Source organism: Amborella trichopoda, chromosome 1, assembly GCF_054954075.1.
Source record: "Amborella trichopoda isolate Santa Cruz 75 chromosome 1, AtrichopodaSantaCruz75HAP2 v2.0, whole genome shotgun sequence".
In the NCBI taxonomy this organism is placed as follows: domain Eukaryota; kingdom Viridiplantae; phylum Streptophyta; class Magnoliopsida; order Amborellales; family Amborellaceae; genus Amborella; species Amborella trichopoda.
In genome coordinates this window covers 56,754,727-56,815,674 of record NC_142336.1, presented here as the reverse complement: position 1 = coordinate 56,815,674, position 60,948 = coordinate 56,754,727, and the positions used below count along the sequence as shown (strand labels likewise).

Genomic DNA, 60,948 nt, shown 5'->3' with positions numbered 1-60,948 from the left:
CTTGGAGATACACCTCACTCTAATTGTTGAAGGTTGAAGCCTTATATGCAAAGCACACTAAAAAATTAGATACAGGACGGCTGCAGCCCACATGCCTCGCCTGATACAATTCATAAAACAAATGGTTCAACTTTTAAATGCATTCGATGTGGCTCCATATGATTGTACTCGAAATGATCTTGTGCTCCCGCAGGAGCACATAATCGTTTGTCCTGATATATATGTGGCAAAAGTCGGTGTGCTGGATCAGCTTAGCTTACTTCACTACTTGTATATGGCTCCTTAAGTTTATCAGCTGCCAGATTTCAAGAATATTCAAAGGTATTCATCTTTCTTAGAGATTTGAATTCTTTAATTTGATTTTGATGCGAGCTTTGATCTTCTCTCTCTGAATCTGGAGAGGACTGCAACAGTTTTTATTGAAATTTGGATTGTTTAATCTTTAACATGATGTATCTAAAATTATTTTCTTGTCATGCATATTTCAGCTGATAACTAACACAATGTTTAGTTTGAGACTTGTTAGCAGTTGTATTTTGATCTGGTCTCTCTCTCTCTCTCTTCTCTATTGAATCGTCTAATATGATATTTGCGGTATTTCATTCTTGCTATAGTGCTTTATCTACCTACATTTTAGCCAAATATGTACTTGTTTGATATAAGCATTTTGAACTCTCTATCTCAAGTATTTGAAATTTTGTGTATTACAGTTGTTTGAATCAAAATGTGGAGGCTTAAGATTGCAGAAGGTGGAGATCCATGGCTTAGGACGCTTAACAATCACATAGGGAGACAAGTGTGGGAATTTGACCCTACTTTTGGGTCATCAGATGATCGAGAAGCTGTTGAAAAGGCTCGCATGGAGTTTCGAGCTAACAGATTTGAGCATAAGCACAGTTCGGATCTCCTTATGAGAATGCAGGTGAAAAAAAAAAAAAATCCTTATATTGATTGCTCTTTTTATTTATTTATTTTTTATTTTTATAGAAAACCTTTGGGTGTTTTCTGATACTTTTAATCTTGATGTTTATATTTTTTCACATGTGTGGTCCCTTTATGTTTGCATCGTAGGGTGATTATGGCCAGAGTTTTGTCTTAATTTGTTACCATTGTAGGTTTTCTTGGTAAATAAAAAAAATTGATTGTAAATTTGTGATCAATGGTGGTCCTTATGCAAGAGGAGGCTCCCCTCTTTTCCATTTTTTTATTTAAAATATTATTGTTGTTTCTGGGTGAGATCACTCTTTCACTAAATGGAGGAAGAGTTAACAAAATAAAAGTTTTACAAGGGAAGCAAGATTGAAATTGTAAATTTTTTCTGAATCTGTTTTTTTTTTTTTTTCTTTTTTGAATCTAAGATTGTGATTGTAAAGTTTTTTACTACATCTTTTATTTTGTGAAAACTGATAAATGCCCAAAATTCTGGGATGGTGATCTTAGTGTCATGAGTCTCCTCAGAATGAGTTGAATGTTCCCTTTGCTATCAATTTCTATTTTGTTGACAAAAATAAAATAATAATTTTATCAATTTGTAGATGATTATTCTTCTGATTCTTGGCTTGTTGAGTGGCTCTACTTTTTTTTCAACCAACGTATGCAGTTATGATTTATTTTCTATTGGTTCCTGAAAGTATGTTGGTATTATCTGTTATTGTTTAAGGTTGCTAGCTCATATCCTTCGAGAGAGTGGCCTTGGCACTGTTATTTCTTATTACTTCATGACCGTTAGTAAAGCATATAAATCTGCTGATCTTATTGTATGATGCATGCCTACTTATTTATTGGCTCAAATTATCTATTTATTCATTTGAGAACGAAGTATTATTATATTTCCTTTTGGTTTTAATTGCCTTATGTTCATTTGCTTTATCTCAACATTTAGTTTGCTAAAGAGAATCCAATCAAAGAAATTCCACCACAAGTTAAAGTAGAGGAAAATGAAGATATTACAGAGGAGGCAATAACAACTACCTTAAAAAGGGCAATTGGGTTTCATACAACTATCCAGGCACATGATGGACACTGGCCCGGGGACTATGGGGGTCCTATGTTCCTTATGCCTGGTTTGGTAAGTGCTTGAATTTGTGCAGTTATGTGGTTTCAAGTATAAAGTTTTTGTGCAATCAGGAACACAAGAACTTATTCCTTTTGGAATCCATCATTGCCCATTTCTAAATTTGAATGAGGAAGGCAGATGGTGAACCTTGTTAGTTACGATTTTCTCTCTCCATTTTTACTGGCTATAGTGCACTGATTAATTCAAATTTTGATCTTCATTATTTGCTTCAGGTTATTGTGTTATATGTTACGGGTGCATTAAACACTGTTCTATCCACTGAACATCGTAAGGAAATTTGTCGCTACCTTTATAATCATCAGGTAAAAATAGTTTCTCAGTATCTCCAGATAATGCTGCGTTTCAAATGTTTCCAATAGGAAAAGTAATACTATAGGAGAGAAACAGTGTCCATCAGGGTATCTCCTGTTCTGTGAGCCCCATTCTCTCTCCAACATTTCATATGTAGTAACCTCAATGGATTGTATTTCTCTGTTTTTCCAGAGTCAATTGGACTCTATAGTGTTCTTTCCCTTCCATTTAGATGCTGTGAAACCCATGCATTAGGGACTCTTGTTTTACTTTGATGTATACCCTTTCAGAACAAGGATGGCGGTTGGGGTTTGCATATTGAGGGCCACAGTACCATGTTTGGTACAGCACTAACCTATGTAACTTTAAGGTTGCTTGGTGAAGGACCTGAAGATGGAGAAGATGGGGCAATGGAGAAAGGGAGAAAATGGGTCCTTGACCACGGTGGCCTCACTGCAATATCATCATGGGGGAAAATGTGGCTTTCTGTATGCAGTTATTCCTTAATTCCTTCTGTTTATTTTACAATGGGTAAACAAACAAACTCCCATGTTAATATTTGTGCAAATGGCTGTAGGTACTTGGAGCATTTGAATGGTCTGGAAACAATCCACTACCCCCCGAGATATGGCTTCTACCTTATTTTCTTCCCTTACATCCAGGTGTCGACATTTCTACTTTGATACAACTTCTCTTGTTTTTATAACATTCTTGCATAAGCTATTGTCTCTTGATTTGACTAAACATGTTTACTTCGGATTTGTTTTAATTCAGGGTTCTTAACTTCCTAGTCTGAACCGTAGCATAGATGTTACCTAGTACTGTTAAAAGGCCCTCGTTGGGCACATGCTTTATGGGTGGAGAGAGTCTTTTTTTTTTCTGGCCATTCTAAGTGCCATATCTTTTATAATTTTTATTTATCAAACAACTATTTTCTAATTTATATTTTATAAGTTGTAGCTATTTTCTCCTTCAGGAATAGATCTATGTGTATATATCTCCACTTTTACATTTTGTGAGACATGTTGTCTGCTTAAGTGTTCACAAGGTCATGAGATGCTTATTCTTAGATATAGATGATTGACTTCATTCGTAGTGCTTTCCGTCTACTTGAGAAAGTTATTGGATTGATGAATCACCAAACTTGCCTTGCATACAGGAAGGATGTGGTGTCATTGTCGGATGGTATACTTGCCCATGTCATATTTATATGGAAAAAAGTTTGTCGGACCCATTACAACTACTGTTTTATCATTGAGGAAGGAACTGTATACCATCCCATACAACAAAGTAGACTGGAATGATGCACGTAATTTGTGCGCAAAGGTGATTTTCATACATCTCTCCTTAGCATGTAAGCCACACGGTATGGTTTGGGCAATGTCTTTAATTCTGTCTTCTTTATTGTGTATTACTTTTCTGTGCCTTTGGTATCTAATTGATAGTTCTAGTACGTCTGACTTTGACTTTCATGAGAATTCTTCTTTTTTCTTTTTTCAATATCTTCATTTTGAGCTTCGGTCATTCGGATTTCTTTCGCCTCTGCTTATTAAATGATTTTCAAGTATTATTGGTGACTCTTAACAACTATGTAACTTGGATAGAAAGTAGTAAAAATTATTAAATTTTAAGTTGGAGTAAGAACTCATATTTCTTTTATGCATGCAACAAGTAGGCATTAAGTATTAGTATTTGGTATAAGTTCTCTTCTGTTATGCCTAATGCTCTCAGTTGTGGCTTATTTTTTTTCTTTTATAATCTCATGGCAGGAAGACCTCTACTATCCCCATCCTCTAGTACAGGATATTCTTTGGGGATTTCTTCATAAGGTTGGCGAACCTATTTTTATGCATTGGCCTGGTTCCAAGTTAAGGGAGAAGGCTTTGCATACTGTAATGCAGCATATTCATTATGAAGATGAGAATACACGGTATATTTGTATCGGTCCTGTTAACAAGGTACTTCAGGAAAACTGTACATCAGCAAAAACTAATAGGCTTATTAGTTGAAATTTTTCTTCTTTAGATTTTTCTCAGTGCAATGTGATAGAAATTATTCTCAATTTTAGCCTTGATTGTATTTTCAATCAGTAATTTGTCTTAAGAAATGCACATAAATAATTATTTTAGCCGGACCCCAAATAGTTGGGATGAGGCCCGGATGATGACGATGGGATTTTTTTCATCCTTTTTGCTTTTAGCAGTATGCACTTTGATTTTAAAGCACAAGCTTCCAGCTATGCGACCATTATGGGTTTTGTATTTGCTCAACGTAAATGGAGTATGAGGAGGATCACTCGCTGATCTTATATTGTGTTGTTGTATAATTTAATTTCAGTGGATTTTAGATCCTCCTTTCAAGCAGAAAAATAGCAAAAAGGAAAAAAATGGGAATCAGACTTGGGCTACAATGGTTACCAGTTGATGTTAGCAATGCTACATTTCAAGCTCTATTACTACAGCTGAACTACCCAAAATAAAAAAAGAAGATGACAAAAAGGCAAAAAAAAAAAGCAAAATGTAACAAGGACCTGTTCATTTCCTTTTTTCAAGTGGGTTCCAAACTTGCACCTCTATTTCTATGTTGTTCAATAGATCCTTCCTGTCAAATTTATTGGCCCTTGTTTTTAGGTGTTTGACCTAAGTGATCTTGTTCGCATTATTATACTTTGTCTCCAAGGTGTGGCATAATGCAGGTTATTACTGGTAAATTTGTTTCCTATTTTCATTGTAGAGGGAATCTGGGGTTTAGTGGCCTGGCATTATTAGTCAGATTGCATTCATGGTATTCTTCTGATGTAGGTATTAAATATGCTTTGTTGCTGGGTGGAAGATCCAAATTCTGAGGCGTTCAAATTACATCTTCCAAGAATCTTGGACTATTTATGGGTTGCTGAAGATGGCATGAAAATGCAGGTTTGGAAAATAATTTAGGTGTTTTGGGGCTTTATTTTGGGGGAAATTGTACTAACATATCATGGTCTAAGGAAATTAAGAGTTAATTAGTGGTCCACTGTCTATTGAGATGATGAATGGTGATGGAGCGGAACCCAAGAGTGAAGTTCTGTGGCTCCAACTTTCTGCCATCCACCATTTCATCAAATGATGAAGGCCCCAGTGGATTATGAGTACACTGTAGTCTGTTTAATTCCTGTACACTTCTTATTTTCAAACATTTATCTACTATTCATTGCTTTCAAATATTATCTGTCGGCTTTGCTCTTATCGGTGGCAGTTACATATTAACAAGGTCTTACTGGCAGGGTTACAATGGCAGTCAATTGTGGGATACTGCTTTTGCTGTTCAAGCAATCATTTCAAGTAATCTTGTTCAAGAATACTATCCAGCACTTAAGAAGGCACATGATTACATAAAATATTCACAGGTTTAATGCTCGTCACACATGACCTTTTGGTTTCTCGAAAACTTATATGGATTGGGATTTGAACCCTGCTTATTGCCAAATCATTTCACCTTCTTTGCTTATATCAACCCCAGCTAATGAATAACTCTTCTTTTGTCCATGCTTGTTTCTGTGAAGGTTTTAGAGAACTGTTATGGGGACCTTCAGTTCTGGTATCGTCACATTTCTAAAGGTGCATGGCCTTTTTCAACTAGAGATCATGGTTGGCCTATATCAGATTGCACTGGAGAAGGCCTAAAGGTAAAACCTTTTTCCTTTTCATATTTTGTTCTCTGATAAATTCATACTTCAAATAGACAGCCAAATTCCTCTGTGGTTGCCCCATTTTTCCCTTCATTTCAGGTTGCACTCTTATTGTCGCAAATTTCACATGATGCTGTGGGGGAACCGATTCCTGCAAATCGGTTCTATGATGCAGTTAATGTTATAATTTCTATGCAGGTAAAAATTTCTTCAGTTTCATTGTTAATATATTTTCCAGTTAGCCACTAAGAAAATAATAGCGGTTCGATTATTGTAATGGAGATCTGATTTTAGATTCTTACTGATTTCTTCCTTTGGTATGGCCATGATTAATATGATAGTGCGATGTGCATGTTACTTGGTTTGAATTACTTCTAAACAGTGTTGGATGGAATTCGACATAGTCACTTGTGTTTGACAAATTTTGCTTTTGGGGTGTTTATGGGGTCTCGAGTGTGGGAAAGCATCCAAAGAATTTACGAACATGTTGCCACATCCATATGACAAAATAAGTATATAAGAAACTTGATATATGTAGTACTATTTAGGACACTATGTACTTAATATAGTAATTTATGTAGTAATTGCTATGTGCTGGCCGATTCCCTAGCAATGTGCTGTACTCAATATAATAATTTATCTAATAATAACAGGCAATACACACACCTAGTAATTTTTTTACGAAGTTAACCATAAAAAGGAATTATGTAGTAATATTGCTTTGAACAAACCTACTCAAGGCTCTCATTTAGTTTCACAATATTGGCATAACAAACACTAGAGATGTTTTTCACCCTGATTTTCCTATTTTGTATTGTTATGGTGTTTTATTTTTATTTTGTTTAATTTATTTTTCTACTGCAGAAAAGCTCTGCATAAGACTTGGTCAGTGAACGAGGCTTGGGACTAGGACAAGTCCCAAGCTGAGTCTTAGCTTTAAACTTCTTAACTATCAGTATATTCTTTACTCATCATCATCATGAAAGCCTTTTCCCAACTGCTTGGGGTCAGCTACACGGATCTTGGTCTGGCACTCTGCTCTATCAAGGGCCATACCATCAAATCAGTATATTCTTAACTATAAACTAAAAAAGTTCTTGCGAATATTATGACATTGTACTTCAAGACCCAAAAGATTATACTTGATCGGGCAATTTCTTATTATCTTACATTGTACTTGTGAACTTCTCTGTTTTATTTATTTAGTTTTGGACTTTCTATTTATTATAGATCATTTGTGCTGCCTAATGTGTACCCTAATTACATAACTTATGCTTCTATACCATTTTCTTCTTTGATCATTTTCAGATGCATATCATGATTGTCCTCACGAATGCTGATAAAAATTTTTCCTTCTCCTTTATCAAAACAGAACAGTGGTGGCGGTTTCGCAACATATGAGCTTACCAGGTCTTATGCCTGGTTGGAGGTAACATGACTTGTTCAGTGCCATGCTATTTTTCTCAACAAGTAATTCGACTTTGTAAAATTGTCTTGTGTGAGACTTGGGAATTGAACTAGGAACCAAAATCTCAAAACTTTTTAAAAAATACAAATAGTCACATTTATATTTTCTGTTACTGTATGGAGAAGGTTTTTTCTCTGTCAATGTATGCGATTGGAACTTCTTCTTTTTTATCCATGTTATTTTAGTTGTATCCCACTTGTCTTATGTTTCATGGAGGTTATATCTCTAACCATTTTCTGTCTCTATCAGGGTACCAGGGTAATCCTGGCCATTAGGTACTTGAAACTGATATGGTTAAAACTGGTATAAATATTATTGCCAATCCTAAATTAGTTCCTTCTACTGAAATTTTCGGTGTGCGAGTGCATGCATGTATGGGCCAGGGATCCTGTGCTTCCACCAGCAGTTTAGGTGATAAAATTAATTTCTCATTTGTGAGACCCTTCATTTCTGAATCCAGTTCTTTAGCACAAATTCAGACCAAACAGGTCATTTTTGTGACTATAAGAATTTTTCCTTTTCTTTATTAGCATTGTTTATATTTGCTCTGTACTTCTAGCACAAGCTATGTTGTGACAGCCCCAGATGTTTTCTGTGGTTTACTTATCTAGACTTGTCCTAATCTTCCTTGGATCCTAACAGCTGGTTGTGGATTCTTGGCATGTAATCATTGATCATGGCCATCATACATTAGAGTTTTACAGGGGAGTTCCATCTTATGGTCTTAGCCATATTCTAGCCAAAATAGTTTTGAAAATTTGAAATTTTAAGTGGTGCCCTCCATATTTCAAAATTATACTTCCTTGCTTCATTTGAAAACAGTTTCTATTATGTTGGGGATATGTTTCTGGTCTCAGCATGATTTGGTATATTTCTGATTCATATGTTGACCATCAGGATTCTTCCTCTTTGTATCCTGCCTTAACTATTTTAGCAAAAACACATCTTCATTTTCCTTTTCTTTTAAGGGATAGTATAGCATCCACATCATTTGGATGCTGGAAGGGTGCACAAGCACCCATCAACGGTTTATATTGGAAGGAAAAGACATGGCGGCCACAATTTAATCTAGGATTTAAAATTTTTTTTTTATGTTAATTGCAATGAAATGAAATTCTGAAGGTGTTTGTGCCACACTTAGGCACAGTTAAATAAAATATTAAAAAATAATTTTTAAAAATTAAATTCACCAAATTATCCCTCAAACATTCAGGGGTATTTTGGTTAATTTATTTTTTTACAAATTTCTTTATATTTTTTTAGATGCGCCTGATTGAAGTATGTTGTTGATGCCTAAAATTTCAAATTACTCAAAATTATCAAAATAACAAAAAATAAGATATTATAAACAACCTTGACCATCCATTTGTTTCAGGGATATTTTGGTCAATTTGTTTTTTACAAGTTTCTTTAGATTTTTTTAGATGAGCCTGATTGAAGGTTGTTGATGCATAAAATTTCAAATTAATCTGAATTATCAAAATAATAAAAAATAAAATATTATAAACAACCTTGCCCATCCATTTTCCTTTCTTTTAATTCAAAACGTTAGGAGTGGGCTTGTGCGCCCTCCAACACAATTTTCTTTTTCTTTGTGAATGTGAGGCTTCTTCTTTTCTCCTTGCATCTTGTCATGAGTGAGTCTTAACATTATCTTCTTTGCTGTATTTGGATTTTGCAGCTAATTAACCCAGCTGAAACTTTTGGGGACATTGTTATTGATTATCCGTAAGATTTATTGCTTTCCATCTTCATTTACTTGTATGGACTTGTTTTATCTACCTTAAGCTAGAGTGTTCAAATTTAACACGAACCGGCTCTTTTGTAGTTATGTAGAATGCACTTCAGCAGCTATTCAAGCTCTGGCTTCATTCAAGAAACTCTACCCTGCGCATCGGACAAAAGAGATTGAAACATGCATCTCAAAAGCAGTTCATTTTATAGAAAGTATTCAAAGACCAGATGGTTCATGGTTTGCCTTCTCCCTCATGCTGATCTAAGTTTTTTTCAATAAATTCATTTGTGCTCAAATAAGTTACAAGCGAGATCCTGCTAGTATCAAAATTTGGGTCTGTATTGACTTGTCACATATCAACCGTTGAACATGAATCCTTGATTATGATGTGTACTTGTTTCAGCAGTGCTCTTGAGGGAATGTGAAGCTCCAACCGAGAGCTCTCTGCCTCCTGCTGGAGAGGTAGAGGGGCATACATAAAGAAACTTTTATAAATGGGTCTCAGCCTACAACAGTAATTCAACATATGACAATGGCATTATTGGCAAAATGTTGAATTTGTACAAAGTACATGGCAAATCATCTTTTAAAACAATAGACCTGCATGTGGATGTGTGAGCACATGTATGTAGGATATATTTTTTGGAGCTTTTTAATTATTCTAAGATTTGTAATTTTGGTAATTACCTGTTGTTATATTTATTGTTTTCTATTTTTCTTTTTATGCATGTATTTGTATTGACAAAATTTTTCGTAGCGTTGTTTTATCTTTTTTTAGATCAATGTATTGCCATGTTAGCCTTTTTTGGGTTGCCATGCCCTGTGCATGTTAGGAGGGATGCATTTGTTAAAGAAGGAAAATGGAACTCTGAACATCAGGTTAATGTTATATGGAATGAGAGGCTGAATGTATTAAGAAAGTGGCAAAAGAGGTTTTATGAGAAATTAAAGGGAAAAGAAATTCTGATAAGAAAGCTTGGTGGTGAAATGACGAGGTTCAGAAGGCCATTCTCGAAAAATGATCATGTTATAATCAAAACCTAGAAAGATATGAAAATGCTAAGAAAACGCTAAACAAATAGTAATTAAGGCTAAACTTAAGGCATATATACAATAAACTGGGGACAATAAAATGTGAAAAAATATTTTCAAATTAGCAAAAATGAGAGAAAAAGTGTAGGGATATAGACTATATTAACTTCATTAAGAGTGGGGATCAAATGGTCTTGGTGAAGGATGACGAGGTCAATAAAAGGTGGAGAGTTTATTTAAAAAGTTATTAAATGACGAAGACAATGGAAACACAATAGTAGAAGGAACCACTGACATAAAGAGGCGGAGTTCATAGATACATTCATAAGATTAGGATATCAATAATTAAAAAAAAAAAAAAAAAAGATATCAGAAGTGAAAGAAGCTCCGAAGAGGATGAAGATCGGAAATGCTTTAGGACCAAATGGTATCTCGATAAAGGTTTGAAAGTGCATGAGAGAGATCGGCCTTGACTGGTTGACCAAGCTGTTCAACAAGGTGTTGAGAACAAAGAAAATGCCAGACGAATGGAGGAAAAATATTGCAGTAGCTATTTACAAGAATAAAAGAGGCATACAATATTGTGCGACTGCGAACTATCAAAGGATCAAACTTATAGGAGCCACACTATGAAGTTGTGGGAGAAAGTGATTGAGCAAAGACTAAGGCATGAAACGAGTGTGTTAGAAACTAATTTGATTTTATGCCAGAGAGGTCAACAATTGAGGCCAATTTCCTATTTAGGCAACTGATTGAGAAGTTTAAGGCGAAGGGAAAGGACCTCTAAATGGTCTTTATTGATCTAGAGAAAGTTTAGGATAGAGTACTTCAAGATTTAATTTGGTGGGTGTTAGAAAAGAAAGGAGCCTCCAAATACTATATCAAGTTGATGAGAGATATGTACAAGGGAGTGCTAACTCGTGTGCGAACAACTAGTCGAGAGACAAGTGAGTTTTCAGTGACAATAGATCTATATCAGGGGTTAGCATTGAGCCCATAACCACAAGATGAGGTACCATGGTGTATGTTGTTTGTGAATGACATAATTTTGATTGATGAGACGCAAAGCAGCATCAACACAAAGCTAGAACTTTGGAGAGATGCTCTAGAATCTAAAGGTTTTAAAATTAGCCGGACTAAGACAAGGTATACAGAATACAAGTTTAGTAATAATAAGAATATAGACGAGGAAGTAGTTACGATTGATGGCCTAGAAATACCAAGAACAACGCACTTTTGACATATTGGGTCAATAATCCAGGAAAATAGAGATATTGAGGAAGATATTGCACATAGAATTAGAGCAGGGTGGATGAAGGGGAGATGTGCAACCGGAGTTTTATGTGGTCGCTGCATGCTAATGAAGCTGACGGCAAAGTTCTGTAGGACACCTGTGAAACTAACTTTGCTTTATGAGGCAGAATATTTGGCAATCAAGAAACAACATACTCCATTGGATGTGTAGTTGAGATGAGGATGTTGAGATGAATGAGTGGCAAGACAAGAAGGGATAGAATTCAGAATGAATACATTTAGGAGGACTTAGGTATGGCTTTAATAGGCGATAAGATGAGAGAAAGTAGACTTATGTGCGCTGGCTATATCTGGTGTAGATCTAGTACAACACCTGTTAGAAGGTGCGAGGTGGTTCAAGGGAAAAGCTCAAAAAAGACAAGGGGTAGGCCTAAAAGGACATAATTGAAAGTAGTGAGAAAAGACATGGGGACTTATGGCCTCACTGAGGGTATGACCCTTGATAGAGCAGAATGGCGGACCAAGATTTATGTAGCCGATCACAAATAGTTGGGAAAAGGCTTTGATGAGGATGTCGTGTGCATGTCAAATGTTGCATGCTGTGTTGGACATGTGACATGGTGAACTTAACATTGTCATATGCCCTTTTTCTCATGGTTAAGTGAAGTATATGCATAATGTTTGAACCACACAATATACAAGCGGGCAATCTACTACTTGTTCTCAAAAGGGATAGTGGACATGAAATGTAGTTCAAGAGTGGTTGACATTACGGTAGTGCTGTTCATTTCTAGCATTCCTGTTTGCAGATGAATACAGCCAATGGTGGATGTCCTCCCCGCTATAGCATGCACCTAATGTGTACCCTATGCATTTTTGCATTTGATGGTTCATTATTACTGGTCAATGCTTGCTTTTGATTCATGGAAGTGGCTTCAGTTTATTCTGAATAAAGTTCTCCACTGGTCCTCTTTGATGTCACTTTAATGGAGTGGATTATATAAGGATGCTACCTTATAATGTAGAACTACGGATGCCCCCTCAAAAATCCATCGGAAGAGGTAGTTTTAATGTTGAAAAACCTTGTGATTGATCATCTCGACATCGAGATGTATGACTATGAAAAATAAAAAGATATTAAGTCTCAGAAATAGTGCATTTTACAACATATTATCTACACCGTCCATTTTCATATGTTTATAGATCTACTTGTTTTTAACCATTTTTGAAATTTAAAATTTTATAATTAGATATAAAAATAGATTTTGAGATAATCCTAATAACATTTTACATCAAAATTATATACCATGATAAAATTTGAACGGCACCGTACCTCTACACCTACGGAGGCGTCCGTATGCAAACTGCACCCTTATTTAATACAGTTGTTCTTTGAATAGGTACGGCTCATGGGGTGTTTGCTTCACGTATGCCACATGGTTTGGAGTGAAGGGTCTGGTATCGGCTGGCAAAACCTACCAGACTAGCCCAAGCATCCGTAAGGCATGCGACTTTTTGCTCTCAAAGCAGCTGCCCTCTGGTGGGTGGAGTGAGAGCTACCTTTCATGTCAAGATAAGGTAAATCATTTCCCTTAGATATCAATAATATATCAAGTGCTGTTCATTTCACCGGAAGCATACGAATCCGATAGACATTCGGAATGGGCTTGGGTCAAATGGTTTTCTAGAACAATCACCATGTCAGGTGCCGTGTTGACACTTGTAAAGTATTTGGACGCCCACGTATTTTCCCATGTATTTTTAGCATGAAATTTGTCAAATTTCCGATATTGGATAGAATACAGATGAATTCTCATTTCTTTTTCTTGTTTTCTTTGGGTTATATTTTTGTGTTCTTATTTTAATCTTGTTTTTGGTGGCTGCCATTCCCTTGTTCATATGGAAACAGGTGTACTCAAATCTCAAGGGGAACAGGTTGCATTTGGTAAACACAGCATGGGCTATGTTGGCTCTCATTGATGCCGGACAGGTTTGACAAATGATTGCTAAGATTTTCGGGCTATTATCTTTACGGAAAATATACTATAGACAATAAAGGTATCATAGTCCTACGAGTTACCGTTGTTCTTTGCCATGCTGGAAACGTGATGGAGAGATAGTGGGACCCCATCAGATTAGAACATGAATCGAACCCGGGGTGGGGTCCATGCTCTCCATATTACCATCCATTGTTTCACTGGATGGTGATGACCATTGGACTATTTTCTCCTGTGGTATATTAGCTTATAGCATATTTTCCTTTTCCTTTTTTTTTTTTTACATTATATTTTCCTTTTCCTTTATTGAGATTCCAAAGACCATTATGCTTATAATGCTTCTCTACTATTCAAATGGCTGTGAACCTTACAAAGAACAAACCAAATCCCTCTTCAATCCCTAAAAACTAATGAGGGGCAAAGGGAATTTTATTGTATTTTATTTTATCTTTTAAAGGCATTTGAAAAATTCCTTAGGGAAGAGTATATCACTTCAAATTAGCCAGTATAGGGTGAGTTTGACATTCACCATAAGCCCATTTATTCTTCTCACTTGGTTTCCTATTAGCTTATTTTGTCAACTCAGCATACAAGTCCCGCTGTCTTATAAAGGGAAAGCTTTAGATGTACTATTCGAAAAATAAATGTCACTTGTGAAAATGTGGGATTGATAGAATGACAATATGGGGTTCGGAACTGTGAATTTGAACCCCAGAAACAATTTCCATCTTTTAAAGGATTTTTGCAAAGCTTGAAAATCCGAGTTGTTCCATTTTGCCACTCAACTTGGTGAGTCAACTCAGTTTTGACAGTATTTCAAATAAAAGAGATGGCGGGTTCAAGCTCCAATGATTCACTTTAGTGTCTTGAAGCTACATGGAATTTAACTTACAGAGAGAGAGTGTGTGTGTGTGTGTGTGCATGCGTGCGTATGTGCGTGCGTGCGTGTGTGTGAAAACCATTCCTTTGTCAAGGAGGAAAAGAGTGTTGATAGTAAAATTTTCCTGGACTTTCGTGTGAACAGGCAGAGAGAGGTCCTACACCATTGCATCGTGCATCAAGGGTATTGATTAATTCACAGATGGACAATGGTGATTTTCCACAGCAGGTAAAATCCACTACCCTGGGTATGTGTTTAACATATATATTTCCTCCCCTCTGTTTGCCGGGGAATATTCTGGGGCCGCCACCTATGTGCTGCATTTTCAGTGAAAAACAGGGAATTTGGCACTCCAGGGTCCCCCCTGGAGTGCTGGTTACTGCAGTAAATATCACACTTAACTGTAGCAGGCTATTTACGATGCCATTTGTCAAACATGCCCTTAAATTCTTGTGCAAAAGCTTGACCCTAGAATGGATGACCCATTCATCTTTTGTAATGTGTAGCAAGAAGATCTGAACAGTCCATATAGGAGTATTACTTCATTTAGAAAAGATAAGTGGTTATGGTTTCAGGACAAATGATAAACTGTGAAAACAACAATTGTGCTTGGATGACCTTCATTCAGACGCTCTAGGAACTTGGAACCTGAAAACATTATATAAAATGCTCATTTCTTTCTAGGTGATCATATAACCTGATCAGTTTACTGAACCACCCTTACTGTGGGGTGAAAAGTCATAGGCAAGAAAACCAATCCAAGCACTTGTTTGAGATTCCAAATATATAGAACACCTGTACTGTTCTAGACACTGTTTGGATTTTCTCTCCCCAACAGATAACCGAACTGCTATATTATTTTATAGCAACCTATCAATACAGCCAGTTTTTTTAAACCAAGAAAGTATCAAACATTTCCATATTCACAAGATTGTACAACTACTAATGATGCCCCTTGCTGATTGCTTTATGCTTGTGGCCTTTGCTTCTCACCATGTTGGTGTCTAAAGACCATGCTGCCAATCTAGCAAAAAAAAGCACTATGTATAAATTCCACACGTGTGCATGCATGTGTTTAACATTTGTATGTGTATACACACTCTAAAATTGCTCGAGTATTGTTTAATACACAAAAAATGGGAATGATCTATTTCCATGCATCACTATAACCAAGTCATAGTTTAGGTTTAATAGAGTTAGTTTGCAAAATATGCGTACTGCTTGGTAGTCTTTAATTTTTTGCGTACATCTTAATAGTCTTCAATTTCAGGGGTCATATCTCCCTCCCTCCCTCCCTCCTGCTTAGTAGTCTTTAATTTTTTGCGTACATCTTAATAGTCTTCAATTTCAGGGGTCATATCTCCCTCCCTCCCTCCTGCTTAGAAGTCTTTAATTTTTTGCGTACATCTTAATAGTCTTCATTTGCAGGTGTCATATCTCCCGCCCTCCCTCCCCCCCTCTCTCTCTCTCTCTCTCTCTCTCTCTCTCTCTCTCTCTCTCTCTCTCTCTCTTGCATATTGGATTATTAGGACAGTAATCTACGTTAAGAAAACATCGAAAAAAAGAAAATGATGAAAACCAATTAAAAAAAAAAGGATATGAAACTAGGAAATTTCTCTTTGTTGACAGCTATTTAGCTGTTCTTCTGATCTTTGTTCAAAATCTCTAACACATCCTTGAACATTTGTTGCAGGAGATTATGGGTGTTTTCAACAGGAACTGTATGATCAGTTACTCTGCTTACAGGAACATATTTCCTATATGGGCCCTTGGGGAGTATCGCTCTCGAGTTCTCTTGGCTGATAGGAAACCATAACTTTTCATTTCATCTCACAATAATAGCACTGTATGAAGGAAAGGCCAGTGTTTTTTTTGTTGGTCGTGCAAGAGGTGTATCAAGCACTTTAAACAAAAGCAAGCTTGCATGCCTTCAGAAGTTTGTTTTTTTTCCCATTTGTCTTTTGTGTTTAATAGTCGGACTCGGGCCCGCTCGTTAGGTTCCCGAGCTTGAGCCCAAATCATTTTAAAGAAGCGTTGGGATTGAATTTTAGAGGCCGTTGTTTTCTACTATTAAGCCACATTTAAGGACGCGTATAAACCAACTAGATGAGGATCCTATTGAGAGATAGAGTGTGTGTGTGTTTTTAGGATAGGACAGCTATTGAGAAGAGTGTCTGTGGTACCTTGCAATTAAGGTTTTATTCGAATGCAATCCCCCGCTAAATTCATCTTAGAAATTGATTTAGAATACGAATGCATTCTAAGCCAATCTAGTAGAATTTTCACTGGGTATCATGATTTTACCACTCAAAATCTAGTGCAATTCTAATACACTGAAAAGAATTAAGATAGGGATTGTATACTTGAGACTATTTTCCATTGCTTCAAGGAGGTCATAATCCTGACCGGTAGATGTTAAAGTTCGTTAGATGTTAAAGTGGATGGTTGTCTCTAATTAAGATTTTATTTTATTTTTTGAACTTTGAGTCTAGTCGGTGACACACTTATACCCGCTTTATTTAAAATTTGATAGGCAAGAATGAGTGTGATATTTTTGTATTAAAAATAAATGGTATCTTTATACTGATCTTTAAGATAAATAATCCAAAAATAACAAATAAATCTCCAAAATAAAGTTTAAAGTAGTCTAGTTTTTTATATTTCAATTCCCCCTTTTTTTTTAATATATATTCATAATTGTAGTGGTCGATTTTATTGACCTATGAAATCTGAAGTAAAATCTACAAATTCATATATAAGATTGATATCCGACAAAGACCGCACTTAAATAGGTGTGTTGGCTCACTCACTCAAATTAGAGCCTTTTATCTCACTCACTCAAATTAGAGCCTTTTATCGGCACGAAGAAGTTGACAAGTATTCGGCTTCGCAAAAATGGATAAATCTTATGGGGCTAAAGGTGAAGAATGTCGTGTAAATTCCTGTGGGGCAATAATGAAGGTAGTGAGGACCTCTGTCACATGCGATCTCACCCAAATATAACAAAGATCGATCCTTTAGATAACAAAGTAAATGGCCCAATCCCCGCTTAAATTGCTTGTTTGGGTGATCTCGAGTTCTCCCATCTAAAACTCAAACGGCTCTCCAGTTCGATCCTGATCTATACGATAGTGGTGAGGAATGAGGAGTTTCTTTAGCTTCGAATTCTTTGTCAGGGTCATAACCTGGTGCGGTTTGTATAGAGCCAAGGCTCTAAACAATTAAAGTAAAACACACAATTACATAGTGTAAGAGAAATGTAGTTTCAATACTGAAAATCTTTGTGATGGCGTTGAAATATATTTTTATCTTAATTATAAAATTTAAAGCTTAAAAAATAATGTAGATCAAGCGGATCTATGAAAACTTGAAAATCTGGGAAATTGACGGTCCAAAAATGCATTACAAGATGCACTATTTTCAAAACTTGAAATCCATATTTTTCTCACGTCCAAGCAGCTTCATGTCCATATGATCAATTGAGGATATTTGGGCATCAAAACAATCTCTTCTAGTGAATTTTTTGACGTGGGCTCTAATTTGATTGTTTAGAGCCTCGGCATTGTATAAACTTTTTCCTATCTTGATTCCATCGATGATATCCCATCTCGAGTTCACATTGATCAAGGCTGATAACTGAATTATCGGTAGAGATTAGGGGTGGCAATGGACCTAGACCTGACCCAGGTATACCTGAATGGGTCCGGTATGGGTACAACATTTGGACTTGGTGGGTCAGATCCGGGTCTAAAACCTGGACCTAAACAGTATTTGGGTCCGGAATCGGTTGGACCCGACCCGTACCCGTAAACTGTTAGAGATAAAATACTTCAAGCCCTATTCGTTTGTGCATATTAAAGATCGTATACAATAAGAATTCATAACCATTTTTAGCTAATAAACGACAAATAAGACGGTTTGAAATCTAATGGTGGGCTATGACTTTGTTGCCAATAATTTGCGTATATAATGGTAAAGAAAAGGCAAAAAAAAAAAAAAACGAAACTCATAGTGAGGGTGGCAATGGACCCGACAAGACCCGGGACCTAACGAGACCCGGAACCCGATTGGTCAGGTCTAGGTCCAAAACCTAGACCCGAATGCATTCGGGTCTGGTCTGGGTCCAGGTCCAAGTCCAGCCGGACCCGACCCATTCTCCACCCGTGGTCACCCCTAGTTAAGATCCCATCATGGGTTCATATCCCCAAAAACTAAAATATGGCTTAAATCTTTAATATCCAAAGTCCAATGCGATGTTGGACACTAAAGATATTACATGGGGGCAATTTGGGAAATAAAAAAAGAGGTGTCAAGGTCTTTAGGATAAAGTTATCAAGTGGCTATCTGAGGTAGAGATAACTTGGATTAAAAAATTAGGGAAAAAAGAGATATACGCAAAAAATAAAAAAAAGCGACAATTACGTAAATATCTATCTTAGTTTCCGCTATTATTAAAATATCGAATACTTTTCATTATTATTTATATGTCCGTTTTTTGGACTTCATAATAATTTTTTTAAAAAAGATGAAACAACCTATTTTCGGTTTTTTAAAAACTGAAATCACACCAATTTCGATATTTGAAATACCTAAAAATTTTAATTTTTAATTGTTAAATAACTAAAAATATAAAATTTTCAATTCTTAAATGACCAATTTTTTTTTTTTCTTGTTGGTACTTTGAATATTCTCTATCCACCTCTCTCTCTACATTATACAAGGATTTTTTTTTGTCCTTGGTTCCTCTGTGTATTTTAAACTTCCCTTGCTTTTTGCTACATCACATATGATCTCTACTCATTTTTAGTCATTTTTGTAATTAGAGAGTTTGTAGCATGTGATCGAGATTCTTATATGAATTTAGTTGAAAGCATTGGCCAATTCCTCTCACAAGTAATATTTTAATGGCGAGGTCTATCCCTTTACACCATGATTAGATAAGCAGAGCTTTTAGCAACTTTGAAAATTCGACTGCCCTCTGCTCATCATGCTCAAATTTTATGCTCTTTGCTTTCTTTCTCATCACGCCCAATTTTTATGCTCTCCTCTCTCTCTCCTCTACAATTTTCGACCCTCCTATACTCCCTCTCTCTCAGCTCAAACCCTACTACTTCTCTCTTTCACTAAGAACCTCATAAAAAACCCAACTTCACAAAATGGCAGAAAAAAAGTAAGGGCCGCAAGAAAATCACAGCCAAATCTTTCAGTTTCTTGGGAAGTCTCGAATTTGAAGTCAATAACTTTTGTTTTTTAAAAAAATAACATAGAAATCAATAAGTTTTGTTTTTAAAAGAAATAGCACAGAAATCAATAACTTTTGTTTTTAAAAGAAATGCAAAGAAATCATCGGAGTACAAAAAAACCTCTTGGAATAGAGAAGAAAAAAGAAAGGGTAAGAAGAGGAGAGAGAAACCTTCAATATATGAACGTTTCTAAAGTGTACAATCAGAAGTTTCATCTTTCTGTTCACGTTATGTCGAGTTTTAAAAAGAGAAGGAAGAATGATCCATTTTGTGTATTTTCTCTCTCTAGATTCCGGTTTCTTTTTACCCTTTTTTTTTAAAAAAAAATCGGTTCTTCAAAACCGAAATTTGCCTCAAAATGGGTAGTTTCGTGTTTCTTTAAAAAATTGTTATGAAGTCCAAAAAACTGGCATATCAGTAATAACATAAAGTATTCGGTATTTTATTAATAATGAATACCAAAACGAATGTTTACATAATTTTTCCAACAAAAAAAATTAGTCATTTTTTTAAGAAGAAGCTTTCTATGCTTTCCCTACCACATAAAACTTATATACTTCCCCTTATCCAACCGTCCATTTTGAATGGAAGGCTAAGATTGTCCCAATCACAATGTCACGTCGCTACACTATTTTATTATTATTATTTTTTTTTTTATGAACTATTTTAACACCAAATTTTGAACGTCCAATCCTCTATTAAACTCGCACTAGCAAAAAATATAAAAAATATACTTTCAATAAAATAAACTGACCAAAATACCCCCTAAAAGTTTCAAGGAGTATTTTGGCCATTATATTTTATCGAAAACTCATTTTTAATATTTTTTATAGGTGCTCCCCAATGAGAAGATGGCACGTACCAAATTTCAAATTCATACAATTTGTATAAAAAAATTAAAAATAAAATACTTTAAGACATCAAATTTTATATCAAACGGTGAGTGACTATCTTGATCAAAGTTGAACGGCTGGATGGTAGGGACAGCATAGATCTTTTATAGGAAGTATAGAACTACATATGCACCTCAAAGTATGGAACTACAAATGTACCTCAAAGTATAGAACTACAGATGCACCTCAAAAGTCTATGGGTAAAAGTTGTTTTAATATTGAAAAACCCTTTAATTGATCATCTCGACATCGAGAGGTATGACTGTGAAAGAAAAAAAAAGATTTTGAGCCTCAGAAATGGCATACCTTACCACACATTATCTAGACCGTTCATTTTCAAGATTTTCATATGTTTATAGATCCACTTGATTTTAATTTATTTTTGGAGTTTAAAACTTTATATTAGATTTGAAAATAGATTTTAAGATAATCGTACGAATATTTTACATCAAAATTACATGCATGATAAAATTTGAAGGTGCGCCTTAAATGGATTGTTTAAGGTTGCGAGCTTATGGAAACCTTACCCTTTTTTAAGAGCAATAATTAAGGGAGATATTTGTGTGAACTTTCTCCCAAAATTGAAGTATTATAATAAAATAAAAGCACGTTACTGAAATTTAAGTAGTAGTATTACATATAAGAAGAGAGGCGGCGGTTATGACACCCTCCTCCCTAAAATGGCGGCAAGCTCATCTCGGGACCTTCCGCAAGGTACTCTCTCGACCTCCCTCACTCTCTCTCTCTCTCTCTCTCTCTCTCTCTCTCTCTCTCTCTATGGACCTCCCTCACTCTATTCTCTCTCTCTCTCTCTCTATGGACTTCCCCCAACACTCTCTCTCTCTCTCTCTCTCTGGTACCCTGTGTCCGTAATTACTCAACAAAGTATTTAAATAAGGAGGACGCTCCTCTATTTTGCGAGTGAACCCTATAATTTTCAGGACAATTTCAGTGCAGTCCTTGATTTTGTGGGAAACACCCTTTTATTATTGTTTCTAAGCTATGAGCACCTTGCTAATGTAGCTCGTCATGTTCAGATACAAGTGGATTTGATCAGAAACCCGAAAATTGGGAATTTAACAGGTGGGCGCTGAATTGATGAAGGGTTGATAATTTGACCACCCCGGGATTTGGAGGACCCTTTTTCTTGGGTTGATTTTTGTTTTTTAATGCACAATTCACGTCTTATTTTAATTATCATTTAGTTGTTCAGCACTCTTCTTTGTTAATCTAGAGTTCCAAGTAAGGTAAAAGCGCTTTGCTTATAGTCTAGTTCAGTAACTAGTATTGATCCATAATTGTCTTGCCAAGTGGTTGAAAATTCGGTGACCCAACTCAGAATCATCTGAGTTGCCTTGGACCTGGGGTTTACCTGATCCCGGAAGGACACAAACTGGAAAATCACATGGGTTGTGCAGAACAGGGCGGTTTTGCTGTATTGTTACCATACTGTTCACTGTAGGGACCATTTTCTTTCATAATTTCTTAATACTTAGGGTTTTGTGTAAGTTAGAAATGATGGAGTCCGTAATACAAATTCATTGAACCACAAATGACAATGTTTTAATTATAGGCAATAATCATTATTAATTGGTTGCCTGGACAATGTGGTTGAAACTAGTTAAGATAGTGTCATAGACCGAGTAATGTGTTGTTCATGAGTTTTTTTACTTTGTTTTTTTTTTAATGTTCAGTATTACATTGTATTCGGATAGAGAAAGATGGTGTTTGATTTGGAATGAGAGATACAGCTGTGATTGCTATTTGCTTGTTACTGCATGTTTTAGAAAAAGTTTTTGGTGGTTTTTGGCAGTTTCCAGTGAAGAAGGTGACATAAAAGTAGGGGGAGAATCAAGCCTAAGCATGGATGAAGAAATTTTGATCCCTGGGCTTTCTAATGATGTTGCAATTCTCTGTCTTGTGAGATTGTCAAGAGCTGTTATCCCTATTGCACGTTCAGTTTGTTCTGCTTGGAAGCAATTGCTCGATAGTGATGAATACCCATTGCTTCGTAAAGAGGTGATCTGTTTTTAATTCCTCAATGATTATTTTTAAGACAAACTCATTAGAAGCATGCAATTGGACAGGAAAAGAATGAGTTTGTCGGTTTTTTGTCGATCCTTTGGTCACAAAGTAATCGGCGTTAGTCAACAAGTGAAGTCTAGCCATTCATGAGCATATAGTGAATAAGCCAATATGCACCGAAAATGAATGTGTTTTAGGAAAAGAATCTAATCTTTTTAGTTCCTGGATCCCCTTATATTCTTAGTTTCTCACATTTGTTGGTTTTGTTTATAATATTGGTCTTCAGTTGTACGGTAGCTGTGCTTTAGAGATGACTGGTGTCGCTTATGTTTAAACATTAAAACTGTTGTGTGATAAGTACTCAGGAAAAGAGTGGCGGAATGAATAGTCTGCTTCCCTGTCTGTCTCTGTTTATATTTGGATGGACAATTCTTGTGTTAATTATCCATCTGGCTACCTTCAGTACTGTATTATCAGATTCTATAGAACATGCTATTCATGGCACAATTAGTAATAATAGTTTAGTCAACAGAACCTCGTTGAATCAATATATGTGATCAGTTCTCTTATCTTTTTAAGATGAACAAATGACGATTTATAGGGTTAACAGCCTGATCATATGCCCACGGTCCGATATATGCTATTATTGAACAACTGCTATCTTGTACTTCGTTAGAAATCTGTGTTTTTACGACTTTAATTCTATTACTCCCTAGTCATTGAAACATTTCCCTTATTTACTCAGGCAGGGAAAGCAGAAGGCTGGATCTATGTTTTGCCCGAGCACCCAAGTGGAAACATTTTTAAAGCTTTTAACCCTAAATTAAATAAATGGTATGATTTACCTCGATTACCCGGATTTGGAGATGGTAGTGAATCATTGGCCAGCAGTTGGGAGGGCTTCTCTTGTGTTGCTGTTGAGGATATGTTGTTTATCATGGGTGGCATCTATCGATATCCAGATTCTAGAACAGGTTGGCAAAACTTCTTTCTCAATACTATGCATGATAAAGTGGTCTTTGGTTAAGCGCTGTTTATCGTATTTGCACTAATTGGATGTTTTATTGAAGACTATGAACGATTGTTGTCTTTCAGTATTTGCATCTGGTGATTAATGAATTCTCTGTAGTTAAAGTCTCTATCAAAAAATGTTTGAAGAAGAACTAAACCTGGAAATTTTTTCGCTTCAGAGGTTGTTTTTGCTGTTAATTTTTCAAATGAAGATGGTCATTTTAGCCTCAAATTGTGTACATGTGTTGTAATTGGTGTCATTATGGACAATTTCGTTATTTTTTATGTTACCCATCCATACGAGTACTTTAATATATGGGAAGGCCAATGTGGAGACTGACTGTTTTTTTGCTGTTTGACATGTCATTTGTTCTGTGCAAAATTCTTTTGATCCCCTGCATAGTGTTTGCTGTATTCGTTCTTTTGGTTTTCAGGAAAATATTATGACACTGCTTGTAGCACCTGCATACACGCTTGAAATATTGGGCAGCTGTCTAGAAGAATGGACTGTATGCTATAGTTATTGAAAGTATGGTGTTGGATACTTGGACCTGTGAGCCATTGTTCTTCTTACAAGACACTGCATACTTTAAGCTTCAAAGTGGACAGTGGCTCATCTCTGTTGGTACACATTGATGGACAACACAGGGTCTGAATGCCCAACACTGTAATTGCAGCGGAGTATGTGATATATTCTCTAGGCATAATTTATCATTTAGACAGTATTTTAAAAAATCGAATCGATTGGTTGAACCGGCGATCACCCGGACTGGTCCAGATTCGCGATCTTGAATGGTGAATTGGCAGCAGATCGAGATGATCATCATCATCAGAGCCTTTGCGCAACTATATGGGATTGGCTACATGAATCCTAGTCCACTATTGTGCTCTATCAAAGGCCATACCCTTAGTGAGGTCAGATGTCCCCATGTCTTTTCTCACTACTTTCAACCATGTCTTTTTGGGCCTGCCTCTTACCCTGTTTTAGCTTCCCACTTGAACCAACTCACACCTCCTAACAGATGTTGTATTGGTTCTGTGCTATAAAATGGTCAGCTCAGCTAAGTGAACTTCCTCTCATGGCAACAGATCGGGAAATGATAAAAAATAGAAAGTAATGGGCATCGGATGGTTCTAGTTCGTTCGAGAACCAGATGGCCCACCCACTGGAACTGATTCAAATTTGCGGTTCCCAATGAAGATCGTCGTGTTTTTAACCCTGTGTAAGAAAATGAATTTGAATATCATGCGGCTACCTGAACTAGTTACTTCTTCTATTACTGGCTACTTGACCTTGTCTAGTATTTAAAGCATCATATCAAGTTCACACCCATTTAGTACAATAGCAATAATGATAATACCGACAATAATAATGTTTGGTAAGCACCTAATGAGATTCAAAGTTTTTGGAGCGCCCAGACAATCTACTTAGGTGCTCCAAGCACTGTATCTATAACTTCCTTTACTTTTTTTCCTCTTTCTTTGGTTGTTCTTACTCAATCAGGTGTACTTATCATTCCATAAGTTCATCATAATCATCATTATCTATGCCTTATCCCAATTATTATTCCATGTGCTACCTAGTGAAAAAAATGTACAAGAAAATAAAAGTTAACAAGACTTGTTGTCTTTGGCAGGTGTGGTCACTGGAATCATGAAAATATATCACTCTCGATTAAATAAGTGGTTGGAAGGTGTGAGCATGATGACCCCACGGAGTTGGTTTGCTGCTGCATCTATCGGTAAACGAATATATGTTGCAGGTGGCCAAGGAAGGACGGGGTTTCTTTCCACTTGTGAGTTTTATGACGTCGAAATGAATGCTTGGTTCACTGCCCCAAACATGGCTTGCGTGAGGTCTAGTTGTCGTGGAATTGCCTATGAGGGACGTTTTTGGGTGTTGGGAGGAGAGTTTGAGAGGCATCAACATGGGCTGCGGCCAGTTAAGGGTTCAGCTGAGGTTTATGATGCGAAGTCTGGGAAATGGGTTTTAGTTCGTGAGATGTGTGTGGACATTCACAAGGTAAAAGGAGCAAGTCTTTTTGTTATCACTTTGTTCCCTTTAATCTTTGGATTTCTTTGCTTCTGTCAGTGGTTTGCATTCATCACCCATGCATGTGTGCTTGTTACTCTGTAATGGAAGAATTATACCTTTTTAGTGTTGAGAAAGCTCAATTTTGGTTTTCCATCATTGAGTTCGTCTTAAATGATGTACTTCGTTACATTATGTGTGAAGCATAAAATGGGTATTGCGAACTTCTGAAGATATTGTTTACGCTTTCTCAAATAAATAGTGTATTAAACTTGATTCAATACTTCAATTTTATGGGATTTTATACTATGAGACCATTTATCTTTGTTACAAGGAGGTTAATTACTGCTAGCCATCAGTTGCCAAATTGGATGGCTTGGGGTGTATCATGAATGAAGCTCAAGAAATTTCTTTTGAACTTGCAGTCTAGTCAGTGACACTCAAGAGTGATTGTGATCCTTGTACTAAAAGTAAATGGTCTCTATGTATACTTTCTCCTATTTTATTGAGGTTGTTAAGCATGATTTCATGTGTCAGACATATTGATATTCATATACAATTGAAGAATATATTATCTGTTTTTGAAAATGGTCGGGATGATTATTTCTCGTTTAGCCATAATGGCTGTGAGTGTAACCAGTGTTCGAAAAAATGGATTCGGCAGCTTCGGCAGCCCGTCTAGGAAGTTGGGGGTTCTGCACTCCAAAGATGGTGTTTGAGGTGTAAAGTTGAAAATTAAAAAACATAATTTGTGTCCTTTGCGTCATGCAAATTTCTGTTTTAAATTTGAAATTGAAATACTAAGAGTCTCAAACTATAAAAGATCAATATTCCCATATCCCAAAATCAATATTCTGCATTATCATGAGATTTTTATTATGATTGGCTCGCCCAGTGTTAACAAAATGCCATTAATCACAAACCAAAATCCACTCTTGAATATGGGTCAGAAATCCGAACATAAACTTGGAAAAAGGTGATGGCATAGCAGCTTGTGGACACTTGAAGAGTACTTGTGCATCCTACACTGATTCAGATTGAACCTAGCCTCATCTATTTTTAATTATTTATTTAGAAATTATATTTATTGAGCTCTAAAGTAATTTTTATAAGGGGAACCAAATAAAAATAATAAAAATATTTTCAACAAAAGAAATATTGACCGAAGTGCATTTTGGGGTATTTTTCAATCATTTTTTGTTTAATTTATTGTATTATTTTTATTTAGTTCCCCTTACAAATGGTAATTTACACCATAAATTTCTTGTAAGGACAATATTGAGATAACATAAAAAAAGAAGAGAAACTAGATTTTAGCCATTCAATTTGAACCGTTGGAAGGGTGTTTCTTGTCACGCCCCAAAAAAAGGTTAAGCATTGTTCCTCGAAGGCTTGTACACTATGTACATAGACCCATTTTTTTATTACTTGGGCCTGGAAGGTTCTAGAGAACTCTAGGGCATTCATGAGGGTTCTAGTGGGTTTTTAGATGAGTCTCAAGGGGCTGGGCTTTGTAGAATGCTCTAGAACTTTGTATGGGCTAGAAGGTTCCTAGCCATCGGATGTGTGCCATGTGGATGTATCTAGACCGCCGGTTGTTAGGCTTTGAGCCTATATAAGGGGGAGGACCACTCATTTGTATAACACCTCAGAAGAGTGAGGAATACTTGGACCTCATAAGCATTCTTGTATATTCTAAGCCAACTTGTGTGTCCCTCTCTTGTGTGTTTGCATGGCTACTCTCCTTGTGTGTGGTGCATATATGTGGGTGAAGCTAGTGTGTGTGGGTGGTGTGCACTAGGGCCGTGACATTGTGCACCCTTCGAACCATCCACATGAATTGGGTGGGAGACTTTTGCAACAACAAAAGACAAGAAAAAAAAGAAAAAGAAAAAAACTAAACCCAACATTCATATAAATCAACAATCTAAACTAAAGATTTAAATATACCAACCTTTCAAGATGTAATAACTCTTGGCTCGAATCAGTGATCTTTGGTTGTCAAAAGTCTTCTTTCACAACCACTTCAATCGACAAAAAGCATAGGATTGAAACTTTTCGGTTACGCAAGAAATCGTAAAGTTCTGGAAAAAACAATCGATCTTGAAAAAAGTCTTAACACATCTTGATTTTTTGAGTTTTTTCTCTTTTTAAAGCAAGGATACTTGGCTTTAGGGGCTTTTGCTTAAAGAGGTGGAAAATGATCTAAAATGCCCTTGGCAGAGGTCATTTTTCTGCCCTCCCGCAAGGCTTGAGGCGCCACCTAGGCACCTAGACTGATGCGGGTGCCCAAGCACCTCGACTCCCCATGTAGGCCAGTTCGCTTCACTTAGGCCTAGGCAGCCTGCCTAATCGGCCTGGCAGCTGAATCTTAGAACACTAAGTGTAACATGAATCAGCGAGGATTTAACAGAACCTTCTGGATTTCTTGAATCATGGGGCTGACAAGTTTCAATGATTTTCTGGTAATTTTGGATGATAAATCCTTTGAGAAATTTCAACTCTAAAATTCAACTTACCTCTGAGTTTCAATAAATGGTATTAGCTTATTGGGAATCTTGCCTATAATTTAGATAATTCAGCCACCACCATTTGCGAAAAAACATTTTTTCCCTTCCTTTTCCCCAAAATTATTGAATTGTCCATGCCTGAACCCCGAGATCAATTGTACAATTTATGTCTTATGACTATAGGCTTAGTTCCCTGCTGATTTTCCTTTTCTATTTCTATTATGTTCTGCATTGAAGGTTCCATGGCCGTGTACTATCCAAGAAGGAAAATTACTGACTCTTTATCGAGACCGTATCATGTCCTATGATGTGGACCAAAACAGGTGGGAAGACATGGGGAAAACTTGGGCTTCAATGCCTTATGGTACAGCATTTGAGAGTGTGGGTGGTTGTGTTTTTGGCATCGGTGGCCTCGCCTTCATAGCATCGAGACCAATGATGAGCAAGAACCTAAGCTCAGTTCACTCCTCGAATCTTAGTCGATCCGGGCTCTGTTCTGTTACATGGAAAAAATGTGCAGACATACCTGGAGCTTCAGGTACCATTCTTGCTTCTTGTGTTTTGTATTTGTAACTTTGCTTTACCCTTTTTCCTGGTTCTTCAATTCGAACGAGGGGGCATGGCCCCTCAGCTTAGTGATTATGGCTTGGGGGGGTGGATTTGGGTTTAAAGCCTAACTTAGGCACCCTCTCTCTGACATGAAGTTAAATGAACAATGAATGAAGGACAGGATAGATGCTTTTGTTTTTCTTCACCTCTTGTATGAAATATTATCTAATCCTTCATGTTGTACTCATCTATAGTTTTTTTACGAACTGCGTTCCTTTGATTTCTGTTTCCTAGAAGCATGGTTGAATTTTATGCATTTGAAATGGCTCCAAGTTTTCTATTCAGCTTAATTAGACATTACATCTTCACCATCACCGTTTCCCTGTCTCGGGGATATTCTATCCCCCTAGTTGTCTTATTCTGTACCGTGATTCTTCATTTTTACAAAGCCCTGTTACATGCACTATTGTTATGTTGCAGGGCATCATCACCATCCATTTCACAGATGCACTAACAAGTTGGTTAGGAGTATGGAAAAATGTATTCGGTGAGTCGGCCAACTCATGTGTCCAACTTGGTTTTTGAAGGATTTATGACTTGAAACACATCCTAAATCACTGTAAATCCATTTTCACTTTAAATCCATGGATTTGGAGCTCCATAATGTAGATCTAGTGATTTTTGAAGAACTAAAATGAACAGTCCAAGAAAAAAATATAAAATAAATTATTTTTAATGCTCAAAGTGCCTTTTAAAAAAGAATAAAAAAATTCATGATCTTTATGGTCTAGACGTTCGTTCTCTTGTAAACTTTTGGATTCAAAATCACTCCAAAAAGGATTTTGGGAGGGTGTACTCACTGTATCATGCGCATCCCCGTCTGTACCAAAATCTTGGCCCACTTGTATTGCACCATCTTACATGCTTCCTCATTTACGTGGTACTCAATAAAAGGGTTAGGGTTTAGGTGTGTTTTATTTGCATCTACATCCCAAAATGCATGTTGGAGATGGATTGAAGAACTGGGTCTTATCGTCTCTACCACTGCAATTATGGATTTGGAAAGAGAAAATTGAATTTTGAGCCTCAAAAATAGCCCTAGTCCTATGTTTTCTTTTGAGCGTTCATTTTTATTATTAAAAAAACATCAACAATACGTTTATGGTCTCCAAATCCCTGCATATGAGGCATAAATGCATTTGTAACTACTTAGTATGCGTATTAGATCCTTGAACCACGTGGGACATATGAGTTCTCTGACCCATTTAGAAGATGATGTATTCTTAAACTTGAGAGGAATGATGTATTTTCGGTTGCGGTTACATGAAGGCAGCGCATTTGTAACTATTCAGTATGCGTATTAGATCCTTGAACCCTTAAAACCAGGTGGGACATGACTCACATACATAGAACTTTAGTGCATTTGTAACTATTTAGTATGCTTATTAGATCCTTGAACCCTTTAAAACCAGGTGGGACATGACTCACATACATAGAACTTTTGCCCAAAAGATCTTGTATTTTTAACCTTGAGAGGAATGATGTATTTTCGGATGCGGTTACATCTTTACTTGTGTGATTTAATCCAAACGTTGTCAAAATTTGACCCTTGAGAGGAATGATGTATTTTCGGATGCGGTTACATCTTTACTTGTGTGATTTAATCCAAACGTTGTCAAAATTTGATACGCCTTTTAAGAGAACCTGAAATTTATTCCGTTCAACTAAAATGGACGATGTTACAATAAAGGCAGCTATCTTTTTTTATTTTTTTGTGTAGGTTAGGTTGATGGTGTTCTACACCGTTCATTTCATTTTAGTTGGATGTTGGGATTTATCCGAACGTTGTCAAATTTTGATACGCCTTTTAAGAAAATATGAAATTTATTCCGTTCCAACTAAAAATTAACTTATTGTTGCTCAACCAGATTACATCCATCCGCATTGAAGCAGTGCCCTATTTGAGATTCAGCTTGATTCTTCAAAATGATAAACCTAAACTGCTGCAAAAAAATGTGAAATTTATTCGGTTCAACTAAAATGGACGATCTAGGTTGCAAGAACAAAATGATAATCCTAAAATGTGAAATTTATTCCGTTCAATTAAAATGGACGATCTAGGGCAGTGCCCTATTTGCCTGATTATTCAAAATGATACTCCTAAAATGCTGATACTGCAAAGATTTATTTGAGATTCAGCCAGATTATTCAAAATGATAATCCTAAAATGCTGATACTGCACAGATCTATTTGAGATTCAGCCTGATTATTCAAATACTGCAAAGATGTGCAAGTACAAGCGTCAAAAACACATTAAACCATTTTATGATAGAGATCTTGCAAAGATGAGCAAGTGGAAGTGTCAAAGACGAACCACTACACTTTATAATAGATATCATGAGCCTAACTCACGGAGGCTTGCTTATGGAAGTTTTTCGAAATTCTTATTTCTGAACTATCAATATTTTTGTTATTGCGTCCTATTACTCCTTTTTTTAAATTTATTTTTTTACCAAATAGGACTCTACCCTGATTGGCTAGTGATGAATTCGGGATACCCCAGAATTTAGTACCATATGTTTGTAGGACACCTTTTAATGCGGTATGGGTCTATCCCAAGGAGAGAGTAGGAAAGAAACAGGTTGAGATAGATAAAGAGAGGTTAGGGAGAGAAAGGTTACATGGAGCCTATGTTATAGACAGATGGGTTGAGAGAGAAACATTGACAGAGTGAGTGAGAGGGAGAGAGGTTACATAAACGGTTTGAGAGAGAGAGATTATTAGTACGAGTTGATCAAAATAGAAATAAAAATACAAAAAAATCATATAAATCAAAGGGACATCAGTAAGAGTTGATCAAATTAGAAATAAAAATAAAAAAAATTTATATAAATGAAAGGGTAAGTACAAGGTCAATAGGTTAAACACAAAAAATATGTATAAATCAAAGGGCAAGTAAAAGGTCATTATGTTTTCATTACGTACATGAATTTGAATGACCAAAAAGACTATGAGGAGAATCTGAGTGTGCATGAATTTGAGTGACCAAAAAGAATATGAGGAGAATCTGAGGGACCAAAAAGATGATCCTGTAGTTCTCAATTTCATGGAATGTGTTGATTTCATGGAATGCATGTAGTTATCAATTCTCAATTCAATGGAATGTGTTGATTTCAAGGAATGCATGTAGTTATCCATGGAATGTGTTGATTTCATGGAATGCATGTAGTTATCAATTCTCAATTCCACGAAATGTTTTGATTTCATGGAATGCATATAGTTATCCATGGAATGCGTTGATTTCATGGAATGCATGTAGTTATCAATACCATGGAATGGGTTGAGTGGATCAATGGAGGGTTGATTTCATGTAATGTATGAGGGTTAATTTGTCGAGTGGATGTGTTGATTTCATAGAATGCATGTAATAATGAATTCCATGGAATGTGTTGAGTGGATCAGTGGAGTGTTGCATGTAGTTATCAATTCCATGGAATGTGTTGGAGTGGATGAATGGAGGGTTGATTTCATGGAATGTATGAGGGTTAATTTCATGGAATGCGTTGAGTCAATGGAAAGTGAGGGTTGATTCCATGGAATGGGTTGAATGGAATGTGAGGGTTGATTCCATGAAATGGGTTGAGTCAATGGAATGTGAGGGTTGATTCCATGGAATGGGTTGGGTTGGGTTGGGTTGAGATGAGTCAAATGGAATGTGAGGGTTACATTCCTTGGAATGCGTTGAGATGAGCTTCTGGAGGACCGCCCTTCAATAACCCGTAGTTATCAATTCTTTAGAATTCCTTGGAATATTGAGTTACTACTTAATAATTAGAGAAAAAAGTTTAATTATTAGTTAATAATTAGAAAAAATAAAAAGAAAAAGGAAAAGGTTGCCTGTAAATTTTACGGCTCCTGCTTGTAATTTGGGGCTTAGAATTTATAGCATTCATCTCTGCATAGAATAATCAATTATATATAAAGCATGATTATTGACTATTCTAACTTATACTAAGTGCATTTTTCATAGAATATCAAACAAATGTAGAATTTTATTATTTCGAAAAAGAATTTCCATTTGGCAACTATCTAGGTTAAACAAAGTTTCAATTATATATATATATGGAAAATGCTGAGATTAACTCACTAACTCATATGAACGTATGAGCCCAACGGTTCAAATTGAATCTGGGCCGATCTGACGGTCACAATCTCATTTCGTGTTTGAATTTTATTTTATTTTTATACAAATCCAAATAACTTGAAATTTTAGGCTAAAAAAAATATTTTAAAAATAATTCACAATAAATAAATTGACCAAAGTATCATTGAAACTTTTCAAGGATATTATGGTCAATTTATTTCTTGCAAATTATTTTTTTGATATTTTTATTAGATTATCCTATTTTCGAAGAACACACGTTTAAAATTTCAAGTTATTTGGATTTGTAGAAAAAAAAATTAAAATTAAAATACGAAATGAGGTCGTGACCGTTAGATCGACCCATATTCAATCTGAGCAATTGGGATCATATGAAATCATATGTTCATGTGAGCTAGTGGGCTAAAATGCTGAGATTAGCCCACTAGCTCATATGAACATATGAGCCCAACGGCCAAATTGAATTTGGCCGATCTGACGGTCACAACCTCATCCGTATTTTAATTTTAATTTTTTTTCTAAAAATCCAAATAATTTAAAATTTTATGAATGTATTTTTCTCATCAAGGTGCTCTTAAAAAAATATTTTAAAAATAATTCGTAAAAAATAAATTGATCAAAATACCCCGGAAACATTTCAGGGGTATTTTGGTCAATGTATTTTTTGCAAATTAGTTTTTTGATATTTTTATTAGATTCTTCTATTTTTGAATAATATAGTCTAAAATTTCAAATTATTTGGATTCGTAGAAAACAAATTAAAAATCAAATACGAAATGAGATCGTGACCGTCAGATCGGCCCAGATTCAATCTGAGCCGTTGGGCTCATATGAACATATATGTTCATATGAGCTAGTGGGCTTATCTCAGTATTTTCCATATAAGGAGTGATTTCATATAATGGTTGTATAGTGATACAATGAAACAACCTTAAAAAAAAATATGCTACAGCCATTTGTTTAACCCTAATTTTTAAATAACTCTTTTCAATCTAATGAACAATTATACAAAAGCAAAATTTGAAAACATGCCCCAGAAAATGCTTTTTGAACCCAATTAATATAAACCATCCATTTTAGTGAGATGCTTAGATCTAGATCTTAGAAGGATTTTTTTTTTTTATATAGTTTTAATATCATTAAATTAACAATGTTAAAAAGGAAAATTTTGATTTTGAATTCATAAATGCCTAAATCTTAAAATTCACCAAATAGACGGTCCAGATTCATTATTGGAGGACATTTATTTCAACCATATCTAGAGGCAAATTGAATTTTTCTTTTTTGAATTTTAGGAACCAACATGCTATGGTGTCTTTCTAGGGCTTTTATCATTGTCGCATGCACAATGTATTGCTTAGTCCAGGAAAAATCGAACTCGAATGGTTAACCAGATATGGGGCCAAAAGTGGCTCCAAAAGCCTAACCGGTAAACCGGTCGGTTCAACCAACCTAACCGGGTAATTCTTGGGCGGTCAAAAAAATGTTAATAAAATACAAAATAAAATGTAATAAAATATGAGAAGTATTTTTAAAGAATGATTAAAGAAAGCCCATATGTTGAAAATTAATGAAAAAAAAAGATTTTAAAGAATCTATTTGTGCTCAAGGGTATTTTTGATATTCTCAAAAAAGATAGGAGACGAAAACCTTTTTCAATATTTGCCAAAATGATAAAAATATTTAGAAATACATTCCAAACAAAATCCCTTATTTTTGGCATTTTATATAATTTTTTTTAAAAAAATAAAATACCGGACCAGTTCACCAAAACCAAAACCGGCCCATGGCTGCTTTCAATTTAACCGGGCAATTAGAATTTGAACCGCCCAATTTTTCCTGCATTGGTTCAGCTTGGAAATATCTATTTTGACAGTGATGAATAATGAATATGCATTGCTTCGTAAAGAGGTAATCCTATTTTTCAGTTATATCTTTTTAATATTGATCTTCTAAGTCTTCTTTGTGTAGTCACAACTCATTAGGCCAATTCCTAAGAATTATTTAGCAAAAATTCAAGAAGTATACAGGTTTTGTTCTAAAGTCGGTGAGATATGAATAGTAATTCTAGTGAAAAATGAAAAATAGGTAATTGAGAAATTGATCAATTTATGGGCTAGTAACTAACCTAGTTTCTAACTAAAAAAAAAAAAGATAATGACCTTACCGCCTATCAGTGTCAAAGGCAGTACTTCCATTTGAAACTTTGGAAGGACAAACGTAAAACTCAAATATTTTGTCGAGAAATTCCTGAAGAGAGTAAAAGGACATTTCCAAAAAAGCAAAGAAGTTTTAATGTCAATTCTTATTCTCCAAATACCATAATATGACGCTTACGTAGTGGTGTCTATCAGATGTGATGTCCATTTTTGCAAATCATATCTCAGTGGGTCGTAAAGAAATCCTATTCGGGTAAAAAACATATTAAAAAAAAAAAAAGAAAAAAAGAAAAATATTGGAATCTCCATGGCCCCTTTAGTGAACAAGATGGTTTAAATGAGTCTAGGAAAGTTACACGTAACCAATTAGCTTGGTTCTACCGGCCTAACCGAGCAAATCCGGAGTGGTCAAAAAAATATTAAAAAATAAATTAAATATAATAAATATAAAAATATGTTTAAAACATGATTAAACAAAACACGTCTAAATGAAGTTAAAAATTAATTAAAAAATAAATCTTAAAGAAGCAATTTATGCTCAGGGTTATTTTTTAAAAAAAAATTAAAAAAAAATTAAAAAAATGTAAAAATACATATTAATGACCAAAAGAATTTTTAATCTTTGCCAAAATGATGAAAAACATTAAAAAATACATTACAAACATAATTTTTTATTTTTTAAATTTTATATATTTTTTTGAATAATTAATGTAAAAATATTTTCACACCAAACCACATGAGTAAATCGCCCCAAAGTGTCCACCCTCCCCCACTTTGCAAGCTAGCCTTGGAAGCATTTAATTCACCCAGAACATGGCACACACTTCCTCTTGGCCACAATGAAGGAACTCAATAACAAATTTCCAAAAGAAAAACCTCCCCCACTTTGCAGGCCTTGGAGGCATTTAATTCACCCTGAACTTGGCACACACTTCCTCTTCGCCACAAGGAAGGAACTCAATAACAAATTTCCAAAAGAAAAACTGAAAAATAAATTTTTTGAACTTGATGAGCACAAGAATCTCTTTTGAGGGCCTCCCTATAAAAAATCTTTTTAAAAATCTAGCACCATTATTTCTTTCCTAAAATGGATAGCATGCATGCATCCCCAAAACCCACTTTCAAGTTCTTTTTTTTTTAAAAAAAAAAATCCTATAGAAAATAAATATTCAAGATTTTTTTATTTAATTTTTTTCATGATGTACTCCAAGGCCAAAAAAATGGATGTACCAAATTTGGGTGAAACAAATGCCAAGGCCCTAAAATACGGAAAGCGGTGATTGTTCTTTTGCACCCATCAAAATTTTTTCCCTTTAACAGAAAAGGAAATACAATCAAAAAGTTGAAACAATGCTAAATTCTCCTTGCCACTCAGGTAGGAAATTAGAACCACACAGTCCCCTCTATGGCTAATCAGCAGGCAGGACCAATCTCATTTTGCCGTCTCCATCTCTTCTGATGAAATTTATTTATTCAATTTTTCACTAGGCTCTTTCGATAAAATTTAGCAAGCCCCATCTTTCAATTTTCTCTTTTGATAAAATTTAGTCCGTCCGAATTTCCTTCTTTTTCCATTTGCACTACTAGTTGAAGAGGCATCAGTCACATTGTTCAACAAGTTCAACAAACTGGTTCAAAGACCCAAGAAGGTCCCCAAAGGCCTTAACTAGCTCATCAGCTTGCTGCCTTTTTAGATTTATTTCAGCCTCAGTAAACTTCTCACAGGGATCTTCAGCAAGACTTCTCTGTAATATTTCTTGTATTGCTTGCGAGTTTTCGTGCAACTTTTCAGCAATCTCATGTTCCTTGTCAATCTTACGTGCCTGAGGAGGAGGCTTTGTTGTCTTCGGTTTCTTTGTTGAACGAACACGCACAGCTTTGTTTAATGCTTTAGGGGCAGTCAGAACTATTGATAATTGAGAAATATGTGATCATCTCAAACAAAGGAAAAATGCACGGAAAAGACAGGCACAAATAGAAGGAAAATAGCAGGTTGGGTCAACAAACATGTTCGGGTTTCTCTTTTTGGTCCTTTTCCATAGTTGATGGCATTCCCTCTTCAAAGTAAATATGTAAAAGGAAAAAAAAGTGGAAACAAAAATATACTATAGTCGAATAGCCTCTCCACAGTCCATTGGGCACACCACCATTCAATGAAAAGATAACGGGCAACGGAGACAGTGGGACCCACCAGAACATCACAATGGGACTCACTCTCCCCATCACCATCTAGCAATTAATCGAATGGTGATGGCCCCAATAGATGGGTTTTCTTCTATTGACCATTGTATTATACACTCCTATAGACTTATGAAAGCAAGCCAAAGCATACCTGAGTTGAATTCATTATCCCCATCATCGTCAGCCAAGTTGATGAGGCCTTCAGATCCACTATCTGCCCTTGAATTAGGTCCAGCCTCTCGAGTCGTGAGAAGCTCATTGATCAAATCATACAACTCCTGATCAAACAAGAACAAGACACCAACAACCTCCTTCATCTGGTCAACATTAACTTTCCAAAAGGAACCAATCCCAGATTGCAATTCCCACTCTTTTATCTTTTTATAATCCGAAAGCATCATTTCCCACTGCCTTCGACACTGGTTTGCTGACCTCATGACATCCAAAACCCCACAATTCTCTGATACAATCTTCCATTTTTGGTAAACTGAGAGACCCAAACACTCCTCCTCAGCCGAACACACCTCCCTTACAAGGATAAGCATTTCAGTTAGGGTCCACTCTGGTGCTGCCCGAGACCGGGTGTACCGAGAAATTGTCTGAATGGAATCAGATTCGATCTTCTTTTGATGGGCTTCACGCCTATTGGTTGGTGTATGTTCTGCGGGTTCTTCCATTTAAGGGAACGCAATATGATTGAACTACATTAAATCCAGAATTAGCAATTGCTGACATGGGCATCACAAGAGAAGGTTTTAAGTAGGTGGAAGACAATAAGTCCAATAAAAATAACTAGAGAGAAGAAGTCAAGCACTTTAGTGGGCAGAATGAGCAAAATGACAAGGATGAGCAGACCAGAATTGGAAACAAATATTCTCGAGGTTGCAAATTAGTAGAGGAAGGAATTTAGTAGATCTGACACCCACATGTCAATACGCATGCCATGCATACACTCACACACGAGAAACATCTTCTTAAGAGCTCAGGCATAAGCACAGTGATCTCAACTCCAATTGATATAAAGAGATGGTGCTCTCAACTTTGGTAATTTTCTTATGTAAAACTTAAAATTGATCATAACTGAGACAAACTAAATATTTTATGCTGAGGATTGAGACAAGGGGATCAAGCCCCGAAGTGTTGTGGATCAACCTTACAAGAAATCAACTAGCCAGCAAGTCAGTATCCATGATTGAATATAGAATCAAAAGACTCAAAGATATATCCAATATCCCCGAGATTACAATAAAACAAAATAAAAATGGAAAAACTGATTAAAATGCATCGACATAGAGATCCCATCTTATAACATACAAATAGTCAACTTTAATGACTAGCACACAGTGAGAAACTTCAGCAACATTAAGAGAAATTATGCCCCTTGAAAACATAAGGCAGATTTAGTAAATGCATGTAAAAATTTAACATTTATCGTCAATTCTCACTCTAAATAAGAATTATAATGATGCATAACCTGGCCATATTGCTGCTAATAAAACAATTAAAACCCCTTATCCTCATTATTATGGCTCTAAATTATAACCAAATTATTTGCCCCAGTTTCATATAAGTAAATTAATTACTCCACTTCCAATTTGCACAAAATAATGCTAATACAGATATCAAAATCAATAAACATAAATCATCTTTTGCAGTAAATACATAATCAATGATGAATCAATAAACAAACAAAAGCCACAATTCTCCTTCACAGCGATGTCCAAGCTTCAAGTTCTTCATTTTTCATAGAAGTAGCAGTAGCTCCAATAATGTCCATAAACCATAAAAAATCGATTTATTACATAAAATTTCTTATTTCTACTTCTCTGCCCTATCCACTCCCCCTACATTGAATCAACACCATCAATTGTCAAACAAGGGTTTGTTGAAGCCGCAGAAGATGTCCGCAAAAAGATAAAATAAAATAAAAATTCATGCACAATTACAGTTGCGAAATTTCTCAGTGAAAAATACTTGCCAGCATAGACAAAACGAAATGGAAATAAAGCAGGACAAGTAAAAAACAAAGATTAGATCTTTTATGAAGGTCAATAATCCAATTAAAAGAAGAACGACATAACAATGAGGCATCTAAATTAGGGCTACAGATAAGTCAGATAAAGCAGGTACCTGTGAATCTCTAACTCTAAAGCATGAAGCTTTCGGATGATTTCGCCCAAAATCCGGAATAAAAAGGTCCAAGTTTCAATGGAGGATGTGATCTCTCTGTCTGAAAAATGAAATTTGTAAACTCTCTCTCTACCGTCTACTGTCTACTCTGTCTCTCTCTCTCTCTCTCAAAAATGAAATTTGTAAGCTCTCTCTCTCTCTCTCTCTCTGTAAAATTTCTCTCTTATGTCATGTGAAGACATGCGAAAGAGCACTTCGTCATTCACATATGAGCTTCTACGTTTGTATAGGCCATCTTGCTTGGAGCACATGAAAGTTACAATGATTTTCAACCGTCTCATTTTAAATTGCACGGCTCCAATTGTGCCACAAAGGTAAAATAAAATTTATTAGGTGACGAACTTGGTTAAGAACTAAGAGTACGGCCCCTGCCGCCCAGATAAAGATCCATCGACTAAAAGCCATTGCGACGTTCCTGTATAAAAGTAAATGTATTTAAGGAAATTTATTAGTTTTTAAAAATAAAAAAAGTGTTTGGTGAGTTGGCCGACTCACATTATTTGTGTAGTGTATTTATTAGGTTTTGAAAATAAAAATGTTTGGTAAGTCAGCCGACTCACATTATTTGTGTGTAGTATCCCTACAAAATATATCTCAAAAGACGTATTTTCAATTCAAAATTTTAGGGCTCTATAATCTTAACCATAACAATGATCTAAATTTAGATTATTATTTTTTTTCAAAACATAGAAATGTTAAATAGACGAGGGACCGCACAATAATAGGTGGGTTTTGAAATACCCATAGGATTTATATGACTTTTTACCTGAATTTGATTAATTTTATTCAAAACACCTGTGAAATGACACATCATTGTGAGTTAGAATAGTTGTAATTGTGTAAAAGGAGATATATTTTGTCCAATAATCCTCAATTGTGTATTTGTTATTTTTATCTGAAATTCCTAGATGAGTTGCATGTTTGTAAAAAATTTAATATTCATTATATTTTTATGTAAAAATTATCAATATATACATATATAAAAGATGAACTATTTAATATTTTACATTTTTTTTTTTTATTTAATCTCAAACTCCCTATCCAAAACATACACACTCATGGCTTCGAATACTTGCAAATGGGTAAAACATTAAATAGTTGATATGTTCGGTTAATTTTGATAAATTTTCCTTTTTTAAAAAAATTCAGGTTATTCATTTCTAGATCCTTCCATAGCATATACCATTATATAAGTCAGAAGGCTTGCAAAATCATGGCATTTGAAAACTTCCTTGGTGAGTGCTTGGCTTACATGCATCGAGGCCCCATTAGCTCGCTCAAGATCCATTCTAGTAACATGGATCTCTTAGAATTTAGAAAAGGACACGGTCACCTCTTAAAAATTTATTTTAGGGATGGATTTTTTCACCTAATTTTCGAGGACATGTAACCTCCAATATGAATATTATGAATATAAAAAAATAAATAAAATTAAAAAATTAAAAATAATAATTCTATTAAAAAAACATTTAGACCGTTAGTTTAAATTGTTTTTAGATGGACCACCTATTTGCATCCATCTTTAAGATGGATGCCTTATACCTCGGGGGACTGCAAATGTACAACTGCGGAGAAACAACTTTCCCTTATAAAATACATTTCCAAAAAATAGAAAATATGTAATGAGATCATTTACCTTTCGTACAAAGTAGTCACAAATAATCTTGACCACTGGATGTGAAAAGGACATGTTTCCATTAGTTCATGTAGACATGAGTCACCTCTTGAAAATCTATTTTTGAGATGCATTTTTTGACCTGATTTTCAAGAACATGTAATCTCTAACATGGAGATTATGAATATAAAAAAATAAATAAATTTCGAAAATTAAAAACAATAAGTCTATTAAGAAAACATTTGGACCATTAGTTTCAACTGCTTTTAGATAAACCACCTATTTGCATCCATATTTAAGATGGATGCTTTATATCTCGGGGACCGCATATTGTAGAAATGCGGTCCAGCCAGCATGAAACAATTTTCCCTTAAAAAATACATTTCCAGAAAGGGAAAATATATTAGGAGACCATTTACCATACAAGGTAGTCATAATTAATCTTGACTATTAAATGTGAAATTACGTGGTTGCATTTATTTCTTTTTTTTTTTTTTTTGGGGGTAGATCAATGGAGAATACAGGCCCTACCCGTTTTTAGAAATAATTAGCGGTTTTCGAATGCGTCATGAGAGTGGAAACCTAAACCGGTAATTGAGGCTCATTTATTTCATTGACTAAGCTCAAAATTCAAAAAAAAAAATTTCAAACTTTGTGACACACCTAAGCTATCAAAATCATTGGATACCACGTGGAATGCACATTCCCTGAATTTGGTTTATTTGGAACAAACATTTCCTAAAATATCATTCTTATCCATATGCCACTGGAAATGCACATTCCCGACTCACTTATAACGTACTTTTCCTAAAGTATCACTCTTATCTAGATGTAACTTGAAATGCACATTTCCTTAATTTGGTTCACTTGGAACACACATTTTCTAGAACACCGTACTATCCTGGTTCTAAAGATCCCATTGTGGTAGGAATGAAACTCAAGATCTTGCGTTGTAGCCTCCACCATATTGACAATTTGATCTTAATCTCACTCCTAATGATTTGTAAAGCAAAACTGATGACTTAGACGCATTGAATATCACATTCATTTATGTTTCTCGAATATCACATTCCTCACATTTTCGAAGAAAATAACCTGGCAATTGAAAGTTAATTCATCAACATCAAGTTTGCTTGCAAAAGTATTCTTAAGATGGGAGGATACAGTTATCCTAGTTCTCCAAGGATCCAAATGGCCCCTAATGGATGATATACCCAATAGACCGTGACCCACATTCCAAAATCCAGACCAACCAAACAATCAATTACATCACATGTTCATCTTCTGTGAAGGAATGAGAAAGGTTACATTGGTAGTACCTGATTCTGTGTTATTGACGTTATTGCATGCTCCTTTTAAATGTAGGTTAGTTGGGATTTGAATTTTGAAGCTTGGGCAAAGTGTTTTGGTCCCTTAATGCCCTATCACCATGCCAAGAGACCCGAACCCCAAAGTATTACTCATATTTTTCTCTTTCTTGTGCTTGATAGTTTGTTTCCTTGCCACCCTACCCCTAGTCCTTTGCCTTGACCCTAAGTTTGGGAGACCTTTCAACTTGTTTGAAGTTTTGAACATGGACATGGTTTAATGTGTGGGAGGTTAGAAGATTGGAAGTGAGGCAAGGAGATTCTATGTGCATCCGAGATGAGCATAAAGTTATGGGAATGTGCCATTTGTGTTTATCAGGCTAATATTATTGTGTGACATTATTATTGGCTTATTTCCGACTTTTTATTCAAAATCTATGTAATTAAATGTCTTTTAAAGACATATAACACGTATGTATAGACAATAATTATAAAGATTGGACCGGATCAACCAGTCAAGGCATCGTCAACGCGTGATTGGTGTGGTCTAAATCGAGAACAAGTTTTGACTGCAAAATACTTGAAACATACCAATTTTGTCCCATCAGATCAACTCAATCGAACCACCAAAACAATGTTGGCTAATTTTTTGTAATATGTTTTCATACTTTTAAACTATTTATCAGGTTTTCATTCTTTTTGATATATCCAATTGATCCATTTCGATCGAAAATCATGACCCAATTTGAGCTAGGCCAAACTCCTAATCTGTTCAACGGTGGACATGACTAACTCTGCTAACATTGATCTAGATGAGAGGCCGCTCAGCCAATAACTTTTATCGTGATCTAGAATTGTGCTTAGGTTTGAGTGGATCATATGTTTTTTTTCGAAATAAGTAAAAAGTAAGTTAGTAGGGATTTGGGCACCCACTTTTTGGTGAGAATGGAGTCTGAGACTCCATCATAAGGGTCAATGGTACTACCATCAAGGCCGTAACCCATTTTAAAAAAAAATGTTTAAGTCAGTCGGGAATTTGAGCCCATACCCTTTGGTGATAATAGAGTTAAAAACTTCATCATGGAGCTCGACAATACTACTGCCCAAGCCCCAAATCAAATGTTGATAATTGAAACACTACATCCTAAGTTCGATTCCGATTCCTATCAATGAACTACCCCCTCTAAAAACAAAAAAAACAAAAAACGAAGGAAAAAAGAAAAAAATTCTTATCATGAATCCCAATATTTGTCTCACTTCCATGGATTCCAAGAGCACATGTACGGTATTTGCCTTCAGTCGTGTGAGTGACTTAAGTACTAAAAAGGTCCATTTATATCATATCACTAGGGATGCAAAAGGAGGGTACTTAGTAATTTCCGCATGTTCCCAAGGCTAATGGGTTTTCATTTCCAATGCAAAGTTTTAAACCATAACTTTGTAATAAGGCAAAGAAGTATAATAATAGTACGAAATCCCACTTTTGCCATGAAATGATTAAATGCACACGCTCCAACTTTCAACGAACCACGAGGGTTTCATCGTAATATTTCGAATTTAAGAGGATTAAAACGGCAAATATTTAACTGCTTTAGTGAGCCCTCATTTAGCTTTAATTAGTCTCAAAACACCAGCTTTAAATGAACAAGGCATCAGACGGTCGATATCGGCGCTAACTTCCAATCACGTGATCTCAGGCGTTCATTTGACAGTGCAGCTCATCAAAGCCAAGGCCAAGTTTGAATTCGAAGCGAACCACGTGGCACGATAGCGACCGCTGCGATCAGTGCTTATAAAAACACAGACTGCAAACCAATCTGAAATTCGAAATTCAGCTGAGAAGCGCGAAAATGGCGGAAGAGAGAGAGAGGATAATGTCTAGAGCGAGAAAGAGAGAGGATAATGTTTAGAGAAAGAAAGAGGGAAAGGGAGTCAGAGAAGAGACATAAGAGAGAGAGGAAGGATAACGCTAAAAAAGAGCGCTATCATTCATTGAGACATGAGGCAACAGGCAAGTTGCTGGACCATCAACATTTTCAAGCCCTAAAAATAGGCTTATTATAGGTTTATTCAGTGTTCATCTTTTAACAGTTTGAGGCTTTTGATATTTGAAAGCAGCTTTGTGCTTTTTCTTTGTCACAGTGAGGATGGTGAATTTGGGCTGTGATAATTGTTAGGGTTTATGAAGGGTTTATTTTTTGAAATGAAGGGATTCCGTGTTTTGAGCTTATTTACAGGTTTAGTGGCGGAAATGCTTATTTCATACTCATTTTGCTAGTTCTTCTTCAGTTTTTTCCATTAAATTGATATAGAAACCGTAACTTTCTTTTCTACTTGCTGAAATGTATAGCAATTGAGGCACATTTCAGCTCGTGCTTTCTAGATTTTTTTTTTTCTCTGCTTAATATTTTATGAATATCGTGTTCCTGAATTTCTGCATGAGTTTGTCCGGATTCGCCATTAATCTATTGGAAGTACAGGTTTTTTTGCTTGGATTTCTCTATGCATTTTAGGCATGGATTATTATTTCATTTAAATTTCTAGTGGGGTGTTCGTTGTTTCAAATTTGTCAATGCGCAATGTAAATCTGCTGAGTGCTGACTCACGTAAGTGCTCTATAGTTTAGCATATTATTTTTTATTTATGGATTATTTTGTGGTTTTACTGATTTAAACAGACGATTGGTATGAAGCTTAGTATTGGACACACACACATATATATATCTATATATATATATGCTGAAGCCACATATTTCTTTTGAAAAATTTATTTATCTGGGACTAGAATTGCTGCTTGTTCCTGCAACCTTTGTTTCTGTGTCCTCGAGATACTCTCTCTCTCTCTCCCCCTCTTGTGTATGTGTGTGTGTTTCAGCAGTGTGTGTGTCCATGTCTGGGTGTGTGTGTGCACGCTCCTGTACACGCACATGTGTTTGTTCTTTTTTCCTGCATACTTTAGTCTCTATTTATTAAGCTTTTCTTTTCCCACTGATTCTATATTTATTTAGCTTTTCATTTCCCACTGATTCTTTGTCTGTCTATGATTTTCCAAGCACCCTAGCTTTTCGTATCTTGCTTGAATGGGAAATACTCTCTCTCTCTCTCAAACTCTTGTCAAATTTCTCCTCAAATTGCAATCTTCTTACTTTTTTGGTCTGACAAGTATTATCACCTTTATAACTTCCCCAAAAATAAGTATAGTCATGTTTATGTGTATTTTGGCTTTCAGTTAATTGGGCAAGCAACTCGAAAATCATTTGTATGAAAAATTGATTTTTCCGCAGGTATTAAGTGGATTAAACACATCTCCTCAGCATTTTCACTGGAGAAGCTTGCTGGGTTTGTTCCCAAAATATTCTTTGCTGGGATTAATTCGATCATCTTAAGCAGCAATGAGGCATGAACTTAACCAATCTGTTGAGTCCTGAATGTTTCGGGAATGTATTTTTCCTGCAAATTTCCCATGCATTCTCTATTGTTTAATGTTTGAAAAGTCTTGACACTGTCATGGGCTTGATATACATTGGGTCTGTCAAGGTAAAACTTCCAGAAAAAGGGCCAAACCAGAGGAGCTTCATATAAATTGGGTATGACTCTTATTTATTTGAAGTAAGTTCTAGTTAACTTTTCTCATGATTCAAACCAGAGGAAGTAAGCTCTTCTCAGTTGAAACTCGAATTATGAAGTCATATCCAAAGCCAAAAGCCCAGGGTAAGATTAACCCTCACCAAGCTGCTTTCGAGCTTAAGCAACGGGTTGTTCTTTCACTCAATAGGCTTGCAGATAGGGATACATATCAAATTGGGATGGATGAGTTGGAAAAAACAGCTGAGAGTTTGACTTCTGAAGGGTTCGGCCCCTTTCTTTCATGCATAGTGGAAACCGATTCCGAACAAAAATGCACAGTGAGGAAGGAATGTGTAAGGATCTTGGCTACATTAGCGAAGTTTCATGGTGGGCATTTGGGGCCATATTTAGGAAAGATGATTGCTAGTATAGTTAAACGCCTTAAGGATCCAGATTCTAATGTGAGAGATGCTTGCATTGAAACAGTAGGTATTTTGGCGTCAACCATGATACATCCTTTGGGAAGTTGTGATTCTGAAAATGTTGGTCCCCTTGTTGTGTTTCTGAAGCCCCTTTTTGAAGCACTTGGGGAACAAAACAGGCAAGTGCAGTCTGGTGCAGCGTTATGCTTGGCTAGGGTGATTGATGCAGCCATTGATCCACCATCAATGATTCTTCAAAGGATACTAATGAGGATTGTCAAATTACTTAAGAACCCACACTTTTTGGCGAAGCCAGCAATTCTAGAGTTGATTGGGAGCATTATTCAGGTTCAAATCTTTACTGTTTATTAATTAGTTGAACCTCATATTTTCAGTTGCTTCGTTGAATTTCCTTTACAACCGAATTTATGTTTGGACATACTAGTAGGAGCTTTTATGTATTAATTGATTCCTGTGGATGTGCATGCATGCATGCATATATGTGTATATAATCTTAAATATTGGTGCTACCATCCATAATTATTAAAATTTGTAATGTTACAACTGGGAAGAAACTGGTGGTGGGGTGTGGGAGGTATCCTGTGAAGCATTCTCCTTAGTTTACTTTGTAATACTCAGACTTGGAGTTGATTATCCCCTCCTGACAATGTTAATAAAATATTATTCGGAGAATCTGTTAATCCGACATAACTGTGGCATTTATATCATGTCAAGAAAATCTTAGTCCCTGGTCTGCATTTGTTAGTTTAAGGGGTGGAAGCTGTCTTAAACACATTCTTTCTATTGCCACAAATTTTTTCATTCTTGGGTGAGGTTAGATTTGTCAAATGCACATAAACCTACTAGGGACAATGTGGTCTTCTGATCATTGTGTCTTGTATTTAATGCTTATGTTTTTACGCTCTTTACTTGAAAATAAGGCAGAAAAAAAAAAAACAACAGAAAAAAGGCATGTCTGGATCCAATGCATATTGGTCAATCCTTTTACGTAGCCCAAAAAAATAAAAACTAAGCTTTTGCACAAGATTTGGCTATATTTATAAATGCGAGCAATGGTTAATTGAAATTGCTTCACTTTTCAGGCAGGTGGTGCTTCCACACTACAATCATTGTCTTCCGCAATGACTGCTATCCAGGAAGCTCTAAAAAGCAGCGAGTGGACAACACGTAAGGCTGGTTCTGAGGCACTTGCACGCATAGCTCTAGGTTGTGGCCTTAAAGTAACATCTTTCAAGTCTTCTTGTATCAATTCCCTTGAATCCTGCCGCTTTGATAAGGTATATTTAAACATGCAATATTTTATTTTATATTCAGGGTGGTCGTGCCATCAAAAGTAATCCTTTACTTCTTGCTTTATATATAGGTGAAGCCTGTACGGGATGTAGTTATGCAGGCTTTGCAGTATTGGAGAAGCCTTCCTAGTCCTTGTTCTCCTACTGCTTCCGAAGTAGGGTCATCTACTAAAGGTTTGGGTTCTCCTTTGGCTTCATATTCTATAGAAGAATGCTTTCTAAAAGTTGCATTCTTATTACCTTTTTTCTCTATGTGGTGTTAATATGGATCGGCAGTAACTTAAATTCTGATTCTTTTTAGAATTTTCAAATGACCTACTACAAACTTGCACATATCTTTGTTGATTTGTCATCTTGATCTATCCATTCATATATTCTTGCCTTCGGTATGCTTGTTAGCAAAGAAGTTTTCTCCACTTAGGGATCATGTTTAAATGACTTAAACCAGCTAAGCATGGATGTGGATGTGCAAAGATTTCCTTCTTCCAATTGTTGGTTTAGGAGGTCATTTGATATACGCTTGCAGTTTGTGATGGCTTTTGTGATTCCTATTTCTAGCTCTAGGTTAAGCCACTGAATTTGTTCATTGACCTACAACAAAATCTTGTTTCCCAAGGGCAACAAACAGATGTCAAGGAGTTGTGACTACCATGCACCAATTGGTTCATTTACATGCAGTGGAAGGCACAATAAATGTACTTATGGGCTTTAGGGGGTGGTTTTGGGGCTTTTAAGTTCAGATATCGCGTACTTAAAGGCTTTAGGGGGTGGTTTTGGGGCTTTTAAGTTCAGATAGGGGTCTTTATTGGTATTTCCAAAGATCTGGGAGATTATATTGCCAATATAATTTCATTATTTTTTAGTTATTTCTAAGATAAATATACTTTCTATTAATATTGAACATCAGTAATCATAGGTGGGACTGGGATAGAGATGGTCTGGGCCAATTTATGCTTTATTACATTGTATCCTTCTTGCGGGGGGCTGAATTCTAAAGATGACATTAGATATTTTAGAAAATGGTAGGGTATCAGGTGTGAGGCAGTAAAATTCAGTCATTTCAATTTGTTTGGAGGAGATTGTTCTCCTTTTAAGAGTGCTTAGGGAGGAGCGCCTTGTCATTATGTTAGGGAATGATAAACATCGTCAATATAGCGCATTTAAAATAAGAAAATCATTACAAATTTGACAGTCAAAGGAAAACATAACTTGATTGAATGCATTAGCAACAACTTGTTGATTTCATTTCAATTAAGCAAATGATAGTGATTTTTTTTTTAAAATAAGTTATTTTCTTGCGACGGTGGAGTTAAGCTGTATGTGAAACCCTGCTCATGTTTAACAGAGAATCTCTGTGAAGGCAACTCAACAGACTTTGGGAGTGTAAGTGACAGTGGGTGGAAAGATAGGAATGATATCCTGCTTAGGAGAGCTGGTGGCCCCATTGCAAATGGTAGTGGGACTCGCTTGGTAAAGAAAAGAACCCCTTTAGCTGACAGGAAAACTGACCAGAACTTACATGACAAGTCACTGCACGAAAAAACAAATGAATGGCATGTTGAGATTGCTCTCCCAAAAGCTCATTCTGCTACTATGGCTGAATCCCACAATGAAGAATCTGAGAGTAGCTGCATCACCAAGGCCATCACAAGAACAGTGACATCTAGTGACACCATTCAAGACATCCCAAACAATGGTGTGGCTGACAATAAACCAGAGTGTTCTTCCATATCCGATCTAGCTACTAGTGACTTTGAGACTAAGCATGTGATGAATTCGCTCACACAGGTGCCGGTGGGGAATATGGATAAACCTGTGGTGATGAGTGATAGGCTTGCAGCTAAGGAGAACTATCCCGAGGAGAGTCAATTCATGCAAAGAAGGCGGGAGAGAGACAGCTTGGATTCTAACATCTCGGAACTGTGTTCGCAGGGATTAAATCATTGTTGTTTGCACGGTGAAAATGGATTGACCCTTGTTCAGAGACATCTTTTAGAGATTGAAACTAAGCAATCACATTTGTTGGATCTTCTACAGGTATTTTTTCAATCCATGGTTTTTATGACTGTCCTGAAATGTTTTTCAATCATATTAATTGAAATTACCTTATTGCTTTGACCTTCTTTGCTGTTTTCTGTGCATGTCGTGAAAATTTTAAGTTCTGTTTCCTTTGTTTAGAGCATAAATCCTTTCTTTCTTTGAAGTGGAAGATATGAATCCTCCCATGGAGATTTGAATAGTGAAAATTCTTGTCCTGACTTGATGTGGCATATTTCTTAGTAATTTGAAACTAAAATGGTCAACCAAGGCCATGGGTATTAGATGTAATATGTCCTAATCAGTCTAAGCAACTGAAAGACAGAATAAAAAGAGAAACAAAAAGTCTCTACAAACTAAGAGTGAAAGTTTGTCCTGTATCGAAGGAATGGAATTTTCTTGATTTCGTTTTTTTCTCTGAATGTGAATGTGCTTCTTTTGTTCTTCTGATTTAATCAGGTATTTATGGGGACTTCAATGGAGCAGCTATCTCTATTGCAGTCCAAGGTGCTCGGTCTAGAAAGGACTGTTGATGAAATAGCACAAGACCTGGCTCTCTCAAAGGGCAGGTCAAAGGCTCACTACGGAAACTGTTCTAACCCTGCCAGTTACAAGCTGTGGAAAAAGAGTCAAAGCCTAACCTCCTCCCCTAGGGTTTCTACATATAGTCCCAGGCCGTCTGCGGACAAAAAAATTCCACAAAGTCCTATGTTACCAACCCATTTCAGGGAACAATGGGAAGAACCACCATCTGTGAATTCCAAATTAAGACCGCCTGTTAAACAAGGTATAGACCACTGGAGGGATCCTAAAACAAAAACTATCCGAAACTCCACGGCAAAAGGGGTTCAAGAAACCCAAATTTATGGTAATCAAATCTCAGGGAAATTTGATGATCATGGCCCTAGGAAGAGCCGCCAAGTAAACAAAGCACTAGAACAATTCACTTCGCTATCTGAGAACAATGCTAAGCATGTTGTCTCGGAATGCAGGAAAAGCTCGGTCTCAACCAATGCTTCCCTTCATGTCATGTGGGAACATGTCAAGGAATTCCTACATTCTGGTGACTTTGAATCAGCATTTGTGGAGGCTCTATGCTGTGGTGATGATCACCTTCTATTGAAGCTTATGGATAGGACGGGCCCTATTATGGAAAGGTTATCTCAAGGAACAGCAATTGAAATTCTTCGTGTATTGGCAGCTAACTTGCTTGATTGCAAATTTTTGGAGATCATCATTCCTTGGTCAGAACAGGTACCAATATGATACTCTTCATGGTGCTGTTTAACTTCCTTCTCAGGCATTCAATAATTTTGGGTTTGTATTCTGCTCAAACATGTTGGTAGTCTTCGGGTTTATCGAACTATTACACCAAGACGTTCGTAGTCGGAAATATTTCCTTTTCTTTAATGAAGTATAGAGAACATTTAGTTAAATCATTATGGTTTCCAAAAGTATACAAATAAACTTGACTTGCCAGTAAAAAGAAAATAGGTTTGGGAATGCCTTTTGCATTTCGCCTGTGCGTTCACATACGTAGGCACGTGCATGCGTGTCATGCCTCACTTTTTTGATAAATGAATTTCTTGTGAGTTTCAGGTAGTGGATTTAAGCGCTGGGCGTGAGCTGGATTACCTTGTTCTCTCCTCAAAAGACAAAAGGGAGTTTTTGTCTGCTCTACGGGAAGCAGCAGCAATGCATTTTCCAGAGCTTGCACACCGGAGGTGCATTGCCAAACTTTCATTGAAGTTAGGTCAAGTCTGGGGTGAGACCTCTTATATCTGCTTGGCTCTCTCTAATTGCTCTATCCTTGTCTTAAACTATTCTTGAATATTCTTTGTCAATCTAATGATCTTTTCATTTTTAATAAATCATTCGAATGTTGAACCAACAAAATGCCCTCAATGTCAATGAAAGTATCTTGTTGCATAAACATAAGTGCACTGCTTTTCCTTACTGCCAATTGAATGGATCAGATCATCCCTTACATCAACTATCCATGGTCTTAGATCTGTGGAACTGTTTTAGGGTTTATTTGTTGCAAATCATGTAATAAAATATCCATTTTGCTTTTAAGAGCTTGTTGATCTCATTACCAACAAAAGAAAAAACCTTGCCTTGTTTCATTGAAATCCTTGGAAGTTATAGCCATTCTTTATAACCTTTAAATCAGACAGAACTGCTTGACAAGTCGAGTGATTTTTCTTGTCTTGTAGGAAAATGTTCCTGAAACTCTACGAATCTCAAGCAAGAATAGTGGGAAAGACTGCAATGGCGATTAAGATTTTGCATGTCATTTGTACAATGTGGTCATTCAAATCGTTTTCAAAGAAATGTGCCATTATTTTGCTATTCCAAGTTTTAACTTCTGTATAAAGCTGTCCAATTTTGATATTCACAACAGCTTTCACAATGTACCTGGTTTGTCAAACTATACTAGGGTATCGAATGGTCTGTTTTTATACTATTAGTCAGTATTTTCTTTATACAAGTCTAATGCCGTTTGGTCAGATTAGAAGCAATCAATGTATTAAAAGGCAGCTCGTCTCCGAGGCCTTAGGAGAGGATGTCTCATCTAGACTAGGTGGGGCACCTAAGGATGGGTCCCCTATGTGGACATGGGGTTGGTCCCTTCATAGCCGTGGGGCTAGGCGGCTAGGTCAGTCCGAGTGCTGGGCCTTTTTTCATTGTCTCTAGGTTGTGGGGGTTGGGGCAAATCCCCATGAGAAGTTAAATCTCGTTCTAGAGTAGCCGCTAGAGCGAGCGCAAGAAAGGACTTGTGCAAGCATGATGTGAATTGTACTCGCTCGAATGGCCTTCAGTAGTTGCAACATCATCTGTGAAGGATTCAACAGATTGCCTACTTTATTCGGTAAGCCCTGCCTATCTGCATAAACTAGGGTGTTTGGTATCCAATCCAAAGATCCTCCACGCCCACCTCCCCCACGACAGGAAAAAAAAAACCTGCTTTTTTTTGGCCTTTTATAACACTACTTGTGATCAAATGATATGGTCATAGATTTATTTTGGCCTTTTATAACACTACTTGTGATCATATGATATGGTCATAGATTTATCATGATGATATGTTAATGGAAGCTAAGCTCCTAGCTTTCTTAGGCGTTCTTATCCCCTCAATAGTAGTTCTTTTCATTGCAGTAAAAACAAGAGAATGGGTAGTAAGCCCTTGGAACTTTCAAAACAAAGCTTAGGGACTTAACATTGAGAAAAGGATGCCGGTATGAATTTCAGTTTAAATTGGAAACGCGCTATGTTTTTGGAAAAAAGTTCGAATAAAAAAAAAAAAAGGTGCGGTTTGTATAGAGCCGAGGCTCTAAACAATCAAAGTAAAGTGCAACCTGAAATAGTGTTGAGAAATGTGGTTTCAATATTGGAAATCTTTGTGATAGCCTTAAAATATATTTTCATTTTTAATTATAAAACTTTAAAGCTTTACAAAATAGTGCAGATCGAGCAGGTTGATGAAAACTTCAAAATTTGGAAAATTGACAATCCAAAAATACGTTACAAGATGCATTATTTCCAAAACTCGAAATTCATTTTTTTCTCATGTCTATGCATCTTGATGTCGAGATAATCAATTTGATGATATTTAGACATCAAAACAACCTCTTTTAGTGAAATTTTTAAAGTGAGCTCTAATTTGATTGTTTAGAGCTTTGGCTCTATATAAACTTTTCCCGAAAAAAAAAAAACACTTCCGAGATTCTTCTAAACTTATTAGGATACTGCTACTTAAAAAAGCCAAAATGATACTAGCCCGCAAATTTTGAGGAGCTTCTGCCATAACCTAAGTCCTTATAAAATCATTTGTATATACTTATGAGAAAGTCCTTATCGAGTTCATGATCTTCAAAGCATCGAGTACATCCTGAATTTGAGAAAAATTTCAGTATCCGTCACATATTCAAGCATATTTTGCAGGAATGCCTACCATATTCCACAACATAATCAAGCACAACCACACTTGGCGACTTCAAAATCTTAGTGTTTATGGGTTGAAAGCTCGAGATAGCATATTGACACCCGTTTTACAGTGATATTTCAGTCATTTACATCAAAGTACCAATCAATAGAAAAGCAGATTTAATTAACTTCGATGAAAAGAACGAAACCAAATTTGTTGGCATAGAGTTTAAAGTCAAAGATCATACAAGTCAGACTCACTTCCAAATGGTTTCCTTGCTCCACACCTTGCAGAGGAATGTTTTTTCTGCCCTGGCATGTAGTCCTGAGAAGGGCTATACAAACCAGTTTCATTTGGTGGTTCGCTCTTTCTCCTTCCATTGGGCAGTTTTTCTCTCCTCCTCTCGTGTCGGTAATGGGCTTCTTGATCTCCCTCACTTTTTCGAGGTCGCCTCTTCTCCTCTTTCTCACTTATTCGAGGTGATTTCTTCTCCTCTCCTTCACTTCTTCGAGCTGATTTCTTCCCCTCTCCTTCGGTTCTTTGAGGTGACTTCTTCTCTCTTGGGGCTTCTTCTCGGTCCCCTTCACTTTTTTGAGGTGATTTTTTCCCCTCTTTAGGGGAATTATCACCCACATTTTTGGGAACCTCGTAAAGAGTAACACTACCGCCAGCTGTGCATACAAGCTTCTCATTTTGTGTGTCAGGCTCTTGTAGAATCTCTAGTAAATCAACAACTTCGCTCATAGTTGGCCTACCCTTAGGGTTTTGGCTAAGGCAATTGTAGGCCAAGTTAGCAACCTTTAGGGCACTCTTAACAGTGTACTGGCCTTCCATTCTTGGGTCCAGGATCCTGGGGAGCTTTCTATTGTGGTTGAGGAGAGGGCGAGCCCACTCGACCAGGTTGTGCTCTCGGCTAGGCCTGCTCTTGTCCATGGCCCTCCTCCCAATGAGCATTTCAAGAAGCACCACTCCAAATCCATAGACATCACTTCTTGCTGTTAAATGGCCTGATTACAAAGGCCCACATGGCTTAGTCCAAATTTAAGAAGAAGGTGTTATAATAAAAAAGATTGGGGTTTAGGGCCATTAAGGGGGAGAAAAATGTTATAGAGTTCTATGAAGTAGATTGCTGAAGTGAATAGTTGAGCTTTTTAAGCTCTACACATAATTTGTGCATCAAGATCTCTGTGTAGTAGTAGTAGATTAATGAGAAAAATATTGAACCTTTAAGAGCTAAGATTCTAGTAGCAAAGATGGATGATTTGACTAGACTGTGTCATTGACAAAAGTGAGGGTGATTCTTTGAACTGATATGGTGCTTGGGGATTTAATTTAACCTTTAAACATCTTAAAAGATTACTAGGCTGTATTTGGAATTAGAACTTACCAGTCATCACATACTCAGGAGCTGCATAGCCATAAGTTCCCATCACCCGAGTGGAAACATGAGTCTGATCTCCCATTGGTCCATCTTTTGCGAGTCCAAAATCTGAGAGCTTGGCCGTATAATCCTACAGATTAACATGGACAATATTAGATATAGAGATGAATCAAATCAGGACAGGGATATCCTGAAATTCAAAGAGGAAATTCCAGAAAAGTTGCATATTTTCTAGTGTAAAAACTTTCATATGGACAAGAGAAACCAGCAATCTGTTTGAACTACCAAGTTTGTGGAAGGGTTATCCTATATAACAACCAATTTGACTGTAGGGTCATCCTGTTTTTAGAAGAAGAAAATTACCTCTCGAATAAAGCTAGACGTACATACTTTCCATTTTATAGCTACTGGGTGCTTTTTGAGGCCCCATCAAATTGTGAAATAAATATACAGTTTCACTTTTTTTCTCTTGATGAATAAATTATACTTGCTCTAAAAATGGGTATCAATATTTCTTTGGTATTTCCGGAATCAATACTTCTTCGGTATTTCCATTTTTAGTTCATTTTTCGTTCACAAACAATTGAGGTTTTTATAATAATATTTGTGTGGTGTGTGTGTGTCAGAGAGAGAGAGAGAGAGAGTGAGTTTAGAACTATGTAATAGAACATTCTAGTAACAAGACAAAGGAGAATTGAGCAGGAAGTTAGACCAACCGCATCAAGCAAAATATTTGATGTCTTGAAATCACGATAGATAATTGGTCTATCGGCTCCATGAAGAAAGGCAAGCCCTTTAGCTGCACCGAGCGCAATCTTCATTCTGGTTGACCAAGGCATTGTAACACAAACTCCTGTGATAGTCAATGAATTACTTAAATTTTTCTTTCTTTTTTCAAGAGAACATAGACATAAATCTATTTTTTTCACAGAATTATGAGAAGAACATATTCGTTCCCAAAACCAATTATAAAGTTAAAAACTAACCAAGCTATCCTGAATTATCAGAAAAGAAACTGGAAGAGTAATTTTTGGGTAGTGCTTAGGTGGAAAGTTACTTCTGATATCACAAATACTATAACAAGTAGCAGATGAAAAGCAAACAAATAATGAGGAGGTGAATATTTAGGCCACAAGGTTGTATACGTACTCCGGAAGAGGTGCTTTTCAAGGCTTCCACAAGCCATATATTCATAAACCAAGAGTCTATGCTCGTCCTCGCAACAATAGCCGATGAGTTTAACCAGATGTGGATCGCTCAGCTGCCCTAGATAATTGACCTCTGCCTGTGAAAAGCCACAGATGGTCCATGAGTCTCACAGAGAGAGAGAGAGAGAGAGAGATGTATTCACATTCCACGGGCACATACACTTTGTCCATTACTAAGATCATGGTGCCAAATTTGTTCCCATTACATAACAATATTCCTATAACTACTGAGAACTACAAAAAAAAAAATTAAATTATCCCTACTAAGGAAACAACATGTTTCTTTGTATTTGATGCACCCATGGACTCAGAAAGATTATCATTTAGGCAATAATCAGTATCACCCATGGGTTTCACCATTGTTATTGACTTCTATCGAAGCCAAAAAAGCGAATAACTTATATTACCCAAAAACCAGAAATGTCACATTAATTTTTGCAGGAACTGAATTTGCAAGGGAAAAAGCATCAATACATTCTTTTTTTTGGTAGAGCTCTCGTGCTTTTGAGCTCTCAATAAACCAATGCTACTTCATAAGAAGGAAAGGAAAAAAAGAAAAAAAGAAGAAGAAAAAAGGAGAATCCAAATAGCAATCTCAATATGTAAATTTCTCAGTGACCATACAAAACTTTCATGTATAATACCTACCCACATCTTGATCCACAATCCATGATAGATTAACAAACTGAATTTCAATGCGAAGAGATACGAAACGAAATTTTTTTTAGGGAAGCAACTTACAAGCCATTCTCTATCACCTTGGTACCCTTCGGGATTTAGCTCCTTGATGGCTACCTGAGTGGACTGGAAGCCTTGCCTCACATTCTCATCAATCAGTCCTTTGTATACAGGCCCAAACCCTCCTTCTCCAAGAATTTGATCAGGCCTGAAATTCTTGGTGGCCAATCTCATCTCTTGGTATGTGAAGATATGGACATTAGAGACCGATGTTTGCCTGAGATCTTCGACCTCTCTTTTGGGCGTCAGCGGTGTGACATTGTGGAAATCAGAGGCTACTGAATTTGATTTCTTCGACTTTGATGGAGCATAAGGATGACCATCCTCACCTGCAATAACTCCAAATGAAAAAAAAAAAAAAAATCAATAACAATAATGATAAAAAAAATAACGCCTTAGCCAAAAAAGAGAAAAGCTAAATTAATACCCCATTACTGTTAAGATTTATATATATCTCTTTTTTGGTGGGGGGATATATATTTCATGAGAGCTATTTAGCCGAAAAGAGAACAGGTGAGAAGCATCTCCATAGTTGTGGATTTGTTTTTTTCATGGTGTTAATTATCAAAAAAGAAAATGATAATATGATGAAATAAAAGCTGTTTCTTATGGTTATATTCAAAATAAAAAAATGCTATTCCTTTTTGATAAAAATAAAATCTATCTCACCAGTCTGCATTGTTGGTGATTTGGTTTTCTTATTATTGATTAGTAGTGAGTTTTCTCAATGGCCAAATTTGCTTCTTTTTGTAATTTCCCTAATATTCACTTTCTAAAATTTGCTCCTTTGTATTATTCAGTCTAAAATCTAAATAAAACAACAATAAAAAAAGAACAAAAAAATGCAAGAAAAAATTACCCGATTTTGTGAGAGGTAAAGAAGTATCAGCTGGGGCTATACAGTTTCCCATGAATTATTTGTCTTCAAACAATATTAATCTCATCCTTCCATTTTATACCTCAAAAAAGCAACAGAGGTGGCCAAAAGATAAGTATCAATTTGTACCCAAAACCACCATTAAATGGGGATTTTTCCCAGTGATTTTCTCGCAATAACCAGAGGAAAAACCACCTGAATATGTCATGAAACCACGGAAAAGCGGTTTTTTGGTCTGGTTTTACCAACTAAAAGCCAGGTAAAAAACAGCCTGTTTTCACCAATGGATAAGTCAGATCAAAAGATACTGGGTAACACACATCAACTGGATATACGACTTTTCTGGCAACAAAAGAACTGTTTTCTGGCCAATAATCCGGCCGAAATCAGAATCTCCGACAACTAGGGGTTTTTCCAGCAAAAATAAGATTTCCCGGCGATTCTACTAAACAGAATCTCCAATCGAGTCGCCCGCGAAAGTTAAGGCCAGGCCCTTATTTCGCCGGAAAAGAATTTCCCCGTAAGAAAGTGCTCGGATCCAGGGAGCTGGGAAAATTAACAGGCCAAAAGAAGAGAGAGGGAGAGAGAGAAATTAAGAAGAGAGAGGGAGAGAGAGAGTGTGAAGAGAAAGAATGCGATCCGGTGCCCGTGAAAATGGTGCTTGGATCGTGTTTTTTTGAGGTGCATTTTATTATATATTTTATTATTTATACGATGAATGGCCGCCTCTAACGCGAACCCTGAAAATTATCCTATTTTAAATTCCTTCTTTTACAATATGCTAAACAACCTCGATCTTCTAGTAAATTACAGAAGTATCCCTCAAAATGCACATTTTTCGGAGTTGGCCTTTCTCAAAATGGCAAAGGGGTCCCTAAGGTGCCCACTGGGGATTGTATAATCATGAGACTATTTACTTTTAAAAGAAGGTAATCACAATTATTTACACGTGAATAATGATCTTATGGGATTTTTTTTCCATATGCATAGGACTTCAAATAATTATTATTAAAATTGATACGGACATCTGAAAAAATTATCAGATGAGTATGTGACTTGAATTTTTTATAGATCTGTACCAAATTTAATAATAATCTTTTGAAATCCTATACATATAGGTGGGAGAGGATAATATAGGATCATTTCTCTTTACAGCTATCGGATGCGAAATTTGATAGCTTGGATGTGTTACAAAGTTCGAAATTTTTTTTTTTTAAGCTTGAGCTTGGTCAATGAATAATTTCAGCCACCCAATTTTACGTCCAACGGTAAAAATTAATATGACCACCTTGTATCAAAGATAAATGATCACATTCTATATTTTCTCTAATCTTGATGCTCCGGTCTTTTCTTAAAAGGAATTGTTTTTATAAGGTCTCAAGTAAGGTGCACCTTAAAGACCCTCTAATTGACCATCTCGACCATGATATGTATGGATAGAAAAAAATAAATAAATTTTAAACATTTAAAATAATATATTTTGTAACACATTATTTATACCGCCCATTATTAAGATTTTAGAGTATTCATATATCAATTCTGAAGCTTTCAATTACTCTTTCATAATAGGGGTGAAAAGAAATTTTTAGGCCATCTCAAGAGCTTCGTCCCCAAAAGTGCATCTTTTAAGAAGATTCAAGGTGTACCTTACCGTGATTATTTAGAGTTGGCAAAGGAAAAGGTTCATAAAGAGCCAAGCTCTAAACAATCAAATTAGAGGCCACATCAAAAATTTCACTAGAAAATGTCGTTTTGATGTTCAAATCTCCTTAAATTGATGATCTCAACATCAAGATGCATGGGCACAAAAAAAAAAATGTATTTAAAGTTTTGAAAATAGTGCATCTTGTAATACCGTCAATTTTTCAGATTTTCAAGTTTTTATAGATCTGCTCGATCTATACTATTTTTGAAGCTTTAAATTTTATAATTAAAGATAAAAATATATTTTAAAGTTATCACAAAGATTTCAATATTGAAACTGCATTTCTCGACACTATTTGAAAGTGAACTTTACTTTGATTATTTAGAGCCTCGGCTCTATACAAACCGCACCCTTTTATAAACTAGACTTTAGTCTTAATTATTTCAAACCTTATAAAAAAGGCAGAGAATTGGATGGGTTGATGGACTTACTGCAAAGTATACGTTGTACGGTCCAGATTGACGAAGAACTATCATAATAGCAGAAAACAATGGGCTCATTTCACTGGTGACATGTAAAAATCTAGTAGATATATTAGAGAGGCTAAATGAACCTTATATGTATGAAAATTTCCAGGTCTATTGGATCTTTCTTTTTCTTCAAAAAATAAGTTGTCGCAGGATTGTAAATTATAAGCTTTGACATAAGAATGGTTATAATTGCTTGTATTTTTTTAATGTGAACTCTGGCATCTAAAACGACCATCTTAGAATTCAAATTTTTTGTTTTTTGAACTTTGTGCTTGACATTTCAAGTAAGTTGATTTCACATCCAACTATTAAACCCACCTTTACCAAAAGATAAGCAGTTTTATTGTATAATTGTTTACTTATGAAAAACACAAGTTCATCGTTTCTCTCTTTTTCCTTCGAACAACTAGACTGTTTAGCTCATATAATCATTTTTCCAAAAATGAAAATAGTGAATTAATACAATAAGGCATATGGCTGTAAACAATATTTATCCCATCTTTCATGCTCAAGGTGATTGTGTAAGTTGGAAGAGGTTTGTACAAGGTGCCCATCTTAAACAATCAAAGTAAGTTGTACCTCGAAAACTTTTACGTTGCCTCAAAATCCATTTCTACGCTTTATAATAAAATTTAAAGCTCCAAAGATAATGCAGATCGAGCAGATTAATCGCTTAAAAATATTAAAAATAGACGGTCCATATAATATGTTATAAGATGCACTATCAAACGAATAATATGTTATGAGATGCACTATCAAAGCCTCCCCCCACCCGTTGAGCAATGAGTGAGACATATTTCTATAAGCCTAGACACTTTGTATAAACTTTTTCCTCTTGCAACATTGTGATTTACTCTAGGTCTTTGAGTCAAGAATCCATGACAAATTGAGAAAGACCTAGTGTTTCGTCATTTTTAGAAAAGGGATCATGTTTAGTCACTTTTACAAAGGTCTTTGTTTTTGTCATTTTGCGTGGTTGAGGGTAAAGCCCTTAAAAAATGAGGATTTGTTTAGCCGACCTCAAT

The 60,948-nt window shown here is 36.0% G+C and overlaps 5 protein-coding genes across 13 annotated transcripts; 3 read left to right on the top strand and 2 right to left on the bottom strand.

Moving 5' to 3' along the window:
• The first annotated feature begins 248 nt into the window (after positions 1-248).
• On the top strand, positions 249-16,451 carry CAS1 (cycloartenol synthase 1). Of its 3 annotated transcripts, XM_006850921.4 has the most exons (19): positions 249-321; positions 711-922; positions 1,883-2,068; positions 2,290-2,379; positions 2,659-2,856; positions 2,946-3,030; positions 3,528-3,694; positions 4,138-4,326; positions 5,170-5,283; positions 5,631-5,753; positions 5,910-6,032; positions 6,135-6,233; positions 7,408-7,464; positions 9,185-9,231; positions 9,332-9,475; positions 12,925-13,102; positions 13,434-13,514; positions 14,546-14,629; positions 16,095-16,451. In XM_006850921.4, the coding sequence occupies exons 2-19, from the start codon at positions 725-727 to the stop codon at positions 16,215-16,217; spliced, it is 2,286 nt and encodes a 761-aa protein (XP_006850984.1). In that variant the 5' UTR covers positions 249-321; positions 711-724; the 3' UTR covers positions 16,218-16,451. The 3 variants fall into 3 exon arrangements, with proteins under 3 accessions (XP_006850984.1, XP_011625781.1, XP_020526786.1); XM_011627479.3 differs by lacking the exon at positions 2,659-2,856; XM_020671127.2 differs by lacking the exons at positions 12,925-13,102; positions 13,434-13,514; positions 14,546-14,629; positions 16,095-16,451 and adding an exon at positions 9,645-9,921.
• Positions 16,452-21,118: 4,667 nt separating this feature from the next.
• On the top strand, positions 21,119-30,234 carry LOC18440784 (F-box/kelch-repeat protein At1g16250). 2 transcript variants are annotated; one of them, XM_088847713.1, is made up of 7 exons: positions 21,170-21,251; positions 21,575-21,620; positions 22,351-22,556; positions 23,308-23,536; positions 25,211-25,596; positions 28,353-28,653; positions 29,145-30,234. In XM_088847713.1, the coding sequence occupies exons 1-7, from the start codon at positions 21,198-21,200 to the stop codon at positions 29,213-29,215; spliced, it is 1,293 nt and encodes a 430-aa protein (XP_088703839.1). In that variant the 5' UTR covers positions 21,170-21,197; the 3' UTR covers positions 29,216-30,234. The 2 variants fall into 2 exon arrangements, with proteins under 2 accessions (XP_006850985.2, XP_088703839.1); XM_006850922.4 differs by lacking the exon at positions 21,575-21,620 and having other exon boundaries at positions 21,119-21,251.
• A 6,037-nt stretch (positions 30,235-36,271) lies between these two features.
• LOC18440785 (sequence-specific DNA binding transcription factor) lies at positions 36,272-39,767 on the bottom strand. Of its 2 annotated transcripts, none has more exons than XM_006850923.4 (3): positions 39,297-39,767; positions 37,318-37,867; positions 36,272-36,891 (listed from the first exon to the last, which is right to left on the bottom strand). In XM_006850923.4, exons 2-3 carry the CDS (start codon positions 37,841-37,843, stop codon positions 36,584-36,586), a joined length of 834 nt encoding a protein of 277 aa, XP_006850986.1. In that variant the 5' UTR covers positions 37,844-37,867; positions 39,297-39,767; the 3' UTR covers positions 36,272-36,583. The 2 variants fall into 2 exon arrangements, with proteins under 2 accessions (XP_006850986.1, XP_088703822.1); XM_088847696.1 differs by having other exon boundaries at positions 37,318-37,894; positions 39,297-39,566.
• A 4,337-nt stretch (positions 39,768-44,104) lies between these two features.
• On the top strand, positions 44,105-52,102 carry LOC18440786 (ARM repeat superfamily protein). 5 transcript variants are annotated; one of them, XR_016041318.1, is made up of 9 exons: positions 44,105-44,289; positions 45,562-46,614; positions 47,370-47,564; positions 47,651-47,753; positions 48,925-49,616; positions 50,076-50,403; positions 50,609-50,870; positions 51,216-51,381; positions 51,833-52,102. XR_016041318.1 is itself a non-coding variant. In XM_088847667.1 (8 exons), exons 2-8 carry the CDS (start codon positions 45,910-45,912, stop codon positions 51,844-51,846), a joined length of 2,670 nt encoding a protein of 889 aa, XP_088703793.1. In that variant the 5' UTR covers positions 44,105-44,289; positions 45,562-45,909; the 3' UTR covers positions 51,847-52,102. The 5 variants fall into 5 exon arrangements, 3 of the variants coding, with proteins under 3 accessions (XP_088703793.1, XP_006850987.3, XP_088703796.1); XR_016041321.1 differs by lacking the exon at positions 50,076-50,403; XM_088847667.1 differs by having other exon boundaries at positions 50,076-50,870.
• A 1,525-nt stretch (positions 52,103-53,627) lies between these two features.
• LOC18440787 (putative serine/threonine-protein kinase PBL17) lies at positions 53,628-57,064 on the bottom strand. The gene is made up of 5 exons (XM_006850925.4): positions 56,875-57,064; positions 56,075-56,210; positions 55,642-55,778; positions 54,932-55,055; positions 53,628-54,551 (listed from the first exon to the last, which is right to left on the bottom strand). The coding sequence occupies exons 1-5, from the start codon at positions 57,043-57,045 to the stop codon at positions 53,779-53,781; spliced, it is 1,341 nt and encodes a 446-aa protein (XP_006850988.2). The 5' UTR covers positions 57,046-57,064; the 3' UTR covers positions 53,628-53,778.
• Positions 57,065-60,948: the final 3,884 nt, after the last annotated feature.

What these genes read in the sequence shown, in the direction of transcription:
- CAS1 (XM_006850921.4), top strand. Translation starts at nt 725, where the DNA reads ATGTGGAGGCTTAAGATTGCAGAAGGTGGAGATCCATGGCTTAGGACG. An exon ending in ATTACATAAAATATTCACAG is followed by an intron (nt 5,754 to 5,909) that starts GTTTAATGCTCG and finishes GTTTCTGTGAAG; the next exon opens with GTTTTAGAGAACTGTTATGG. An exon ending in GACATTGTTATTGATTATCC is followed by an intron (nt 9,232 to 9,331) that starts GTAAGATTTATT and finishes GCTCTTTTGTAG; the next exon opens with TTATGTAGAATGCACTTCAG.
- LOC18440784 (XM_088847713.1), top strand. Translation starts at nt 21,198, where the DNA reads ATGACACCCTCCTCCCTAAAATGGCGGCAAGCTCATCTCGGGACCTTC. An exon ending in GAAAATTGGGAATTTAACAG is followed by an intron (nt 21,621 to 22,350) that starts GTGGGCGCTGAA and finishes GGTTTTTGGCAG; the next exon opens with TTTCCAGTGAAGAAGGTGAC. An exon ending in ACCCATTGCTTCGTAAAGAG is followed by an intron (nt 22,557 to 23,307) that starts GTGATCTGTTTT and finishes TTATTTACTCAG; the next exon opens with GCAGGGAAAGCAGAAGGCTG.
- LOC18440785 (XM_006850923.4), bottom strand. Translation starts at nt 37,843, where the DNA reads ATGGAAGAACCCGCAGAACATACACCAACCAATAGGCGTGAAGCCCAT. An exon ending in GGATAATGAATTCAACTCAG is followed by an intron (nt 36,892 to 37,317) that starts GTATGCTTTGGC and finishes AATTATCAATAG; the next exon opens with TTCTGACTGCCCCTAAAGCA.
- LOC18440786 (XM_088847667.1), top strand. Translation starts at nt 45,910, where the DNA reads ATGATTCAAACCAGAGGAAGTAAGCTCTTCTCAGTTGAAACTCGAATT. An exon ending in AGTAGGGTCATCTACTAAAG is followed by an intron (nt 47,754 to 48,924) that starts GTTTGGGTTCTC and finishes CATGTTTAACAG; the next exon opens with AGAATCTCTGTGAAGGCAAC. An exon ending in ATTTGTTGGATCTTCTACAG is followed by an intron (nt 49,617 to 50,075) that starts GTATTTTTTCAA and finishes TGATTTAATCAG; the next exon opens with GTATTTATGGGGACTTCAAT.
- LOC18440787 (XM_006850925.4), bottom strand. Translation starts at nt 57,045, where the DNA reads ATGAGATTGGCCACCAAGAATTTCAGGCCTGATCAAATTCTTGGAGAA. An exon ending in AAGGTGATAGAGAATGGCTT is followed by an intron (nt 56,211 to 56,874) that starts GTAAGTTGCTTC and finishes GGCTTTTCACAG; the next exon opens with GCAGAGGTCAATTATCTAGG. An exon ending in CAAATATTTTGCTTGATGCG is followed by an intron (nt 55,056 to 55,641) that starts GTTGGTCTAACT and finishes GTTAATCTGTAG; the next exon opens with GATTATACGGCCAAGCTCTC.